The sequence below is a fragment of the Nipponia nippon genome, unplaced genomic scaffold (genome assembly GCF_047370975.1).
Source record: "Nipponia nippon isolate SJK-2023a ecotype South Korea unplaced genomic scaffold, ASM4737097v1 scaffold_4, whole genome shotgun sequence".
Classification (NCBI taxonomy): domain Eukaryota; kingdom Metazoa; phylum Chordata; class Aves; order Pelecaniformes; family Threskiornithidae; genus Nipponia; species Nipponia nippon.
Window position 1 is genome coordinate 55260812 of NW_028262358.1, and position 58482 is coordinate 55319293.

Below are 58482 nucleotides of genomic sequence, written 5' to 3' on the forward strand. Positions count from 1 at the left end.
CCGCAACCACCCAGGCACGCCACACAGCAGCAAGGATTTGACTGAAGCAGATGTGCCCAGGTAATTACGGCCGGCGAGCCGTGCCCCCTGCCCCTCTGCCCCTTGCTGACTGATGCCATCCTCCCCCAGGTCACTGCGGGCAGGAGAGGGGCCCCGCAGCCCTACCCGAGCTTTGGGACACCGGGCACTGCCAGTCCCAGGCCTGCATGCGCAGGGGGTTGCCTTCTGCCCCTTGTCATAGGCCAGCCTCTTTGCTAACGGGGACGGTCCCGGGCCCCTAACCAGGGCCTGCCTTACTCTGGCCCTTACTTGCAGTCATCGGCACATTTTGGTGTGTGAGATGGGCCATTGGCGATTTCCCTCAGTGCCTCCTGACAGACAGAAAGCTGCTGAAAGCACTAATGCTAACCGGTGCCTTTCAGAAAGCCAGCCATCTCCGAATGGCTAATTGTTACACTAACCGCTGATAGCTCGAAATATTTGCTTTCTGTTTGGGTTCACTGCCCTGAAATCACTCGTGTCCCCCCCGGAGAGAAGAAAACGATCGCATTCGGCGTTTTAATGCTGCAGATATGCAATATTTATAAACGTCGTGTGCATGACGGGGCAATGCTGCATTCCCTCACCAAAAAAAGCCATCAACCACCCCGCAGCCGAAGTCCCTGGGGAGCCCCGGGGGAGTGCCCCGCCGCGGGCACAGGCCGCCCCGGCCCCGGTGACAGCCAGGAGCAGCCGCCGGCGCCGCGCTGCTCACCGGGACGGACCGGAGGCTCCGCCGCCGGCACCGCCGCCCGCTGGGGCCGCCCCGCGCCCCGCTCCGCGCCGCTGCCGGGCCGGGACGCGCTGGCGGCGCGGAGGGGCGGGCCGGGGCGGCGGCGGGCGGGCCGGGCCGTGCCGTGCCGTGCCGTGCCGTGCCGTGCCGTGCCGTGCCGTGCCGCGCCGCGCCGCCCCTCGGCTGTCCCCGCCCCCCGCCGGTTTGGGCCCGGCCCTCCCGGCGGCGGGGCCGGCTGCGCCGCTGTGCCATGAGAGGCTTTAAACGGCAGGTGCGGGGGAGCGAGGCACACGCACAACCGGCGGCTGCGGCGGCCCGGCGGTAGCGGCGGGCGGGCGCCTTTCGGCTCGGCTCGGCGGGAGCCGCGGCGGAGCGGAGCATGTCGGTGGCGACCGGGGGCAGCGAGGCGGCGGGCGGCGGCGGCGGGAACCGCGTTTTCTTCCAGACCCCCCGCGGCGGCGGCGGCGGGAGCGGCGGCGGCTCCTCCGGCGGCTCCTCCCGGGAGGACTCGGTGTCGGCGGCGGCGGCGGTGGTGCAGGTCCAGCAGCGGCGCCACCAGCAGGGGAAAGTGACGGTGAAATACGATCGGAAGGAGCTGCGGAAGCGGCTGGTGCTGGAGGAGTGGATCGTGGAGCAGCTGGGGCAGCTCTACGGCTGCGAGGTGCGGGGCCGGGGTGGCGGGGTCCCCGGCGCGGCCGCCGCAGTCCCCCCGCCCGCCGCTGCCTCCCTCGCCCCCGGCGTCCTCCTCCCGCCCCGAGTCGCCTTTCGGCTGCGGGCAGGGGGGAGCTGTCACCGCCACCTCCAAATGACATTCCCGGCCCGCCGCCCCCTCCCTGCCGCCGCGGTGCCCCGCCGCGGGGCGGGTGTCCGCCGGCCCGCGGGGACGGGAGGAAGGCGGCCGCTGCCCCGCAGAACGGGGGTGCCCCGTCCCGCCCCCCGCGGGGCACGGGAGGGGACCGCCCTTGGGGACCGGCGGCGGCTTCCACCCGGCCGCGCACGGAGCGGCCCCTCTCCGCCCGGGGGGCCCCGGCAGCTGCCGGGCGGCGGCGGGCTCCGGCGGCCGTGCGCCCCGGGGCGGCCTTTGGCCGGCGGCCGCGGTCCCTGCAGCCCCCCGGGGCGGGGCGGGCCGGGGCGCGGGGCCGCCTGCTGCGGGCTGGGGGGTGCCGGTCCCCGCTAGGGGCGAGCGGGCCGTGCGGTGGGGCAACCGGAGGGGCGAGCGGTGCTCGGGCGGGGGGGAGGAGGGAGAGGAGGAGGGGGCTGTGCGGAGGTGGCTGTTGTGGAGGAAGGGCTCCGGTGCGGGTACGGTCCCCGCTAGACCGTGGTTTTGTATTACCCCGGTCTCCAGGAGTGGGCTGGATACTAGCCAGGACATTTCAATGAGAAGATCGTTAGGGTGAGAGTCGAAAATACTGGGGGGGTTGTATCTAATTTGTAGGTATCGAACCTGGTTTTCTGTTACTATGGGCAAAAAGTGAGTGTTGCCAGAATGAATTTTCTAATGTGGAGGACAGGTGAACAGGAGGATTTTTCACGATCATTCAGAGGACTAGTAACCGTTACCTTCCATATAGAGATGACAATGTTGTCAGTAGAGGAAGTGCCAGCACTTGGTTTTGCCAAAGCAGTGTTAGAAACGTAGACCTTGTAGTCCCCAAGGTATCCTACCTCCCTGCCACCTCAAGTATTTACTGTTATAAAGGATCAAAATCTCTCTAAACTGAGATTCGCGCATACTTTTCCTATAAGTAGTCCATTCACTTCTATCAGAGACTTCTGAAGTGAGATTTGTTGAAGCCAAATGTGAATTTTGCAGCTAGCATCTCTGGAGCCAGCATTCTCACCCCAGGGCTCCCAGGTGTTCTGGAGCTAGGAAGGCAAGAGCTTGACAGTCCCTGAGGTGTGGATGTCTTGAGTGGATGTGAGGGCCTAAATAACCAGGCCTGAATATCTACCACGAACATAATACAAATGTTTAAAGAAACTTCCTTTCATCTCAAAACCAGTTTATCAGCAAATTTGTCAGAAGGACTTGCCCGCATAAAAAATGTGCATGTGACAAGTTAAACCTCCTTAACTATTCACATCCATGAACTAAGGGAAAGAAAGATACAAGTCACAGAATGGTTTGAGTTGGAAGGCACCTTAAAGATCATCTGATTCCACCCCCCCTGCCATGGGCAGAGACACCTTCCGCCAGACCAGGTTCTCAAAGCCTCATCCAACCTGGCCTTGAACACTGCCAGGGATGGGGCATCCACAGCTTCTCTGGGCAACCTGTTCCAGTGCCTCACCACCCTCATAGTGAAGAATTTCTTCCTTATAGCTAATCTAAATCTACCCTCTTTCAGTTTAAAGCCATTACCCCTTGTTCTATCACTACATGGCCTTGTAAAAAGTCCCTCTCCAGCTTTCTTGTAGGCCCCCTTCAGGTACTGGAAAGCTGCAATAAGGTCTCCCCAGAGCCTTCTCTTCTCCAGGCTAAACAACCCCAACTCTCTCAGCCTGTCTTCACAGGAGAAGTGCTCCAGCCCTCTGATCATCTTCATGGCCCTCCTCTGGACTTGCTCCAACAGGTCCTTGTCCTTCTTACGTTGGCGGCCCCAGAGCTGGACGCAGTGGGGTCTCATGAGAGTGGAGTAGAGGGGCAGAATCACCTCCCTCAGCCTGCTGGCTACGCTTCTTTTGATGCAGCCCAGGATACGATTGGCTTTCTGGGCTGCAAGTGCACGTTGCTGGGTCATGTTGAGCTTCTCATCAACCAACACCCCCAAGTCCTTCTCCTCAGGGCTGCTCTCAATCCATTCTCTGCCCAGCCTGTATTTGTGCTTGGGATTGCCCTGACCCATGTGCAGGACCTTGCACTTTGCCTTGTTGAACTTCATGAGGTTCGCACAGGCCCACCTCTTAAGCCTGTCAAGGTCCCTCTGGATGGCACCCCTTCCTTCCAGCGTGCTGACTGCACCACACAGCTTGATGTCATCGGCAAACTTGCTGAGGGTGCACTCAATCCCACTGTCCGTGTCGCCAACAAAGATGTTAAACAGTGCTGGTCCCAATACCAACCCCCCGAGGAAGGCCACTCATCACTGGTCTCCACCTGGACATTGAGCCGTTGACTGCAACTCTTTGAGTGTGACCATCCAGCCAGTTCCTTATCCACCGAGTGGTCCATCCATCAAATCCATGTCTCTCCACTTTAGAGACAAGGATATAATGCAGGACAGTGTCAAATGCTTTGCACAAGTCATCCAGGTGACGTCAGTTGCTCTTCCCTTATCCACCAACGCTGTTAACCCCATTGTAGAAGGCCACCAAATTTGTCAGGCATGATTTGCCTCTAGTGAAGCCATGTTGGCTGTCACCAATCACCTCCTTATTTTCCATGTGCCTTAGCACAGTTTCCAGGAGGATCTGTTCCATGATCTTGCCAAGCACAGAGGTGAGACTGACTGGCTTGTAGTTGCCTGGGTTTTCCTTTTTTCCTTTTTTAAAAATGGGGGCTATGTTTCTCCTTTTCCAGCCAGTGTGAGCTTCACTGGACTGCCATGACTTCTCAAGTATGATGGATAGTGGCTTAGCAACTTCCTCTGCCAGTTCCATCAGGACCTGCGGATGCATCTCATCGGGTCTCATGGACTTGTGCACCTTCAGGTTCCTTAGATAGTCCTGAACCTGAGAAACTCTGGTTAAAAATAAGCAGTTGTTACTCTTCATCTTGGTGTGACTTGCCTCTTCAGCCTCATGATTTGTTAGGCCATATAGCCTGTAGGCTGCAAGGATTTCTCTGAAGTCAGAAATAGTTACAACTGTTTGCATGAACTGATGATTTTGTGTCTGCATAAGCTGATAATGTAGTTAGTAGTTGGCCTACTGGATCTATTGCCTCTGGTTTGACTTTCGTTCAGAAACCTCAGGCCTGTTTGGGCTGTGTGCTTTTGACATGCAGGTGAAGTTGTTCCGTACGTAATTAAGGATGTGATATATGGGACCAAACTAAGGTCCAGAGGAATTATTGCTGCTCTTCACAGTGTTCAAATAACTGGCCTCCTGGAGGAAAAAAAAAAAATCTTTCCTTCTTTTCCTTATCGTGGTTGCCACCTCCAACTGAAATAGAAGAAGGCCTGCTTTAGAAGGAGGGCTTTCTATTAAGATGGGGACCATATATGGCTACATAAAAAGAACTTTTTCGACAATTTGGTTTCTAAGGTGATTTTTAGGGGGAAAAAATGGTTTGACACAACAGATGAAAATGTTTTTAGCTTTGAAGGTTGAGGGCAAAATGTTTAAGTCTTCTGCTCTTCTTTGCTGTTATGCATGAACTCTCTCCAGTGTCAGCACGGATGACAGTAGTGAAAAGGTCAAGCAATTAATATGCTATCAGAATAAAGTTGAAGATGCATGATGAGTGTAGTGATTAAAGACAACAGCAGTTTAATGCAAGATGCTTTGCTTGAATCTGCTTGAATTACTTTTAGGCTTACAGATGTAACTCTCAGGCTGGAACTTAATCACCTATGCAGACAGTTAATAACCCTGTCTGAAGGCAGGCTGGGGGGGATTGGGCATTGCTCGCTTTAACTTCTGTGGAAGACCTACCATAACTTCCTGATGTGATGACACTTAAGTTCTAAAACATTCTGAAGTCTTCCAGAATGTCAGAAATAGCCATCGAATTGCTAATCCTGGAAGAGCTAACCAGTGTCAGTGTTTCATTGCTATTCTGATTTGGAGCTCTGTTTCTAGGGAGCAATGCGCTCCATTCCTGGGAAGAACAAAGTAGAGGGTGCTTGCAGTGCGGTGCACAGAAAGGCTGCAAGAAGACCTGGGTGTCTCTTTGTGGGACTGCATAAATGTAGTGCCTGGTCACTGTTTCCCATTTAAATAGTGTTTTCTATTAAATTATGCTGAGATTCATCACTAAGTGGATACTTGCAGAAAGACTCCCTTTATTCAAAGCTAAACATGTATTCATAGTCTCTCAAGTACTTGCACGTTAAGTCAGCTATAAGCCTGTCTTGGCTTGGTGACAAAGTTTAGGAGACAAGGTTGGGAAATAAGGAGACAGATTTGTTTGTGTTCTTTTTCTAGTGGGTCTTGTCTTTAGTGGTACAGTTTTAGTTTTAAAAATTGGATGCCAAGCAGTATAATGGAGTTGGAGGGAAGTGGTTTAGAAGGAGCTCTTTGAGACTATTTTTAATGCTGACCACAGATCCGTGTTACAAAGATCAGCTTTAGAAAGGTTACTTCCACGTGATGCAGACTGTAGGGATAAAAAGCAGCCTGAATGGTAAAGGATTACCAAGGTGGACAACTTCAGTAGGACCAGAGACTCTTGAGCAGGATTTGTTTGGCACCAGAATCTGTCAGCCTAACGTACTCAGGTCAAGTGCTGCAGGTGAGTTCAGTCTGGCTGCTTGCTCCTGGAGCTGCCTCATTAAAAAAATGAAGTTTTATAACCTGCTTGTTCTGGTTTCTGTGAATGCTGAAACTGAGGTTGTGGTTACAGATCAGTATGTTGAAAATGCAGTGCCTTAATTGCAGGACTTGAACTGACTTCAGTGTTGACCTTTACTAGGTATCTTGTTTCTCCACAGATGCTTCACGTTTTGGTCTAAGTCCATTATTGGTTAAGAATTGCTAAATAATGCTGCACAGAACAACTTACATCATCACTATTCATTCCTTAATGGTTTGCAACTTGTAGGTTCAGCATGAACGTGACGACAGCCTAGTTCTCCAGATGTATGATCTATGTTGTGTGCACCTGCCAAGCTTGTACAACATTATATATGAAAAAAAAAAGGCCACTGGATTTGTCCCCAGAAACCATTCAACTTTGCAGGTGAATTAGTGTGCTCAGGGGTCCTGCCTACCCACAATTACAGCATTTGCTATAAATGGCAGAATGCTGATGGAATGAGCGCATTGAGGGTGCACAGATTTTGCACAGCGTTTGTAAACAATGAGGAAAGATTTAGCTTGTGCTATGGGTTTGTTGCTGAGTATTTTTTAATGTAGAGACACGCATGGATGAATTAAATGAGCCCTTAGACTTTTGCACTCTAAAAGTTGAATATAAGACTTACCTTCTAATACGAGATATTGATGAGCTTAGTTGGATAATCAACTATTTTATTAGAGTGTGTCTAATCACGTATGGAAATGGGTGCTTGGCAAAGGATACGATGTTGGTCTGGAAGTAACAGGAAATTATGTCCAAGCTTACCCCTTTTCCATTCTAGGGCAAAACACCCTGGAATTCTGTTTAAAAATTCAACGTACAAGAAAATATAACTGAAAGAGCTGCTCAATAAAGCCCCTTAAGCATTTCCTTTAAGAGTACAAAGCTATGCCAGACTGACAATTGTCATATGTATGTCTTTCACCCCCTAATATGGATACTGCAATGACAAGAATGGCATGAAGCTCTGAAATGGATAAGGGTTTTCATGTTGGCAGGGCCAATCTGTGGCCATTAGGGTTTTTTTTTAAAAAAAAAAAGTATTGGTGGGGTATGGGAAGGATGGGAAGGAAGGGAGCAATTTAACTTGGTCCTGCATGGATTGAGCTCCTTTCCCCTGGGTGCTCTGTGACCACAGTGTTGGAGAACACCCTCTTTGGCCGTCTTCCTGAAGCTGCTGGGATATGCTAACAGTGACAGCTTGTCCCTAATATAGCATCAGAGAGAACAGACTCTGTGGTCTGTACACTCTTCAGTTTGAACTGGTTGGTGCTAGACAGGAGACAAGAGGAAGGCCCTGATCGAGGCTGGAGAGCTAGGTCACAGAAGTAAAAAGTTCCTAGCCCTCCCTTTCCTCTCTTGCTGCACAACTGTATTGGCTGTAGTGGTAAAGCTAGTGGCAAGGTGTAAAAGGTGGACTGAGGGTTGTGGGGAAGCTCTGAACAAATTAGCTGCCTTGACTGTATTTCCAAAATATCTTTTCAATACTGAATCCAGTTGCAGGCTGATGGGTATTGATGGTCTACCGAGAGCAGTGCTACGTATGCTGAATAACTAGATGCTGTACAGGGTATCAGTTCCTCTGCGCATTTGCATCCAAACAGGCATCTCTTGTGACTTGATGGACTTGGTTGCAGCTGTTTCTCTCCCTGCTATTCAGAACTGTATTTATATGGGGCACTGACCTTCTGCACAGTATGGACCACCTTCTCCAGCCCACTCTCTCGTGGGTCAGTGGCTCTGCACACCCCTCAGACCCTGTGTGTCTGAGGCAGTTGCCATGGTTACCACGGATGTGTTTCACTCTGGGTTTGGAAGAATGCAGAATAAAATGGTGCAAGGACTTCAGGGCCAAACGCTTCCCCCGCACCCCAAACATCCCGTCCTTTCCAAAACTGCCTGGTCAGCATGCTGTGAAGGCTGCCATGCAGTGATGTGGACCTGATGGTATGATCAAGTACTACTTATTCCTCAGGCTATGGTGAGGTCATGTTGGAAATTCATTATTCATTTCTCAGAAAGGCGTTTGGTAAGGAAATCCACTGAATAAAACACTACAGAAACCAACTTTTGCTGACTGTGTCTGACTCTGTGAATAGATTTCCTCTAACTTGGACCAAGATCTCTCAAGTGGTAATTGCGTGTGGACTGCTTTCTAAATGGATCAAAAGTGGAAAGAGACTGAGGGGCCTGAGAGTTAGAGAGAGCGTCACTCCTTAGAAGGATGCAGAAGCATAATAAAGGACTTTTCAGGAAGTGGAGTATTACAGTCTAGATGCATTGGAGTAAAGTACTTAGAGGTCCATCAAATTGCTTAGAAATGTATTTGGGTCATTTCTTTTGGACAACGATTACTGATGTCACATCTCCGCGTTGTACGGCATGAATTTTGGAGTGAGCCCTCTCTTGAGCGCAGGGTTGCTGCTCAACATATGCTCTGTGTCAGTTGAAGCGTTGATGTGATCAGACATCTATAAAGGACACAGGCAACACAGGTGTAGCAAAGACTTCTTATATCATGTAGCAACCAAAGAAAGGCATTTGAGTCCCAAGAATAGAAAATAGGAAGCCCCAAATGGCCTATAAAATGCATGTTGCTGTGAAACAACCCTTGTAAAATGCATGCTGCTGCTTTGAGAGGAGTGGGCTTAAGTACCTGTGAAGGTGCCAAGCACCTGATGGCGGTGAGGCCAGAGCCTTTTGTCTCTAAATGCACTGCTTAAACTCTGATCTTAGGTTCTAAAGACCCTAATCTAGTAGGAAATGTACCACCATTCTGCTACTTTCCTCCTTTTTCATGCAAAATTTGCACTACATCTCAAAGGAGTTCAAGAAAATTATTTTTCTACTACTTGAGCTTTATGTAGTCATTGTTTTATCTTGAGTAGCAGCAACGTGCTTCTAATTTAGAAGCTTCACAACATAAATCTTCATCTTCCATCAGTGATTCCATAGCAAATCTTCTGTCCTTTCCCTCTTCATTCAAGATTCAACTGGTCTCTTTGCTGAAGCAGTAGGTGTGGTTGTTTTATAACAAGGCAAAGAAATAATTGATTGCTTACATCACTTACAATTTTTATAATTGTACTTCTTATAAACAGTAGCTTTCAACCGTTGTGGCTACAAAGGCTCTTCTGCCTTTAGGCAAATTGCTTTACATAGAGTCAGTGCTTGATTATCCAGGGTAACAAGGGTGGGGAGTGGGTGGAAGGAGAACATGGATACAATGGGAAAAAAAACATGGATTTAAAAAAAAAAATTGTAAACTACGCTGTAAATCATGCAGTGAACATACAGCTGAAGGGGGAAGAAGGGGAATCAATCATTAATCTACCCCTTTGTCCCACTCAAGTTCATCACACAAACTCATCTACGTTGCTTTTGGACTTGAGTGTAGCTTGGATGTGTCAGTACTTGTAGCACAATTAAACTACAACATGGATGATCTATCCACAGATAGCTGAGAGCTGGTTATGTGGTGCTTTGTTGAAGACACTGGGCTGACTTGTGCGCTGTTGGTCCCTTGTACCCCTGTATTCTGACAGGGTAGGTCAGAGTGGGGTCTCCCATTATTCTCATGGCTTTGCATTAGCTGATCTGAACTGTGCTACAGAAGCAAATGCCTGAAACAAAAATAACTCTGTTTCAATGAGGAAAACATGTATTATTTCGTGGCCTGTCTGCCTCCTCTTAAAAGGCATAGGGAATGTTTCTAAATAGGTGTTGTATCTAAATAAAAAGATGTTCTACTCTTGAAGTAAGACTTCATTTCACAAGTAGTGTGATAGTTTAGGGCTGTCACGAGACTAAACTAATTCTCTGTTGACCCATGCCTTGCAAAGGCTGGCTGAACTCTTGTTTGCATTCTCACAGCTCTCCCTTTAAATTAGCTTATATCCAGCCACTTAAAAGGCACTGTACCGGGCCCCAGGTCCAACCAAAACTACCTGAACAATTTTGTAGTGCATACTACTGTACATGTGTGTGAAGCAAGTCTCTGAGAGTATGGGAGATGCTGATGAAAAAAATATGCTATCCCATCTCTAGCTTGATTCAGTCTGAATTATGGTCACCTTGTCTCTTGTCACCACAGGTGATAAAGCAGCAGCAGCAGCACTATCAGTCCATTCTTCCAGCAGCCTTGTGTCTTGCCTGCAGTATAAGAAAGCTAAGTTCTTAATTTCCCCTTCACTTTTTATTTCCCTTCCTTCCATCTAACTCCAGAAACTTCTATTTGACAGCACAAATGGAGTAGGTTAGACATGGCCATCCCTCTGTGTCACTGCAACTTTCGGCTGCCTGTCGTAAAACATTGGCAGTTTCTTTTGCTGTCCCCTTGTGTGACACGTGGACTTATGGAAGATTTCTAGAAGTTATTAATGTTGGAGAAGGGGGGGATAAAATCTTAATTGTATGCAGTCCATACAGCAGCAGTATGACTGTGTTTCAAAGGTAGGATAAATTTAGCCTGTTAAAGATCTTCTTGGAACAAGGAATTGTTTGGGCAGATGTACACACTGAAACAAATCAAATCTTCTTTGAAGTGATAAGTATTTAATTCTGAGGATCACATTTGAATAGCAGAGCTGTTACCTTCCCCCCGCCCCGGGAGCATGATATCTAAGTAAATGGCTAGCTTGTGGAGCGGTGCTAGTCTACAGGTGACACTTCCAGTGATGACTGAGAAGAGCTCACCATTCTGAGTGTGCTGCCACCAAGGGGATCACACACTTCGGTCCTGTGTGTTGGACTTCATTAATGCCAATGATGGCACAGTCAGTGCCTAAAGAAAATCCTCTCATCTGACTGTCTTAATAGGATTACTTTCCAGAACACAGAATTGGGAAGGATCTCCTAGGTCACAGGGTCTCTTTTCTCATTTGCAGATAAGCTCTTTGCATTTGACATATTTTTTTAATGGAGTAACTCAGTTATATGATGTTTCTTTCCATGTTATTTCATATATTTAAATATACCTTTTAAACCTTTTAGACACTAGGCTCTTTCCCGCCCCCTTCATACAATATAGAAAGACATAGACAAAGACCACTGCTTGCTTGGGATGGGCTTGCCTGGCCTTTCACTCTGGGGTGAAGTTTAACAAGATTGTAAATGCACTTCACTGTCCTTACTCTGGGCATCATCGGGCTCAAGTGATGACCACAGTAGATGGGCAGAAGTATCAAGACGGTGATTCTGCTGTAGGTCACTTACTACCTTTTAACAAAAATCTGTCTTTTGAGTAGATGTCTGCAGACTCTGGGAGAAATATGCTCGCTAATACTTCATGGAATTAATTTAGCACTAGTTGGAAAATATGTGACGTTAGCAGCTCAAGATCCTAACTTATTTTAGCACTTGAATGATAACTTCTTTGAAGTAGATACCTAAATTAACTCTAGCATGGTACAAATGATTTGTTCTACTTCAGGTGACTGATACATAACATTTTGACACATTTACTTTAAACACAAAGAATGCCTTGAGCTTTTACAATTGGTCGCTTTAAATTTTAAAAGATAATACCTGAAGCACATATTGCATTTTTTGTCAGAAACGAAGTCCAGGTGTTCTGGGATAAATTCTTGCATCTTTTTGTTTTTGTTATGCTGGTAGTAATCATACCATTGTAGGCTTACTGTCTAACTCAGCGCACCTGAGACAGGAATATAGAGGCAAACTGCTTAGTCTTCTTTCTAAGAATGTTAACAAAACTCCCTAAATTTGGATTATGGTTGAATTCTTCACCTTAATATTGAAAACTGAATCTTTTCTGAGTGCTGAAACTAATGTGGGGAGGAGCACTGGTGGGAGCTAGCTCCCTGGCAGCCAGAAACATCTCAGCTCTTACTTCAGCTGTCACTGTAGTACTAGTTTACTAGTTTGCTTAGCTAAAGATTTAATCAACTTGCTTATAGGTATCCAGCTGCTATTTGTTTATCAAGACCAAACTCTTACACAGAAGATTTGCTTTAGTGTCTTGAAGTAATTCTGATAACTGAAGAATGCATTTATATGAGGAAGCAAGATATCAGTCCTTCACTTTATAATCTGGAGGCTGTCTTGTCTCAGGTTGCCTGCAATGGAGACTTCCAGGACTACTTCTGTAAAAGCAAACACCTAAACAACCTCTCCCCTTCGTCTTCTTTTTCAGTAGGTCTCTGAACACTTTTTCCTGTTAATTTTTTTTTTAAAGTTTATATCAGATTTCACCTTAAAATATATAATGACTACATTTGATATTAGAATCGTTGGCTCTTACTCTGGGTTAGTAGTTGGCAGTGCATTGAATGTAGCAAGTGGAAGGAGGCAGGGCTGTGTGCCAAAATACATTTTTGGTAATCTGACAGTGAGAAGAATCAAACAGGGGTCCCATATAGTCTTTAGCTCCCTTCTCCCAGGGTTTGTCATCCTCAGTGGCATAGTCACAGCAGATTATCCCCCTTGCTAGATCTGGAGCTGTTTGGCGAATTAATTTTAAAGATCCCTCAGGCACTCTTCTATCTTTTGCAGTCCAGGGACTTGCCTGGGGAGCGAGGTGGTGTCTCTGGCCCCTGGGAAAGAGGAGTGTCTGCTTTAAAGCGTGCTAGAACTCCTGCTGATATTTCTTGACACCAGTGGACCAGAGCCAAAATGCATTGACTGCCAGTCCCTAGCCTGCCTGCTGCTCAAAATTAGCATCCTGGGGGAGGGAGAGGCCTAGCAGTCATCACTGTGTAGAGCACACTGCTATGCCCAGGCAACCACTTGAAGGAATGACTAGCTACAAACCATGAGAAGCTCTCCAGATCTCTTACAGACTAAATTTCTTCAAGAAGATGATGTTGCTCCTAGATTCTGCAAGATGTGAGAGCACTTGTTTTGGTACCACTGAATAAAACATTTTTTCCCCCCACAGAAGGCAGACTTCTTGTCTTCCATGTCAAATCTGACAAGACCTAATAGTTCTGGCTAAAGGAATATTGGCATTTGAAAACTGTGTTATTCCAACCAATAAAACTTTAATTGCCTGGTAAGACAAAAATGCAGTGAGAAGACCATGAGTGTGCCAGACACTTGATGTGCCCACACTGTATGACTTATTGCAGAAGTCAATTTACACACAGCTTCTCAGTGTAGAGAAGATCAATACTGGATACTAACAGATTATTTTTACAGGGCTGCTGAAGCTGAGGTGAGGAGAGCTGTTTAGAGGCCTCATTATCTCATGTGCTCTTTCCTTGTGTTCTTTCAAGTGCTCTGATAGAGTAATTAATCCTTGAAGTGCCCCAAGAGGCAAACCTACTTAATTGCACTGCTGTTTAGCTTAAATTCCCAGAGTGCAGAGGACCTGGTGTTGATCCTGTTTGGTTGAAAGGTTTTCTTAAAGTGTATTCCTTGGGTCTTTCACCCCCGCTCTTAAAAGAAAGCAGTCAATCTGTCAAATTTGACCTGGTATGGAATGGTCCTAGTCGTCAGGGGTCACGCTAGGAGAATGTGGCACCACCATTGGTGTGAATGAAGGAGAAAACTGATGAATGTCAGGACTCCTCTGAAGTGCTAGATTGGCACTTAGGAATCTTAAGCTAGAGCTGTATGAGTTTTATTCCTTTCTGAACGGGAAACAGGTCTTTCCAGAGGCTAGAAAGTCAGTTCCAGGCATGCTATGTGCTTTCCAAATAAAGCCGTATTAGCATGGAAATGTAAGGATGAAGTGCGGTAACCTGTAACTGTAGAAAATGCCCTGCATGTTCATCTTCTGTTGTCTAGCTGTGGAGCTCAGAGCATACTCAAAGTTTGCTACCATGTAGTGCAGCTTCTTCTCACAAGCACTTCTTTTCTTAGACAAGAAGTGCTCTCTTCAGCTTCTCTGGTTCACCATTGCCTTCCATGTACACAGTATGGGCTTAGCTGTATCAAACTATTGCATTCTTCCCAGATGCAGAACTATGTACAAATTGCAGGGAGGCAGTCAACTGGGCTTCTGTTGTGTGGAGGTGGAGAGTGACCTGCTACTGTGAATCAGGCAGAGGTAGGGATGTCCTGTGACTGCTATGTAGAAAGTCATTCCACTGGCGTAATCCTCAAAGTACCACCATTTAGAAAACTCCTGATGGCGTAACTTCCTGTGCCTCTCAAGGATGACTGTGTAACAGTGATTTAGTGTACAACGTGTATTTGCTAATACCAAACTATTTCTGCCCTGTGTAAGTGGTTGATAACAAAAAAACATGATGTGTTCTCCCTATCTGCTTTGGAGTGTTTTGTTTAACAAAAGTGACAACGAAGCATAGACTTAACATGTCCTATTTTTATATCGAGAAAACAACACATTTGCTTTGGAGACAGCACTTGATTTTTAACAAATGTTTTGCTGAGATTGGATCAATGTCGTGGGTATGGTTAGGAAGTGCTGAATGCTTCTCTCTCTGCTTGGTGTAGTTTGTGATCAATGCCTCTTCTTCATTTAGCAATTTCACACTCTAGTGATTCCTTTAGACTTCTGTAGAGTTGCACAAATTAGACAACAATTCCTTAACCGGCAAGTTATGGATATTTTTGGATAAGCTGAAGTTGTTTTGACAGTTCAGTTATGAAAACAGTAAGATACCAGTGTTAGTACTAAAGAAGGCTAAATGAAGTCTAAACCTTACTGTGACTGGATGTCAGTTCCTTCTCTATGCTCACTAATGACACGGCAGTTGTAGAGTGCGAGATTCTTTACTTTCTCTGCATAATGAGCAGAGGTGTGGGTTTTTGTGTTTTTTAAAATTAACCTTATGGCTGAATGGAATGCCTGATGTGCTGTGTTTTTATTAGCAGTTCTTTCTGGGGAAACAGGTATTTTCGTGTCCTAAAATTGCTTGCTGTGGTCACATGCTCTCACCCCTTGATTTCATTTTGTGTTGTGATAAAGACGATAGAGAGCTGTAGCCATCCTAACAGGGGACTGACTTTTATTATTGAAGTAATGGGCACCGTGAGGTGTAGAGTTCTCAAAATTCATAACCTCATGGCATTTGGTCTTGTATTTTTTGTGGTGCTTATTTTCCATAATTTAGTAGCAGTGGCATGAATCCCAGAGAATTTGCTGCTCCACCTTGTGTCTTGCCCACACCTCCACCTGGTGGCTACATCCCTGCTTTTACTGCCTGTGGCTCTAGGGTAATTTACCCTCTTACGATGCATACTGCAAGGATACATCTCCTGCCTTGAGAACTGGTCTGAAATTTAAGTGCTTGAGAGGAACTCTTTTGGGAACCCTTGTCCTAGAAAGTGCAAAGGCTGCAGTTGTTGCTGGAGCTCTGAGGAGATTAGGATTTTCCCACCCTTCATCCACCTATTTCTCCACTGCCAGCAAGTGGAGAACAAATTCTGTGCCCGCAAGTTCCATGCTGTCCTAAACACCGTGTCTTTGATTAGTGGAGAGCAAATACTCCTCTCTCCTCTAGAGCTTGCTTCTGTCCATCTCTGTAGAAGGCTATCTACTGCCTCTGAACCAATGGGAAGTGTTGGGTTATCAGGGCCAGGTAGGAAGAGATTGGAGAGGCAAAGGAGAAAATGGAGAGTTGGGTGGACCTGGAAAGGCAGAAGTAAGGTAGAGATGGTAGAATACATATAGAAAGCCTATGGCAGGCTGCCTGCCTTTTGTCTGTTTTTCCATGTTATTTCTTTGACTAGTGGGTACTTCTGATCCAGGTATGTGCGTATATGTCTCCTTGCCTAAACTCTGCTGGCTTGCTTCTAGCAGCAGGACTATGGGTAGTAGAAGGTGCCAATTTGGTAAATATAAGTAATTATTTGGTAGCCTGCTTTCTTCCTGTGTCCCCAAGTCCCTGATTCAGGTTGTCCCCTTCTGTCTTTCTCTTCTTTGTTAGACTTCAAAGACTCACAGAAATATTCACAGTAGTGGAGGAGAGAACTTCAGAAGTTGGGGTTGTAGGGACAGTGAGATTGACAGTAGTTATAAATTCGCTTCTCTTGCTCTAGAGGCTGCTTTTGGGACAAGTGGGTACTGGGATTTTGTATTTTAGGAAAACTTGTTTCAATAATGTTTAAAGCAATGCCAGTATTGGAGAGTGCGCTGGAAATGGCTTAGAGGGAGAAGTAATACGATCACTATCACCAACTGCTGTTGTTTCTACAATTAAGTGAGGTCTGTACATTTAGCTCTGAAGGCACATGATGTACCCAAACGCTTCTGAAGAATTTGTCCAACGTTTTTTGTAGCTTGTGCATCAGATCTGGGCAAGTGTCTTCAGGTACACTTGTGCAGTTGCCACCTCACTCCAAGCCTATTGCTGACGGGTGAAATGGTCTTTGTAAATGGTTTTTCCTCAGACTTTTCTGGGCTGACAGGTTTTCAGTAAGATAAATTGTTGATGGCCATAAGGAGTTTCGCATGAAACAGGAACAACTGAGTCCAGATGTCTGAGGTACAAGCTATAGCAAAAATGAAATAATAGACACTTCTGAGCTGATTTTCTGCACTCTGTGCCTCTTAGAGGCATGTTATGAGGCAAATTTTTAATAGAAGCAATTTTCCACTCACCGAGCCCTGCTTAACACTTCTTTAATTTTAATACTCCCAGCTATGGTACAAACAGTTAGTGTCAGAAAATTATGGTCTTTCAACATTAGTCTCAAAGTGACCTGTTCACCCTGTCACATTATGGCATCTGCTGTTATTCCAGACTAGCACTATTTTCTCATCCTTTTGACTTTAAAAAAAAAAAATCTTTACAGAAAGGCAAAACCTGAACTGTACATGCAATTATTTCCACAGTGCTGAACAGGAGCACTAGGGATGTGCTTCTGAAACACTGCAGCAGACAGGCTGGCTATGCCTTGAAAAAGCAGGTTTCTTCCCTTCTGATTTTCGCAGCTGCAGTGTTAAGCATAAAAGCAGTGAAGTTAGAGTATGTCTGAGACTGTCTTCCCACACTGGCTTGTTTTTCATGTTGACTCCATCCTGTATGTTTGTTTCTTTTAGCAGTCATCCAGGTTTCTGATTTTTTTTTTTTTTTTTTTTTTTTTTTTGCTTTTTGCTTTTCAAGTGATCAGTTAGCAAATCAATGTGAAGAAAGTTGCATTAAAACCTAGCCTGGGAATTTCTTACCCCAAAAGACAAAATACACAGGCAAGGCAAGAAGAAGGGAAGCCATCTGTGAGTTAGCAAAGACTGGCTTGCAGAGTAGCTGTGCGCAGAGCAGTTGGCTTTCCGTTCTGCTGCTGTAGATGACGAGTCGTCGCTTGCTCTAGGGCAAGAAGGGGAATAATAATAGCAAGCAGAGGATGTGTGTTATAGGAGGGGAATTAATATATGCAAAGACATGCCCGTTTGGTGTTACTCTTAGCATTTGAGATGTTGCAGGAAATAAGACATGGAGTGGAAGCTGGGGGAAAAGGACCTTGATCTCTTCTCTCCTAATTTATGATCCCTCCCCTCCTGAATCTTGTAATGCTTAGTGTGGAGCAGCAGTGATGCTGAAGTTGACTTCTGGTCAAAGCATGGCTGCAGAGCAGTGGTACTGCTGACAAGGCTGGCTGGCAGCGAAGGAAGGAAAACCCGAGTGCCCTTGGAGAAGGGAGGAAGGGCGGCAGCAGCCCTGCGGCTGGCTCCCCAGTGTCGGGCGGGAGGCGTTTCTCGCTTGAGCTCAGCTGGGGATGCCTCTGCCGCTGGCTGCAAAAATAGTATTTGGTGAGAGACCTTGCTTTTCACCATCCATTTTATGCAGTGGTCTTAGAGCACTGTGTGGGGGCTCAGGCGCAGCGTGTGGCCCTGGGCCTTGCTGCCAGTTGTCCAGTGTGCTCGTATTGTACCTGTACCGTGCAGGTGGCCTGGGCCGGGCAGCCCTAGCCCAGGCATCAGGCACCTCCCTGGGGATGGGCCCGGCCAGGCCAGGGCGTGGGCCTGGCTCAGTGGGGCCTGTGGCTGGGCAGGGCTGTGGGGAGCTGGAGACCGGCCCTGCTGCAGCATTGCTGGGGCAGGGGCTGAGGGCCCCAGGGGCTGATGCAGGGTCCTGGGCCGTGGGGAGCCCTGGGGGACTGGGCAGGGACAGTCAGGGCTGGTGGTGTCCCCAGGGCCCTGGCACTCAAGTGAGGTTGGCTTCTGGGACTGGCTTGCCTCTGAGCAGAGCTCGCTTTAGGACACATTCTTATAAAAGCCTTTAGTCCTGTGTGTTTCTTAAGGCTGTCGGGGGCAAATGTGGGAAGTTTGACCTTGTGGGGAGAGCTCCAGGTCTGGAAGCCACGGGGGTGTGAGGTATGCTAACATGCGTGTTGGAGACTGAGCGTTTGAAGATGTCGGTGCAGACCCAGGTGTGTTACCATGACCAGAGTGGTCGTACGGACACTCATGAGAAGGCGTGTGTCATGCCGTTAATTTAGTTTTTATGTAAAGACTCATTTTTGAAGTGCCTTTGTTCAGCCATGAAACACCTTTAAATGTCAATTTCTGGAATGGTGTTTCTTATCTTAATTTTCTCATATCACAACAGTTTGATACGCTGAAAGATTCTGCTCGCCACAGGCTCTCTGTGCTGAGGATGAAATAGCCGTACAAGGCAGAGTAGGGACAGGGAACGGAGAGCAGGAGGCAGGCTAAGCCCAGAGCCCATGAATGCTGCGTGGAGGGACTGCAGTCCTGTTGGGGACTGCCCCTGTTGGCTGGAGGTGTTAAAAGGAGGAAAGGCGGTAAGAGCCTGAGTACTATTTCTGATCCAGTATTCCTCCAGAAGTCAGCCATGCAACCACCTCCTGTCACTTTGTCATGGAAGTGCAGTGGCAGATAACACACGATAAAAAGAAGTATAGGAGCTGATGACTTTTCTGGTTGTATCTTCATAACATTCAGAGTACTGCCTGACCTGCAAAGATTTCTGCAGAGATTCGTGTAGGTAAGGGAAAAAAGGATTAAACTCGTTGGCTAATAGTTTCTTTGCAGCAGTGTAAGCCAGTCTTGGCTGCTGCTGTGTTAATGGTGACTTAAAACTATCAGCAGGCTAATGGCAGCTTTGAAAACAGAAACTTACCCTGCCCCATCCTATTCATCTCCAAAGAGAGGAACATTTCCAATCCTAATGATCCGTTTAACTGCTAGTATTAAACACACATCTCAAGAAAAATTATGTGCAGTTAAAAAGGAAGAAGCCTGTTAATGCAACATTGAAGCTGTGTGATTGAGGATAGTCAAGCAACTGGAAGACAGATTTTTAAAACTGAGGTTAGTTTTAATTTGTCTCTTACTCACAGAATTTTATTCTTCCCATTTCCCAGATAAATATTTACATTGCTTTAATTATGAAGCACAGTCAGTCTCAAGTGCTCAAAGGTTAATGAACAAAGCTTCAGAACTAAGGACTAGCTAAGTATTTACTCCACGTCAGAGATGGAAACGATCACTTTATAACTTTCCCAGTGTCACACACATACTTCATGGTAAGATCCTACTGTAAGGTTGTTGGACTCCTTCATCTAGTTTAATTGCAAGACTACCTTCATTCACTATCCGTAATTCCTGTTTCCTAAATGTGGAGCTCTTCATTGTTTTTGAGAACACACTTCCTTTTGAATTGTGAACTTCTGCCAGCCCTGAGTAGCAGTCTTGTAGTATACGAATGAGTTTTGTGTTCAGGCGGCATGTTTCTTCTGCATGCAAGACAGCCTTGCGTGTAAAACACAGCCAGATGCAGAGCAGGTGGAGTAGCCTGGGCTCCCAGGCCTGGTGCACCCGTAAGCTGAATGGATCACTGTGTACCTAGGCACTTCAGTCCCATATGCCCGTTGCTAGGACTGCCGGTGTCTTATTCCCATAGGCTTTTTGCTGCAGTAAACTGAGCTGCTCTTTATTTCCCAGTGAATTGTGGGAACTTGTCTGTCCTTGGGGCATGTTTTGAGGGGGAAGGGAGGAAGATATTGTGGGAAAGCATCAAATGACTGAAATTGCTTTAGGGCTGTAATCAAAGGGCTATAATCATCAAAAGGTGGAAGAGTACCAGCCCACGAGTAAGCAGCAGTGGGGTTTTTGCCTGTTGCTCCACATAGGCCAGGGTGGCTGGGAGGGGAGCGCTGAGTACATGGTGGACTACTTCTGTGGGTAGGAGCTCATTAGGAGCAATGCATGAGTAAAGGCCAAAGCTGACTTGCTATAAAACAAAGTGTTAAAAGAAGGCCAGAGGAGTTTCTTATGAATAAAAAAAAGTCAAACAAGATGGATACCATTGCCTAGGCTGCTAGGGCAATGTGAAGGTGCTTTGATCTCAAACTTTGGCCCAGTGCTCAAAACAGCTCTTATCACCTGAGCCAGATTGCCAGGTTGAACGTGTATATAACATAAGCCACAAAGCTGCACTTACCAAGGGATGTGTAATTTTTAACTGCAACTTTAATTTACCCTTACTTGTTTCTCTGTATATTTGGAATCTTCCTTGTAGAGTGGAAGCTCAACCAGCTCGTATTTCTCCTTTTGCTCTATCTGAAGTATTTCAGGATTTCACATGAATATTCCCTATTTATGTGCTTACATCCTGGATTCTCTTCAAATTATAAAAAGTAGTTCTTTTTTTTTCCTTTGTATTTTCTTTATTTGTTAAGAACAACAAAATGTAGGAACTTAAAAATTAACCTGCTTTCCTTACTGTCTTTGCATAAGTAGTCATCCAGAGCTACATCTGAAACCACAGCAGGAAATGAGTTCTGGTCTGCTTAGAAACAAGGTGAAACCAATGTCCTAATTTTTCTAATTAAGTACATAATTGTTTAATCCCTTTGGATTGGAAAATGGTGTTGCAAGTTTGGGTATTTTGGTTTTGAATATTTTTGTGTTACAAAGTGTCTTAGGACTGTCCTTGTCATTATTCAGTGGTAGATGCCAAAGGCATTATATGAAGGATGTTCAGTGTTTTTAAAGTGGAATACATGTAAGAGTACTCTTGGCACAGCTCATCCCCTACTTGCAGCTGTAGGTAATGCAGATTTTTCACAAAGGAATATGGGATATGTTTGATTTTAGTGAGTGGCAATGGATTCTGCCACCTTCTTTTAACTCTCTCTTCCATAGACCCGTTAAAAAGCTTGGGTTAGACTCTTTCCTGGCCATAAAATGCTCCCTGGACGCCTGTATTCTGCTGTGCTGAAATGACCAGGCAATGGCTGCTGCACCTGTTCCACATTCAGTAGATTTTTATCCTGTGAAATCTTGCTATGGAAGGTAGCACTGCTTATGATGAATGTAGGATTTATTAGGGTCCTGACTCCTGTGCTTGGCACCACGTGTACAGAACTGGACTGACCTTTTGTGCTTTATCTAAGCTGCCTGCCTGTGGGAGGAATATAGGTACAGCGTCCTTTACACGTACCTTCTACAAGCTGTGAAGATGGGTTTGATGGAGTTGCTCCATCTTCTCTCTTCCAAACCACCTGGGTTTGGAAGAATTTGAGGAGGGTTAAAAGTAGCTATTTGGTAACTTTGGGCAACAATGAGAAAATGGGGTCCTCAAACAGTGTCCAGATATAGCTACTTTAGAAACATCTCAACATTTTTCTCTTCTTTATTTTCAGAAGACAGTTTTCCCTCCCCCAGTCCTTTATGTTGTCTTTGAGCCAGCAGACAGAGACCTCTTAAATGGCCCAAGCTGTCCAAGCCCTCTGTCACAGGAGGGAGTCAGACATTTCCTAAGCTGTTGCTCTGACAGCAAAGTTCAGTAAGCAGGGGCGTGCAGGGGTGGAAAGTGCGGTTGCTGCTGTTCCTGGGGGAATTTGTAGTGTCTAACCACATGCTTATTCTGGAGGCATCCTGAAAGTGGTGAGGTGAACTTTAAACTCTGCTTTCACTGGCCATTGGAATGATTAAGAAAGCTAGCACCAAATGAAGGGTGGTGGGAAGGAGCTGATGATACCACCTTGTGCTGGCTGGTATGACCCTGTACCAGCCAGTGCCTCTTCTGAGCTAGGTTGAGAATAGTTTGGCTTGGGTTTGCTGGAGCAAAGCTTGCCTTCGGAGGCTGCATGTGTGTGCAGCCCAGCTCCCCTTAGTTGGAGGAAAAAGTCTGTCCAGGAGGTTGGATTCAGGCCAATTACTGCATGAGAAAATTCTTATGCTGCTCTTATATTTTGGCACACTCGCTCTCCCTGACCAGCTCTTGGAATAGCATTAGTGTTTCTTTAGCATTTGTGGGTGTCAGACTACTCATCCAAACTTTTAATTTGAAATTGGGTATTCTATTATTAGCTGCAGCCTGAAGTGATTTTCAGAATCCACCTGTCACTTTGATTATGCTGACTCTTTCCTTGTTTTGTTTCCTTGTTCATTGATAAGAGAAAATATTAAAGCAATGTGCCTCCCTTGCAGCTTGTGGCTAATGTGGTATGCTAACATGTTTTAGAATTCCGAAAAAGAGAGTTTTAAAGAAATCTGGTACTATAGGTTGGATAAAGAGCAATTGTGTGCAATTGTGATGCCGCGTGGGAAGTCCTCTAAAGCTCAGGCTTTTAATTTGGGGGAAAAAAGAGGTTTGGGGGCTACCTGAGCACTGATTTACCACTGCTAATTTTAAGAGGGTCCTTTTCCACTGCAGAAACTCTTCTGAGCTGGTGCTCCAAGGTACTTAAAAGCTGAGCAGGAGCAGGTTATTTTTGTGGGCATAAACACTTTTTTCCAAGCTCAGAACAACTTGCTGAACCCATTCAAATACAAATCCTGAAAGCTGCTTCGCTGGCCAGTACCAGTTTGGACTGCCACTAGAACAGGGTTGGTTGTATTCTAAAGACACTGAGTGTATTTGTTTCCATTTTTAAGCTAAAATGGCAAGCTAAAAGTGTTTGGCAGAAAATTCGTGTGTGTGTGTCTTCTGCCATGCTAACTCTTATAACGCTAGCTTGAAATTGGCCGGAGGGATAATGATACCATAGCATGATGATAACTGTAGAATTTAGCTGCCTGTTTTCACAGAACTTAAGAGACCCCAGGAGTATCTTCACTGAAGGGAAGACCTTCATCCTTTATTAGATGGTAGTGAATCCACACAGGTTAGCTGTTATAGCTTCCTATATATTCTTAGTAATGGAAGAGCTTTATTTGGGCACCTGAGAATCAAGACGTGAATTACACGAAACCCACACTTCCTTAGCTCTGGCGCTCCCTAACCCGTGTCATTGTAAGAACAGACACGAGGAATCCAACCACAAATGCGGTGCGTAGCCCTCTTTTAAGTAGCTCCTATGTTGGTCTCCGACAGACCAGACATAAATCTGCTACTCATAGCAGATCACAGTCCCATCTTTTTATTTTAATTTTTTCATTTTATGGGAGACAATGTGCACTTTAAAGTGGACGTTGTCTTAAAGAAAATTACCTGTTAGTAACAAGTCAGACTTTGATGTGAAACTTATTTTCAAGCTACTCATCATCCCCTCAATCTTTGTTGATGCGCCATTTCATTGGCAGTCATTGCTCTTTTGTGCGCTGCAGTGTAAAATACCAAACAGAAGAACAAAACAACTCGCCTCAAAATACAACACACACACACACACACCCACACACACCCCCACCCCCGACCCCAGTGGTCCTGTACATTACCCTGGGAGCTAGGTGAACACTCTAGTTACTTCTATGAGAAGTCTTGTGGAAGTCAGCTGTTTCAGGATGCACTGGAAGTAGTTTGTGCTGAAAACTATTGATGACCGAAATCTTTTAAAGTGGGAAACAACAGAAACATGAGAGAGGAGCACCATGGAGCTTCCTCTCTTATCTTTTTTTCCCAGGGAGGGAAAGGGAGTGCCTGACTTTGATCTTATTCCCTTCCTTCTACCGGCTTCTGCGTGCATGTTCATGCAGTTTCATGTCTGAAGACTTGATTATTGTCTCTGGTGTTCCTGGAATATCTCCCATTTGAGAAAATCTGTAGGTGGAAATAGAAATAGGCCTGTGAGAATCTGGAGAAGCAAAGATTATAGGAGTCTTCCTCATGAACATGTTTGTGTCCAGGCTGATCTCTACAGGGGCCTCAAATCTTAGACTTTGGATGTTTGTAAGAAAAGTAGCCAGTTAAAAATAACTTGATTGTTTAACACAGTGTAATACTTTGAATTCAAAGTTCCTTTGAACTGGCTGTTCTGTATTAAACATAGACTAGCACACAAGTGGTACTTTAAAGATGTGTGAGAGTGCTTCTGGATTCCCTTTGATGGCATCAGTTCTGTACTGAGACTGTGAGGTCAGACTCAATGGGGTTTCTGTTTGCAGAAAGTGTGTGATTACTTGTGGCTATCATTTTGTCCCTAGAATGGAAATAGGCTGCTGCAGGTATTTGGTTTATATGCAGGTGTTTTGCAGGCCTGGGTCATCTGAGAAGGAGTTCCACTGAAGGACTTAGCTTTGGATTCCTTGGAGTTAGTTCCTTATCTATGCCCTATGGGATAATGATGTTATGTTTCTTATACATACTTCATTGCCACCCAAAGGCTCTGGATTTGAATGTGTATGCTAAGTATAGTGTGTCAGTGAGAACACTGCTGTCCTTTACATACACCATTTTATTTTAAGTTGTGATGTTTAACTGCTTGAAATTTTCTTCTCCCGCATTTCAAACCCTATCTTTGATTTCAAAGTTACTACGTGAGAATGCAAAATAGTCAGCTCTTTGACTAAGGTGTGCTAATGAGAAAAAATTAAATTATGTTTAAGAACTGGAGCAGAAAGGATGCTCAGATTGTATTACTTCCTTTTCTTGGTATCTGGAAGTAGAATATAATTTTCTACAGAAAAGACTACTGAACTATATTGAGTAAATTAATTAAAATCTGTCCGAATTAAATTTTAAACTTGAGGCAGGCTAGGGTTTGTTTGGGTTTTTTTGGCACTGAAATTAACATTTGTTGGGTGGTCAAAGTAGCCAGCTGGTAGTGCACATCTTTAAAACTTTCCATGTGTTTCATTTGATCTGGTAGTAAAAAGTTTAGTCTTAAAATACAGTGTAACAGATGGAAAAACTAAATGACATTAATTGTGATTTGTAACATGTCTCTTTTGGCGAAGCAGTATGAGTAACACAATCAGCCAGGCTTTAAGACAGTCTGTCCTTAGTCTCATGTCCTGACTCAACCTTTACCAAGGTACACTGGTTAAATTTATCAAGATCTGAAGGAGGGCATTGGCTCTGGCTCTCCTGGACTAGGATAATGCTGTATGTTGCCTTCAGGATCAAAAATAGTAGCAATGAACTTCAGCTACTCCCATAACAGGAGGATACAGGTCTTCCACGCAGGTATATGAAAGATACCATTAGTAAGATTCATCTGCTGTGAGACAGACCTCTATGCTGTGATTGCTTGATGCTCCCTTTATAGTCTCCTGTTGTTTGCTGTAGATGGACAGTAGACATGGAAAGCCAGGTGAGAGAAATCCCAGCTTGTGAGTCCTGGGCCTTGGTAAAAAAAAAAGTCATTTTTGTAGCTTTGCTTTAAAATGTTGCCCAACACAAATGATTTTGATCAGATGAAGGTGTCATTCTGGGAGATGGCTGCTCTTGAGTTAGGTATGACTGTTTACATACTAAGTGGCTTCATGTGCATGCATTTTGGTTGCCACGTAATCAATGTGTTTGTTTGAAGGGAAGATGACGAAAGGAGAGGGCTAACCTCCAAGTGCTTCCAAGATGCAAGACAGTGGAAGGAAAGTGAAACCCACAGGAATGAGTAGCTGAAGTGTGAATCCAGGCAAATTCTTTGAATGGTTCTTTGAAAGTCTGCCAGAGGCTAGAAACTAGCCAGTGTTGTCCAGAAGGAGGAAGCCCATGCTGTTACAGCCTTACGTGATGCTTGCTGAAGCAGATCTAGCTCCTTGCTGTAAATATATTGTATTGGCTGAGTTCAAGATATAGACATTTTGAGCCCGTATTACACAAATCATGAGATAATTTAAACAAACAAACTTGATCTGTCTCTTGACTCCTTCATTTCTCTTGCCAGCAGCTTCTGAATGATGCCAGCGAACTTATGATTAAAATGACTGGCAGCTGTTGCAGGAGCTTTTGCAAGACCAAGCAACTAAGATTAGAGCCCTACTGTGATAGGCACTTAGTTGCAAGCACAAATGAAAGATAGTACTGCCTGAAAAATGTGGTGCTGAGGTGTCAAGTGATGGTGACTGTAATGCATTCAAGTGAGCTGGTGTAGGATCCATCCAAAAGCTGTTAGTAGTCTAAAGCTCTCATCTGAGGTGGCTGGTATCAAAGTAGCATGCTAAAGATGAGGGCCATTTTGGACCCTGAAAAGGTTCTGGTTGGCAGAAGGTTTAACTGATAATATTTGGTTTGTGAGCACAAAGGTGGCTTTCTAGAAGGACGCTTCAAGAACTTGCCTTTCATGACCTTGCAGACACGGGGACATCAGCTCACTGAACACCCTCTCAAGACCTCTAATAAAGTTTACAGTTTGACTGTTAAGGGAGACTTTCAATTAATGTAAATATAAATGTTAAAATGCAGTAAGAAATGGCATCATCAAACCAACTTCTAACTACAGTATTTTTGCAACACTATTCCATGTGTTCTGGGGCCTGAAAGACACGTTTAAGCTTCTAGCCTCTGCTCGTGGGGGTTTACAGAGAACTGGACTCAAAACTTTTAAATCCTAAGCAAGCTTTAGCTACTTTAGCTGGATGTAGGGCTAAAGCAGAAGGCACGTCTTGTGCTTAGCCATTATATGGCCAGGGAGCAATACACATAGGCATTACCTGGGGTCCTTACGGCCCCGGGAGCAAAACATGCTGGTATTGTGATAGTCAGTATGATACCCTATGTAGGTGGGACTGAAGCCTATGGATGTAGATGCATGAGCCTTCGAGTGGTCAGTTTGCCTTGAAATATGATAGAACTTCACTTTTACCTTGTGCTAAGCAAACACATTCATTATTTGGTTGGCTCTGTTTAAGACGCTGGTCTGTTGTTCTAGAGACTAATGAAAGTTAGCTGTTCGTAGTCTCCTGGTGTAGAGGTTCAGCTGCTTTTATTTGGGAAAGCAGAACTTCCCATCTTCAGTTAAAGTGCAACATACCTCACTTGGGCACTATAGAAATACCAGTTTCCTTATTTGATGCTTCATTACAGAAGAGCTCTGTGGAGCCCCAGGGCTGCATGTATGTCATGTTTTGCTGGCCGAGTTTGCTGCAGCTGGGATTAGGGCTGTCAGAACGGTGCTCTGCTCTAAAACCACATGGTGTGCTTTTCCTCGGGTGAAATGCAGAAGTTAAACTGTACCACCTGAAGGCCTTGAAGGAAAGCCTGCTGTCATGGGAGGTGGTAGGGGAGGCGGAGGCATGTTTTTGTCAAAATGTGAACACTTGTCTCTGGAGACGCCTCAGAACAAGGCCCCTGCATGAATGTCTCTTGGTGAGCAGGTAGAGAGGCTACTGTAGCGGGAAGAGGTGGATTTTAGCAGAACGAAACAAGGTGTAGCTGTGCGCCCTGCCAGAAACCTTCTCCTCTGACCTGGCAAAGCTGGTGCTGTTTGCTGAACCAGACTTCAGCTTTGCTTGGTTATTTGTTCAGAACATCTGTCTTTGTTGTGAGGATCAAAGTACTATCTGGAGGTGCATGCAAGGTAAAGTGTCTGAGATTGTTTCAGAGGTTAAGTGTGACAACAACTTTTTTGGTGAAGAGCAGAAAGTAGTTTGAAATTTGACATGATTCATCCTTTTAAGTAAGACTCAGGCTGTGCTGGTCTCCCTGTTTGGAATTCAAAGGCTAAGGAGTTAATATTCGACTTCAATCCTAGCTCTCCTGACTTAAGTGCTACTCTTATTTTTTTCTTTTTTAAGATGCAAACCAGCTGATTTCACAAGTCAGTGGTTTCTTAGTGTAGTGCAGATGATACTGGCTATTCTGACATTTTTGCGCCTTTTAATAAACTTGAGCATCTTTTAGGATGGGGCTTGGTGTTCTCTAAACTTCAGGATTGGAGCCTTGGGAAAGTTATTAGTTTAATCTTCATTCTTTTGATGCCAGCTTTTCTAGGAGAAGGAACTGAACTGAGGTTGCTGAGACTTAACTTAACATTTTTGGAACTAGTAGAGAGCTGTTTTGTGTCTCTTTATAATAGCTGGCCCTGACAGTTTAACAGAGCTTATTGACCATCTGCTTTGTCTAGTTTGCCACATGGCAGAGTAACAACTAAGCCAAAATACTGGCTGCACAGTGTATTAATTAAACGACTTGCTTGTGAACACTATCATGATACTTGATTGATTGATATTGTACATTTAACTTGAAGAGTTTTGCCCTTTCCTTTGCTGCAGTCACTGGATATTGAGCCAAAGAACATCAGATAGGTGGTGAGAAAGGAGCCGTTTGACTGTACGTTGGAGTCCATATTTGTCTCCTTGCCCTCCGTCTTCTGTTCCCCATTCTCAACAGATGGGACCCGGAGTATATTACAGTCTTGTTCCCCTGCTGCTACTTCTGACTGCTGCTCTTTGCCTCTCACAAAGCTGGCAAAAGCAACAGCTGTTTCCTAATTTCTCTGTTTGAAGGGAGAAACATAGCAAGGGGAGGGGGGAGAGACTGAAAGACTAGTCATCTTGCTTGCAGAGGACTAGAGAGAAATGTTGTTCTTGTCTCTTTTTCAAGAGCCAGCATCTCTTCTGAGAACAGATTTCATGTTCTTCAGTGCTTCTGTTCCTGGAAACACAATGCATCCTTCTCTGAGGTGGGAGCAGAAGTTGAGAGCTTTAAGCAAATAGCATTGGTTATGTCTGCATATCTCTAGCTGGAGGAACCTGACTTTGGGCTGCTTGTTAGTGTGACTAATTCTGCTCAAAGGCACAGCCTCCTGGGAAAGCAGTTTTTAAATCCAGACTGTGCTGGTGGCGGAGATGTATAACATGTTCTCTGAAAGGGATGTGGCAAGGCTCTGGCAATATCCAACAACTGTCTGCTTGATCAAGGGATGTGCTGTAGGTAGCATCTCTGCAGCTAGAAGCTGAATCCTGTTGAGCTTGTTATAATGAACAGATGGCTTGTTAATATGCTCTGCTCTGCCACGTATGGCAAGCCATGCTTCTTCAAGGCCTTGCTACCTATACTTTCATGGCAGAAATCTGCGTACAGATTCTTTTTCTTCTGGTAACTTTCTGTAACAACAGATTCATACATATGCGAAAGTAGGTGCATATTTGTGATCTATTAACATGCTTCTGAAGGGCTAGTGTGTGTGTGTATATATATGTACACTGTGTATATAGTATGCTCTTGGATGGTGTAACATGAAATAGTGTTGCAATTCAGTATAACGTCAAACTGAATGAAACTACTGTTTGACCATGTTTTTAATATACCTAAGCTGCTGGAAATGCTTTGCATAGTAGGTAAATAACTTCAGAAGAAAACTGAAAGACTGCTGTACTCATTTGGATTCTGTCTGAAAAGCTGTGTGTAGTCGGCTCCAGACAAAGCCCCTGCTAACACCTCCTTGTTTTGGCTTCTGGAAACTCAGTGCTAACTAGAAGCATTGCTCTGATTTGTGTTCTGGACTTCCAGGAGTCGCAGAGGATCTCTGATTTACACCGGGGTGCTTTGGATCCCAGGTAGTCCTGGTGCGCGCTGTCCTACAGAACCAGGAAGCTATTTAAGAAATGGGATCTTGAGTATGCATGCGAATTCTCTCCTTTCTGGGAAGCTTTGGAATCCCTGATAATTGAAGGTGGCTCCTTCCGGCATTTAAGGGATACTTGAGAAAATTACACTCCCCTTAAAACCTTCTCCCCCCCCCCCTTTTTTTTTTTTTGCCTGCTGTGTTGATTAACATACTTAAAAGTAGTCTATCACTCTTTTGTTAACTTGAAAACGTGAGGATTTTAGCATTTCTGCCAGGGTTCCAACCCAGTAATGAAGGGCTAGGCTTGATGTAGCTTTTCAAAAATAGTCCCTTCCCAGAGCTGTATTTCAGTCATATGAAACAAGTTTAAGAGTTGTTTTCTTTAGCATGTACATGGGAGTTGCGCTGTTAAGAAGCAGGAAAAAAAATTAGTGTTCTTCCTTCAGCAGCTTGTTGGGGTTCTTTCCCTTCAGTTTGGTCCAATTGCAATTGCTCTGTTCTTGGTATTGCCAGTCTGTAAGTTTGTCTCATTTAAGGGCCCTCATCAGTCCTGGACTTGCTCTGTTGGCCTGCATCGGCTTTCAGCTGCAGTGATTTGTGAGGGCTAGCAGCTGTTGCACAAGCATCTGGAATTTTTATGGTTGTGCTGGAAAATATTGCCTGTTTGTGTATCTGAGGAGCAGAGGGACACCTCAGCGCTTTGGCCTCATTCTGTTTTGGGCTTGCTAACACTGTCGTGATCGTGTAGCCCACCACAAGTTTTCATTGTCCAATGTGAAAAGGTCTGCCACATTTTTGCTGCCGCAAGATAGCATGTCCTGGAAGATGATGGGCTCTTTAGCATTTAAAAAGTAAAGCTGTGAGTAAATTAGATGCTTCAGAATGACTTCATTTTTTTGCTTTTATACCGAGCCAAACCAACAAGTATCTTGCCTTATGTTGTACTTTTCTTCTTCAGTATGCCTTAAATGGCTCTTTAGGCTATGGTTATGGAACCACAAAGCTTTTATTCCTTAAAAAAAAAAAAAGAAAGAAATATATCCATATCATCCATAACTCTTAATTCTTCTGGAATGCCACTGGGAAGAGAAACGCACGTTTTTCTAAAGCCTGTGACCATTTCCAACAATGCAGATGACTAGAGATTGCTGAGAAGTCCTGACTTTGCATATTTGTGTCTGTGAAAAATGGAGGAAAGTAACATGTATTTATGACATCTGCTTAAGAAAGATAAATCTTGAAGTTGAAGCAGGAGAACGAGAAGAAATTTTAGGCTGACCACAGCAAAGTGAGAATTCAATTGAAAAAGTGCACTGTTTAAGGATCCTGGGAGCTGAAGTGGGAGGTCCTGATGCTGCAGGCTACCTTGGAAGGCAGTTAGGCTGGAATCTGTTCTTCAAACAGTTGTTGCAGGTCATCTGCAGACTGTCAAATGATATTTGCTCAGTTTGCATTTTCAAGGTGGCAACACCATTTATAAGGTTGGCTGGCTGTTCAGAGTGCAATTCTTTGGCAGTGAGCAAAGGTTTGCTTCTCTTGAGGTAGGTTAACGTGCCCATAGGGAAGTAGGGGGCTTCGTAGTGAGATGGGTAGAAGAATGTGGGAGGAGTTGGGACTCAGAAGGGTTTACCAGAAGCTTTTCTTTTACTGGTGCTTTGGAGTGAACTCTTCTCTTGCATTCAGTGCTCTGGTTGCAAGGATGTGCTCTTAATGTGGAAATATAGTGCCTCCTTACAACCTGTTTTTCAGAGACTCTCAGGAAAGAGTGAATGTGTATACTTGAAACTAAATGAATGGAAAGACATTTTTGCCAGACTTCTTAGATATTAAATGGAGGTATCCTAAGATGAAGCCTAAAACCTAAATTCCTTTCAAATGTGCTACATTTGAATATAATAAAAGGGTTTTGGAAAAGAGTGGGCTAAAATTTACTGGCAATTAGATGTTAACTAAAACGGGATGAGATAACATATAGGACCTGTGAGCACGTATGTCAGGTAGTGAAATGGTGCTTTTGCAAGCGTGAAGGAGGGGTGATGCTGCAAGACAGAAATCCCAGTTTACAAATCAGCTGGGAAAACAACGTTTCAATGCAAGAAAGAGAATTGAATGCTTCCATTGAAAATCCACAGTGTGAAAGGAATTAATACACCTATACCAATGGCAGAGAATACGGTCTGAACTTTACGTTCAACTTTCGCCTTCCAGCACTTAGTCATTTGCTCTGTCTTCCATTGATACAAACTTTTCAGATGAGACATTTATTAAATTGCCAAGTGGTCGAGAAACAGAGCTTTCCTTGTACATTTCTTACTGGCTTGTGCTATTTTGTCTGTAGAGAAATGTTGGGGAAAGATGCCTTTTTCTAACTTAGCAGCTGCATCTGCATTGGCATCACGATGGCTTTTCCTTGTAGACTAGGCAAGGATTTCCCAGCCAGGAGAAGAAAGCCTAAGGAGGTATTCTGCCTATTCAAGAGAAGTGGCTATGTTTCCGTTGTACTGGGCAGCTGCATCAGTGTCATAGTTAAAACCATCTGATTTTTAAGGGCTGTCACAATTTTTCTGAAGTTATCAAATACCCATACGGTAAAACAAGAGTAAATAACAAGTCCTATCTGACTCTCAGCTTCCATTTCCCAAATGAACCAATAGAAGTATTGAAATGAACGATGGGGCCACGAACCAAGCAAGGCTTGCCAAACTGTGTGTTTTGGCCAGCATGGGATTCCTAGAAGCTGTTCTGTTCCAAGTCAGAACCTATTTTGGTTTCTCACTGTTGGATGCTTTGTGGCAGGAGATCTGAGCAAGTGCTTCCTAAACAGCTGCTCATACAAGAACTACTGTGTATGGACAGACCAGAGTCGGCACTGCAAGTGTGTGACCCCTGACTAGTGTTTCAGTCACCCATTCAAGCAACAGATAAATGCCAAACTAAAAATAGCAAGTCCAGGGCCCAGGATAAGTATTTTCAGTCACCTACATAATAGGCTCTTTTGAAAACTTGTTGTTAAAACACAGGATACCAAGAAATTAATGTGCTAAGAAAAACCCAAAACCTAAGTTGTGTGTGTGCGCGCACGCTTTTTTACTTTTACAAAAGCCCATTTAGCAGCTAATTAGAGGAAAAGTTATTCTTGTTGATTCTTTGCAGATTACTTCCTTAGCTCTCATATAATTAAAAAAAAAAAAAAAAAGCTGAGAGGGAAAAAATTCTTGAACAGAAGTGGGGAGAAGAAACGTAAAAGGACCTATTATTTACTTTATTGGCCAAGGCGCCTGCACAAGCCTCCAGTGCTGTTTATGGAGTTGCAGGCTGCATCCACACGTGCAAAGTTACCTCCCTGCTGCTGATGGGAGAATGCCCCCAGTGAAACGTGGCAGCTAGCCCATCCTGGCTCTAAGGGCTCGAAGTAAAAAGGCATGGCCTTCTGAAAGAGCACAGAAAGTCTTCCTTCCAGCCAAGAAAACTTGGCGGGTGTGTTGGTGACCAACAGTAGGCAGTGTGTCTGCTAGGCAAGCCCAGCCTCAACTGAACTGGCGGAGTTTGAAGTGCAGTAAAACTCCAGTTTAGCTCTCCTAACACATTATTCTTTCAATAGCAGCTTTGTGGCCCTGCTAGCAAGCAGAACAGAGAACTGCGGAAAGAGAGGACCAAGGTTTCCTCTTCTGCAGAGCCAGTTTTAGAGCATTTGCCTGAGGTCACCGTGGCATTCTCGTATGGTCTATATAAACACGGAGGCGTCTCTGACAGTAGTGGTCACATTGATGCAGAAGAATACAGTGAATGTTAATGGTTGGTTAGCCTTTACTGATTAAAGAGAGCCCCTGACCTCCATTTGAAAATCCCGTTGCATCACTCTTAGGTGTAGGTAGGCCAGAATCTACATCGAAACAGCTCGTGGAAATTTTGATGCTTTGTTTATTACAAGCTACTACTGTTGTAAAGTGTATTTACTTCAAGTAAATATGTCAACAGTTTTTCAACTACTTGCTCTTTTGTTGTATGCTAAGTGGTACCGCGTTTTATTCCAAGCCTTGTGTTGGCATAACTGTGTGGCACTAAGGTAGCTTAGAAGTGATGTGCAGCATCTGTCTGCAGCGCATCAGGACACAGTAGCAGGGTAGCAGTCCAGATTTTCTATTGCTCCAATTCCGAAAACCTTTCGTTATGTAGCCTCTATATAATGAGGTGTCCTGAAATTGGCCCTGCCTCCCTTTCCCTGAATAACTTAACTTCAGTGAATGGTTTGGCAGTACTTGTACCTGTCTCGCTGTGCTTTAACTTAACCTTCCCTTTCCCCTCTTCCAGCTGACTTTTGACACAGCTGGCCATCTTACCTTTCCCCCACCCCTTACACAGGGTAAAATGTTATACGTGCTAACCATGTGCCAATGTAGGACCTGAGCAGCTGAGTTAAATTTAGCATTTGGGCAGCCTGTAGCTGTAAGGAGTTTGTCCAGAGGAAATCATGGTGTGTTGCCATCATCTTTCTGCCCTCTAGCCTTCTAATTGAAGGAAAGGCAAAACTGCAACGGCATCTGCAAACGCAGCAGCTGCCTCTGTGTCGAGTGTCAATGCGGGCAGGCTTGTGTTCTGGGGGAGGGTGAAGATATTCGGGGAAGCTGGGTGGGGACCCTCGCTCTGGACGTGGAGGACCTTTCCCTATCCTCTTTCACAAAGGCTTGCCCGTAAAGGGAGCTTTCATAGGAATTGCATTGAGGGATGATGTTCTTATCTCTGCCTGTAACCCTGGTCCCTCCATGCTGACAGAGGCACCCCAGCTGAAGTAAGGGCACAACAGAGTTGCTTCTTTTTGTGTCACCGAAGTGCCAGGATTGTGCTGTTGCTATTTCGGTGTACTTCAGCGCTATTTTGTAATAAAAATGCAGGCTGTGTGGTACTGCTTTAGAGGGGCTGACTCTTTGAATGGAACTTGTAATTGGAATAGCATCTGTCCACTTCATCTGCTTTGCAGTCGCTTGGGAGCCAGGAGGAGAGGCTGATCTGTGGCAGTGCCAACTTGAAACAAACAACAACGGTTTACAGTGACTGAGGGAAGAGAAAGAGCCGGTTTGGGTAATGAGATGGAAGAACTTGGCTTGAGTGGGTGCTCCGCCCCTGCTTATTGAAAATATCAGTTGTTGTTAATTGCTTTAATGAGGTTCATAACTAGAATTTTAAGTGTTTTGTGTGTGCCCTATAGTCATTGCCCTGTTAGTATATTTTTAATTTCCATTTGAATTCTGAAGCTACAGTTGTACCTAACTCCTGGCACGTACATGAACGTTAAGATGCCCTTATACTTAAGTGATTCCCAGAAGTTGTTTTAAATTTGTTTTACACCATGTTTTTTCTTTATAATTATTTGTAAGTAAGGAAGGTTGAGCTGTTCTTGGCTGTTGATAAATAACGCTAACATACAGGATTAGTGTCCCAGTTTGCCTACGGTGATATCCTTATACAGGGCTTGTCCTGCTTGACATCATTCTGTCCTGAATTCCTCCCTCCCACCACCCAAAACCAAACCCCCAAACCTGTGGCCCTCGTGATTTATGCTTAAAAGACACCTAGTGTCTTTTAACTAGGGTTAACTTTAGGACATCTTAGCAAGCCTATAAAAAGGAACCGTATTTTTCACCAAAACGCTTGCAAATGGCTTATGACATGTGAGTAAAAGCCCTTCTGACCCCTAGTGTCATTTTCCTTTGACTCCATATTGCTGTCTATTGGAGAGCATACTCTAGTTTATTCATCTAGATGAGTGTGTTAGGCCAACAGGTTACTGTCACCTTGTGACAATACGGTTTTGCAGCCCTATGTGCTTTTTTCAAATATTTGCAGTTGACAATACTGTGAAAGCTATGTAGTTCTTCACCAGGAATAATGAATGAGCTGTTGATCTAAAGCTTCAGTCTTCTCTTTTTTTTTTTCCCTTGCTTATTGGGGCTCAAGAGTGAGCTCCCTGCTCTTTGAAGCTTCAGCTCACAGGACTCATATTTTCACGAGTCACTTGTTGATCAGCTGCTTAAAGTGATGTGTATGGACATACTGATATATTGAAGGTATGTCTTATACAGAAAGTATTAGCCTGGAAAATGCAAAGAGATCTAGTCACTGTCATATCCTTCACCCAGTCAGTGTTGTCCTTCCAGACTTTACTGACTTAATTTTAAATAAGGTTTTTTCTGCAAATCTGTCTCTGTATTTTGAAGTGGATGTGTGAGAAGGGTGTGTTCAGTCATGCTGGGATAAGGGGAGGAAGGAGAAGGAGAATTCCTAGCCATGCTGTTTCAGTGAAGGCTGGCTAAATGGCAGGATGGGCATGCTCTTCCAATTGTCCAAGGAGCATGGTGGTATTCTTTTTAGTATGTAATCCTGTGCTTTTTCTCATAGTATGTCTCTGGTTGGGGGCAACACACACCTAAGTTGCATACTGACATGGATCTGGGATGCTGTTAGGTTACACTTTAGACCTGGGAACTTAAGAGTGCTCCCTGTTCCTTGGGTTCAGACATCAATGTCCAACAAGTTTACTCTTTGGGATTTCCTTGGAGTAAGATGTGTTCTTCCTAATAGAAGCTTCAGGCTATTTGCCCACCTATCTACTAACCAAAATAGGGTGAATTGGCAGATTCAGCTAAAGCGCTAGCTCTTTCTTCTCTGAGCCAGGTGGATGTGGGTAAGCTTTGGTCTGGAAATCTGACTGATCTGTTAATAAACCATGGCAGCAGAATGTAAATGCTCTGCCAACAGGGTTTATTCTCTTGGTCTGAAAGCTGCACTAATGCAGCTATAGTTTCTGGACCGTGCAGTTTGTGCACACTGGCTGAGCAAGCTAAGGTCCAGTTGTACCTGCCTGTGTAGACACTATCAGTGTGTGTGTGTGTGTCTGTCCATCCATCTTTCTCATCTAGCTTAACAGCCTTTCTCCACAGCTTTGTTACATCCTCTTTATTGCCAGGCACTGATTGTTGCTAGGTAAGCTCCCCCTCTGCTTGACAGCAAGGTGTGTATTCCTCCATGCAGAGCCCCATAAGCATTGTTCTTGGCATTACCCTGGATTTAACAACTGGAAAACACACTTTTAAAATGTTCAACTTTTCCAAATTGAAATAATCTGAGCTGAAGAGATTTGCAGTGGGTGCCTGCCTCATTTGGAATATCTTGGAAAGATTTTTAGGTAAGAGTTCAGTTATTTCTGATGTTGAGACTAAAATCGGGAGGAAAAAGTGTTTTTTCCACGTTATATGAGGACTTTCAACAGCTTAGTTGAAACTCTAGTACGTCTGATCTTGGAAATTTAGGAGGGAGTAGACTTACTTTGTGTTGGAGATGCCTGTGGCCAGTTTATGAAAGTGTTCTCAGTTTAATCAAGCATCTCCCTTCCTCTTTCACTTGTGCTTGTCATGTGCCCAAACTTGTTAAAGTTTGGCAATAAGCTCAAAGATTGTCTTATGTGAACAAGGTTCCTCTATAGGGATCTAGGAAAGGCTGGCCTCTTGCCGTTGGTCTTGGCAGGGAGCCCTGGTCACAGTGCCTGGGAGCTGAGTCTTGCTCCTTTCTCTGCTTGCAGTGGTCCTTCCTCTGGCCCTCAGCTGGGGAGGAAGGGTACATAGGAAAGAGGCAGAAGCAGTACCCCAGAAAGTAGGGTGGAGGAGGTAGGATTTTGCAGGAACCAAGCTGTGACAGTAAAAGCTGAGGACTAAATTTTTAAGAACAGGAGCAGAGGGAAACGGGTACTTGAGGATGAAAGTTAGACTGCTGTTCTCCAGACTTGAGAACTGAATCTAGGTCTCAGAAGACTTCCATGCTCTACCAGCAACTTCAGGAGCCCTTGCTGTGTTTGTAAAGTGTTACCTCCCTCTAGTGGTGTGTCTGCAAGGCTATGGGCACAGTCCCCTATTAGCTCCAGGTGAGGGTAGATCAGATCAAGACCGTATAGATAAAACACTGTGTCCTTGACTTTTATCTACGCATTCATACCATGTTATGTACATGTAGATGCACTTGGTGTTCCTGTGAGATACTGGGCAACTTGCATAAGCCATTCTGTTGACAGGTGGACACTTAGTGTCCCTCCCTTTCTGGGTGTTTAGCCGGAATGACATGAGGTCAGGCTTGAAGACAGGCTTAGCACAGGAGAAGGTTTCTGTAAATAGCCACAATGACACAGATAAATTATGATTATTTAGGAGCGGTAGGATCATTGACTCAAAATGAGTGGACAAATCTGGTAACTTTGCCTTTAATGCCTCTGCACTTTTATTTCATGAACAAGAGTGATGACGAAAGGTAGACTTGGTGTTGGTGGAAGAGGCTGTTGCTCTGGTGAGAACAGCCTAGGTGGCAACACAGGCTTTTCTAACTCTTAGTTGGAGCCAAGACTGGATGGCATGTGCTCAGGGGTGTGGGGCCTCGCAGTCTGTGTTGCCTTTGAGATTTCACATTCAGCTGACTGGTTGCTAATGAGGTAAGTGTCTGATGGGGGAGAAAATAGTATGTAACTGCATGATAAGGATTGTATCATACTGGGAGCAGCATCCTAAATGTGTTCACTGGTTATCAACTGTGCAAACTAATATCCACTGTTGCATAAACCACTTCACCCGGACCAACAAAAATGAGAAATAATTTTTTTTGCATGGCTAACATCAGATCATCATGGCTGCTATGGCATTACTGCTGTTAATATTTTAGGATTGGAGAAAACATACAGTGATTTACTAATTGGGTTTTACCACTGAAGATTCTTGTTCCTACTGCAAGTGTCCCCAAACCTGGCACTTCTGAGTCTCTTCTTGCTGTCTTTAACATCCTTTCCTCATCTTCTGTTCCTCATACCAATCAATAGACACTAGCAGCCTTTTTGTGTTGGAAACAGCTTTATTTTAGCTGTTGTATTTTGACTCTTCACTTAACTAGGATTAGCTTTAAGTTGAAAAGAGCTTTCTTTGATTCTGGATTAATAATTTTTAATCACTTAAACTATTCTTTTTATTCTCATTTTTATCTACTTTTGCCCTGACCCATAAGCCCCCCAAGACAACCAAATGCTTTGAAACGAGGAACACATGGGCTTTTCCTTTGTGTTTCACACAAATGACTATTTGGTAGTATTCTTTTACCTGTGCTAAGTGTAAACCATTCATAATCCCACCAGGTTACATATGCAACCAACAACTTCCAGTCGTGATAATTTATGGCACTTTTATTTATCATCCTGAGACTTAAACCATTGTCTTGGATGGCAGCGCCGTCCACATCTGCAGATGAACTTGTTTAGAGCTAACTGTATTAGATGTCCGGCAGATGTCTCTTAAAAAAAAAACAGAAAAAAATCTTTTTATATATATAAATGGATACTTCTAGAAGAACTGGTCCTATTTTCTAGTTTGGTTTTGATCACTTACACTGACTATCTTCCAGGATTTTGAGAGCAATTCCTGATTCATATGGTCTGAAACTTTCATACATCTGAATTGTATGGTGGTCTTTCCCTCCTTTTCTTTCATCTTTCTCTTGCTGTCCTTTCAGGTTGCTTCCAAACTCACTGTACAAATGATGGCTTTAACTTTTCTTGCTGCACTTCTCCTTTCTCTTCCAAACTTAAAACCTAAAGTAAAAACCAAACAAACCTATTTAATTATTTCCCAGCACTGTGAATGAGATGATGCACAGTGCATGGGCAGTGAGGACGAGGGATAGCAGGCTGATTTGAGTTGGGTTTATAGTGGTAAGTTTATCCATGGGGCAACTATTGCCCTTTAAATGTTGAAGCCTCAGGTAAATATTTAATTAGTAAATACTTGTAATGATGTCAGACCTGCTCTTGCTGTGCTGCAGGTGCTGTCCTCAGAGTCAGCAGACTACAGTGTGCAAGTGTTCTTCAGCTGCCCCTGCAAAATCCAGCCCTTTGGCTTAAGCTGCTGTGGGATGTGGTTTCAGAGGCTGTCAGACCTTTTCCCTGGTCTCAGTAAGGGATGCTCATGTGTTTCTATTCCATTCACTGGTGGGGCAGTGATCACCTCTGCCAGAGGCTAAATAGCAAACAGCTGGAGAGGTTGTAATGTCTTAAACTGCTACAGCTATTTACTACTTAATGCATGTCTGTGCCCCAAGGTCTTTTGCCAGTAGCCTGCAAAGAATTCATGCAACCTAAATAACCACGGGGCTGTCTTACAATGCAAGGCTGAATTTAAGTGGCATTGAAGAGCACAGAAGCTAACTTTGGTGATATTTTTGGACTTTTGAATAGTCAAGCAGAACTTGTCCTGCCTACATCGTTAATGCAAACTGGAGAGGGTGCTTGAAAGGAGATTGTCCATCCTCCCTTCCCCCAACTGTTTCAATTGATGGGTGTTTGCACCCGCAAACCCCCCACCTCTTCTGTTTCAGCTTTTCTGGAGGCTGCTCCCTGTCAGCATGCTTCTTGGGATTTCTTTTTTTCCCTGTCATCTGCTATTTGCAACACCTTGCCTGCTTCTCACTGGAGCAGAACGTGGCAGTGCTTTGGTTTCCTCGCACAGCCTCATGGTGCTAACAAGACCCTTGACATACCACCCTTGCCCCTTTCAGGCTTGCCCCAGCCTAATCTGGATCTCGTTGCTTAATTGTAGTAGGATCAGCTGCACTTATCTTGCCAATAAAATCAGGCAAACAGAAGTCATGACTCTTCTTCCTTCCCTCTGTCATCACAGCTGTTGTGGAGTGGTCATGCTCCTGACCTAAGCACATGTTTTTCATGCCTAACATAAAACTCTTGAGATCATGCAGGCACAGAAGTTTAGAGGGGAAAAAGTGCTTCCATTATGTTTGTTCTTTCAGCCAAAAATAAGAGCAAGAGTTAACCTTTTTGGGCTTCCCCCTCCCCATTTGTGTTGTGTATCAGACTTCAAATCTGCTGTGAAGTGATGAAGATATGCATGATCTTTTGCTGGAAATGTAACTTAATTGAATGCCAGCATGTCAGACACAATTATAGTCCCTTGTTTCTGAAGTATTCCTAAGTTGTTTGGTTTGGTTTTTTTTTTTTTTTTTTTTTGTTATGGCTTTCGTTGATGTAGAGAAGCTATGTTACCTTTTATACCAAAGCTTCAGTGAATTACTGGAACAGTTGCCCTCTGGACTGATGGCAGTGTGAACCTTGAAGATGTAGGAGAAAGTTGATTTGAAGATAAGGGTGAAGAGGGATTGAAGCAAGGATTTCTCCCACATGACTGGTACCAATCAGAGTAAAACTAACCTTTCAGGAGCGCTCAGCTTCGATGAAGTGTGAGCACAAAAAAGCATTGTATACCTTCTAGGGAATTCCCCCTCACTGTCGCCTTTCAATGTCATTTCAGTTGGCCAGAATGCCATGCCAACAGGCAAGAGTTCAAAAGGTGTATCAGACAAAATATTCAATGTGCTGAACAGCAATTCTGAGCTCAAGACAGATGCACAATTGGCATTTACGCAGGTCCATGGATGCGTATTTTGATAAGTTTACAGTATTAACAATAACTCCAGGCACCCTATCTTAACAGTGTTTATGATGAGCTGCTTAGATAAAATGTTCAGGAGGTTTACTGTCTATTATTTAGTGAATTTCATGTTCTTAGTGCGATATGCGAATTAATGTAGGGTGGGGATAGTAAGCTGCTAAGTAAGTGTACCACTGTTACGGATTAATCTTTATCCCTTCCAATTCTGATCGGTTTTACTGAATATCTTTATAGTCTGTGGAAGACTTCTTTTTCTCCTCTTCCCCCCGTTGTTTAAATTGCTAATGAGTCTATAGCATTAGGTTAGAAACTCCCTTATTGCCAGATTGTGTTACAGTAACTACTATTTTCATGATTCATCTCAGCAAATGCCCACACTTCCTTTCTGACTAAAATGCATGCTGAAAGAGTGAACCTGCTAATTGCGAAAAGGATGTGCTTCATGTATTCTTATTCATGGGGGCTAACAGCCTGCACGGCTGCACTGTTGTGTTCCTGCACGCTTTCCTTCAGAGGTGGGGATGGGGAACTTCATCATCCTACTTCTGCCCTTCCTCCTCACACCCAAATAAACATTGAGCAGTTGGCATTTTAGCTGGAGCTTCTGATATAGGTAGTTGTTTGGCACTTTGGTACTTAACTTTCATTAGATTAACTCGGGCTAATTTATCTTCCTTGCTAATGTTTGGATTCTTCTTGTATTCAGTAGAAGAGTAATTTTGATGTTACCTGTGGCAGTTGCGATTGGAGCTGTTAAATTATTTCACAATTGTTGAAGCTTTTGCAAATGGCTGGAACCACCACATTTTTGTCAAAATGTTTCTTTAAAGGATCTTGAAAGGTGTTGGTGGGGTACAAGAAGACAGCAGCTGCTGCGGATAGCGGTCTTGTTGCTTCTTCCTGACTCTCAAATCCACCCTCCCCTTTGGACGCTTTCATGTCCCTGCTTCCATTCAGGAGGTGGCGAGGTGATGCGGCGCCGGCGAGCCGATCGGTGCCAGTGTACTTGTGGGAGAGGACAGACTCGCAGTGCCCATGTGTTGCCTTGGTTGGAGCAGGGGCAACGGAGGAGCCATGTGTCCGTGGCACTGAGGCCACTGTGAGGGTGGGACTTGGTGTGGGGGAGAGGCTGAGACCAGTGTGTTTTGTGTGTGCAGTAAGGTGCTGCTTTACCATTTTGAAGTGACTTTTATGATGAGAAAATGCAAAAAATGGCCAGCAGAATTTTTTTTTTTTGCATAATTGTAAATGCAATAAACAGTGGTATCTGTAGATGATGAATTCTTATTGGGATTCCAGAGCTCAGGGGTCTTTCAAAATGTGTGGCCTGCTGCTCTGACTCAGGGAACAACATGTCTGATGTGCTGGTTATGCAAAGGGAGATGTGTATGGGTGGAGGAGGTTTAAAAAAAATTCCCTAAAACTCTCTATGCCTTAGACTTCGTGCTTCACTGCAGGCGCTGGAAATCTGAGCTCTTCTGATGGAGCATGTATGTCATCCTTGTAAGCCAACTTTGAGCAAGGGAGATCTTCCGTAGTGTAACAATAAGCAGTCCAGTCAAGGATGTTTTCAAAGCAATTTTGTGGCTTGCTGCAGCTTTTATCTACTTTCCCTGCCCTGACCTCTTCATCTTCTTGCCCAGTACTGCGAGAACAGCCTGACTTGTGCTGCTGGGCATGGGTTAGTAACACAGCTCCTGGCTGTGAGGGAAGGGTTGCTTAAGAGCTGTCACCTCCTGCGTGGCTGGGGCTTGGCCTTCTGCTGGCCCGGGAGCAAGGAATCAAGCCACCGTCCCCTACTGATTTCCTTCTTGTCTGGCTCCAGGCATCTGGGGTTATGTGTGCTACCACTAGGCTGCTTTTGAGGTTAGTTAAAGGATATCTCTATGGACTAAGTGGGAATTTTTGCTTTTCAGGAAGAAGAGATGCCAGATGTAGAAATTGACATTGATGACCTTCTTGATGCAGCCAATGAAGAGGAGAGAGCTCTCAAATTACAGGTAATATTTTCTAATTTTAAATCGGAATGTGGCTGAATGAATGCATCTGGGTCCCTATCTTGTGTTTGATTGAATCCACTGTAAGCATAGAATTAGAACTGAGAGGTTCCGAGGTCTGAGTTTAGCATAATCTACTGGACTATACAAAGGTAATCAAAATCCTTTAGGATAAAAAAAATTCTGAAAGGCAGGTGATAACAGGAGTAAATAAAAGTTCAAAGAGTCCGGTAATAGAGGGAGATATGCTGAGACAGATTAGACTCATTCTTATTTTTACAAGTATATAAAATAAAGAACAGAAAACAGGAAAATAAAGAACAGTCACATAGAAAAATTACGTGGCTGAGAGTCATTTATGATGACGAGATAGTTTCTGTAGTTCACTGCAGCAACAGAAATATACATGTGTGCATATACAGCCCAGAAATCCTCCCTTGTCCTTAGGATATTGGAAACTTTGTTTCTCTGTCTATACTAGCTAGAAATTGGAACCCATCGAGTTCTCTTAGAGTAACTTGTCTAAAAGCTTCAGGAAAGGATAAAGATGGTCAGCAACAGGAATTAGTAGGGAAATTCAGAAGCTGTCTGCTAAAATTATACAATTCAAACCAGCTCTCTAATTCTCTGAATCCTGCTTGAGGTAAAAGTTAATGAATGGAAGAATGAGGGGGAGAAGAAAAGAAACATTGTTGTCTTAATAGAGATACATATATCTAAATCAAGATATAAAACCAATATAAGGGTCTCTGTTTATAATCTTTTCAGATGCACTAAAGGAAGGAAACTTGTCCCAGAGCAGTGGTTTGCCCTCAGCTCACTTCTGGGAGGTGACTAACTTGGTGCTTAGATGCACTATATCTGATTGCAGTGCCTATTGGCACCCTTTTCTCAGTGCCCACTGCCCAGCCCCAGAGACCTGGGGCATGGCCCCAGGCTGTTCACTCAGTATTCATAAATACCTTTGCTGCTTCTGCCTAAACTAGCTGCTGCAGCCACACTGCTAGGAATGCCTCACCTAGCTAACATCTGTATTTCTGCATTACAAAGACTGTGATGCCCTCACAGAAAGCTACCTTTCACATGTGTATTGCTGGGAGAAATGTTCTTGGATTCTCCTCTTCTCAGTTTGTCTTGGAGAGACGGATTGTGTAACTTCCAGCCTGGAGGAAGGAGACATCATTTCTCTCCTGTTGCAAATCATTCTGATCCACCTAGGGAGCGCTGGGTTTTCAGTAGCATCTTCATCCAGTGATTCCTGCTTCTTGCTCCTTTTCTTTCTCCACTCCCTTGCCAGGTTTCATACTGTAGACTTGTTTATGTTCACTGTTTTTCTGTATTGGAACTGACACTTTCATATTTTGCTTCTAGGAAACTCTTGTAGATTGCTACAAACCAACAGAGGTAAAAAGACTTTTCTTAAATACTATTCACGTGTGGAAAGTGTAGCTATGTTCAAGCTAAAGTAACTTTTTTTTTTTATACTCATGATAAAGTAAATATAGGAATGTTAATGGGGAGCTAATGGGCTTGGGCCTTTATATCCTGGGAATGTTTGTGCCTGTCACTTGACTACAGTAGGAACAGGATTGGGCCCTGTGGAGGAACTGCTGATCATTCCAGCTGAAGTATCAATATTGTCTTCTGTTATGTCCTTATTGACTTTACTGATGCTTAAAGCTGTCATGTTACAAGAGAACTAAACACAAATCTCATTAGATGGTTAAAATCCTACTATATTTGCATGAAAATTCAACTTGAGAGAGGGACAGTGTGCTCTTCAATGTGAAGCCATTTAATTTTATCTCTGACAGTAAAATTCTTTATTCTGGGAACTGTTATGTAGATATGCAGCTCAGCTAATTGTTTTTGTAAATGGACTTGAATACAATCGTGGGATAACCTGAACTAGCAGGATTTAGTTAAAAGTACTCAACTTTCAACTTGAATATCCATTAACGTGTCCAGTGCCAATATAGCCTACTATCTTATATAGTAATGTGTGCTTAATAGGAAGAATAAATGTTGTGGATCAGTTTCGTGGTTCAATTTATAGAGTCAGTGCTTTCCCACCAGTGGCTACTGTGCAGTATTTAATAGAGTGGGTGGCTTACAGGATTCCCCTAGTCAGGGACCTTTCAGCTGTGCGTGACTAGAAGCCAGTCGTTTGATTCTTGAAATAAGGCTGCCTATAGCTTGGTTCCTCTGTAACAGCTGTAGCTGTAGCCACTTAAACTGCTGGGGTTTAAGGATAGTCAGGCTGTCAGGAAGAACCACTGGGATGGTTAAATAGACACTTCCCTGGCTTTTCTATTTTTAGTGATTCCTGTGGTAGATAGGGAAAGTTCTCCAGAATTGTTATTACAGTTGCTGATATAACTTTTTGACAGTGCAGGGAATTGATCCAGAAAGACTTCGACGGTAACACTTGTATAGCTTGGTCTGTGTTGTACCTTGGTCTCTTTACAGTAGACAGCACACATCTCCCATTATAGAGATGCCAGGTCAAAAAAATCAAGTCTTCAGATGTCTCACTGTAGTAATGCTACGCTACAGGTGACCCCTGTCAGCCTCCTCCAGCCTTCTCTCAGCAAGTGCCATTGAACCTTAGTTGTTCTTCGTAAGATAGGTGTGAAGACTGATGGGGCATGTGGAGCCTGACATGGTGGTTCTCACAGGCTAGTGAGAGAACGTGGGGGTCATGAGTGGGTGGGAGGAACAGGTTGCCCAGAGTTTAGCAGCCACTTGTGTGCTGACCTCTTATCTCCACGTTATCTGAAGGTGGATGAGGAAGGCAGAGAATCAAATAATTACCCTTCTTCCTCCTTCATTGAGCATGTAATATGAATTATTTTTCTTAGCTCTGAAGCTTGGCACTTAATGCAAGAACAAATTTCAGAGCTCTGATAAGGGTACATGACAGATGTTAGTGAGTTTTCACCTGGAAACCTTGGTTATAGAATTGCAGGAAATATTTGTGCCATGCTGGTAAATTAAGTTGGTCCGGCAGTTCACAGGAAACAACATCCTGGACAGGTGTGCTCGACTGCCCTCAAGGCACTTGGACCAAGGTGAGATTTTAATACTGAATTTGTGACTTGCCTCTTCAGTCCTCTGCTGATGGGATGGAGGCAGCTTGCAGCTCCTTTACCTGGGAGAATATCCATCTTCCTTGACAATCTTTTGAGATAGCCACGTTGAGACGAGTACTTAATCCATTCTTCTGTGAGGGTAGTTGCTGAAATGGGAGTCATTTCCCAGGACTGTTTTCACAACAGCAGCTTGTCGTCTTCAGCTGTAGCATGATAAGCCCAGTAATACGGCATGACTGCTAACTTAGGCCACTTAAAAATAGCAGTGTTTTTTTGTTTTGTTTTGTTTTTGTTTTTTTTTTTAACCTGCCATGTGTGGACTAAGAAGAGCCTTTAAGTTGGCTTAAACTTGCTATATGAGGATCCACACCTTGTCTAGAAAATCTGCAATCCTTTCATATTTGCAGACCATTCAAAGCTCTTGAGGTAATTGGTTCGTGAAAGGATTTCTAGAAGATTTGTGGAGAATGGATGTGAGCTCATGGAATTTCTCCTGACCAATTAAATACAGTCAATCAAGTGCACTAGGGATTTTAGCATCAAGAGTTATACAGTTTACAAAAGGCATTAATCCCTAACTGGGGAAAAATTTGTGATACGATGTCTCCACTATTCAGAACATAAGGAAAAATAGTACAGGCAGAAAGCTTAATAACTTGAAGCTCTTATCCCATCTGTTTAAAAAAAAAAAAGTATATCTTAAGTCAGTTTTGCTTAGTGTCTTCCACTTAGAATAAAGGTTAAGGAAAGGCTGAGGGATTCTTGCATGTATTCTGGATTGACTTTTCATCAGAAGAAGCAGAATTATCCAGGTCACTGGAAAGGTGGAAGGAATTCTCAGCCAGTAATAAATTGGCCAAAGATAGGAGCTAACAGTAACTTATGAGGAACTGCTATGAAAACTTTCTTCTAAGGAAAATACAGCTAGGCTGTTGAATGTGCTCTAAAATTTAAAAAGCTTTTCTAAGGTAGCAGTTACGGCTGTTGTTTTAATTTGTATGGAAATATGCTTAATGTGGGAACCTTGTTGTAAAGAGTCATGTAGTTTACGCAAACAAGGCAACTAAAGGTTAATCAGGAAAGTGCACACAGTCAGTATGATTTTTGGGTGCTATTTAAGTTTACGTTAATGATCCTTAAATTAAAATGTTGATTTGCTAATCAAGATTCATATGCAATGTGACTGATGTGTCATTCAGTCATTAAAAGTTAGTTTTGTAAAATATGCCAGAAACTAAAAATAATTTCTGGGCAAAATTTGCCAACTTAGCTGTTTGTAGAAACATAATAATTAAAAAAAAAACAACAAAAAAAAACCCAGTGGCTAAGAGATACATTTGGTAACTAGCAAACTGTAAAGTATGTTTTTATCGGTGTTAATCACTGCAATATGTGACTTGTATTTATCCTTCACATCCTTTTACTTGAGCTACGATCTCCTTGCTCTGTGTCGTTAAGTTGCACTTGTTGAAGAGAAGTTGAGTAGCTGCCTTACTCAAGGCATAGGTTTGGGATCTCAAACGTGGACAGTGCTTTGACACATGATGATGGTCTTCCTACTATGCAAAATATAATGGTGCTAGAAGTATTCTTCAGACAGTTGACACTTTCTCTGCTTCCCCTTCTCTCCTGTTACTATCATACCTTGTTCAAAAGTGGTACATGTCATGTAGTCTTGACATAAGATAAGGCTTGATGTGAGGGAACAGCAATTCATTTTTAGGACTGCACAAACTTAAAGGGTCTGCTATCTGCAAAATCAGTGCCATAACCAAATCTTGGATCTGAACTTTTGTGGTCGAAAAGGAGCAGGGAGCAGCAGCGTCCTCCTGCATCACCCATGTGCCAGAGCAGCCAGTGCTTCACTCGGTGCCATGTGTCGCCTGTGGAAAATCCCACCCAGACCTTTGTCAGGTTGCTGTCTTGGTTCTGTCTATGCGATGGAGAATCTTAACGTAGGTCACAGGGAATATTGAGTCTCATGTTAGCAGTGAATGTAGCAAAGAAGTTTAAATATAATCTGTAATCTTGATGGTAGGGTTTTCATACTTGACAATAGACTCTTATTTAGAATAGGAAGACTGTTGTGGGCATGAAATCAATGAAGTTTTGTCAAGACATATACTTTGAAGGAGGCTGGCTAAATCTGTGTTATTGTATCTCTGCTATAGGTAGCAGCAAGACCACCCATTTAGACTGGGCTTTGGAGAAAATCTGAAATATTTGTGGCTGATGTGAATTAGAGCTTCCACTGGTGGGACTGCCAAAGTGACAACAGGAGAAATGACTAGGAGACTCTTAAGCTACTATGGGAGAGAAATCCAATGAGTGGGCAATTTTTGTTTACTGACTCCGAAGGATGCAGTTGAGCTACACAATGTCTGCAGATAACTTATCTGTGAAGAGAACTGGATAAACTGGATTTGGGGTTTCTTTGCTTCTTTCTTTTCTCATAGAAATATACAAAGCTTCAGGCAAATGGGCTAGAGATCTCTCCCATTCAGGCAGGCAGGATTAAATCTATCCAGACCATCTTGTTAGTACAGTTCTTCACTCAGTGCCAACTAGGAGAAAAAGGAGATGAAGTTGTATCATAAAAGAAAGTTATTTTGCTGGGAACTCTTAATTAATAACAATTTTCAATATGATTTCCAAACAAACTATGTTAAATTGCTGTGCATATTCTCTGGAGAATTTGGGCAGAGATTTAAGTCACTGACTACTCAGGTACTTCAGTGGCTGGACTATTTCAGCAGCTTTTAACACTTAATTCTGAGAAAGGTAGAGATGCATTTGCTTAACTACATGTTTCTTCAAATTTAATTTCTAGTTGGAGCAAATGACAGGCTTGTGATGCAGCATTTTAGAGTGGTCCAAGCACTGTGGTTCTTAAAACTAAAACCTATTTTGAGTATGTCTTCAGATAATGCATGTACTTAGTATGCAGATATGCATAGAAAGCTCAACCCTTCTGAAATGGAACCTGTAAAATTTTGAAGGATCTTTTTTTTTTTTTTTTGTGCTACTATGTTATGAATTCTTTTAAATTCATGTTATTATTTGGTTTTTAATATACTCGCAAGGATACGTAGGATACCCATTCGATGCAATAGTAACTAAAGATGTGTCCTCAAGCCTCAGTGCAGTGTACTGCCATACATCTGGGAGAGCCTAGAAGCTCACAGACGTTTATTGCAGCTCAGCTGATGGGTGAATGAAGTTATTAAGCCACAGTAACTCTATTATGTGTCCATATTACTTGAAGTCAAATAGGACACTTTGTAGAGAAGAAAGTTAAGAGGCATGCATATTTAAAAGCAATGCAGACAGAGGCATTTCTAGAAAAACATGGTTTCTTGCTCATCCATTTGACCACTCTGAATTCAGTGAACTAAAACTGTTTATATGCCTGCTGAGATTTGCCCTATATTGTACTACAGTGTTGCAGGGAATTAAGCTTGCATGTTTTCATTTCAGCAAGTACTCATGAATACAACTTACAAATACCCATAGCGATATGATAATAGAGAAGCAAACGGTGATTTGACAAGAATAAGCTGTGCTTGTTTACATGCTGCTGAATTGGAGAATAACTGGACTGCATGTCTTGACCATAGCTAAGCGTTGTGGTATTTAGTTAGTGCCTTGTACAGGGCTCACTGAGAAGATAAATTGCTGTGTATTGTCTTCCTCTGGGCAGCGATGGTGCCATGGCCTCACTGGAGAGGCTGTGCTGGTGGGATTGTTCAGTGAGGCTACAGAGATGCTGCACCAGTTCTTGCTAATAGAAGGCAGCTTCTGGCCTTGTTCTCCTGAAGCGTCTGTGCCTCTTCCCGTATGATCAGCTTCAGGTTTGAGCCTGTGGGGAAGGGAAGGTGTTTGGCAGTAGGGTTCCCTCTTTTTCTTTCTTTCGTTTTTTTCTTCCCATTCAGATAACATTTTTGAGCTGTTGTTTAGTTTCTTCCCCAAGTAGCTGTGGAGATTGCTCTCTAGGCTGGCTTTACTTTTTACATCCAACCAATCAGGCACTCTCCAGGAAAGAGCCTTGGGCTCTTGCAGTCAAGGAAATCTTGATTTTTTTGGAGTTGGCTGCAGGGAAGTAAAGCTGTGGAAGAAAGCTGGTTTAGGATTTACTTCATGCTCTAGTGAAGCAGGAGGATTACAAACCCTACATTTTGGTTTGAGAACTAGTCCTATTGTATGTGTACTGTTTGTGGAAGAGAAACCTGGAGAGACAGAGTGTAATTAGTCTCCAGAATTAATTGGAAGACTTGAATAGGAAGCCTGGAATTCATTGTCTGTCAAATGACCTCATTAAAACAATGACTCACACCTCCAAAGCAGAGAGGTGAAGTGATTTCCTCCCCTTTCCTGACTTATCATTTCACCTTTGTTTGTTTTTATTTTTTTGTTCTGCATTAGATGAATGCTTTTGCTGAACTCCATGCTTTTGATTCAAGGGAAAGCGTTAGAGAAGAGAGAAGAAAAATGCCTAAGGCTGAACATAAACGGGTTCAAATGAACTATAGATTTAGTCTCTGTCCCTCATTTAAATTTGCCTTTAGAATTAGAAAGATGGCTTCTAGAAACAATGATGATTTTGTGTTATAAATTAACAGGACTCTCAATACTTATAACAAAACTGTATTTAAAGGTGGCTTCCTTGCAGAAAATCTGTGAAAAGAATTTAAACTGAGTTTGTGTACATTTTTCCTTTTCTTTTTTTTTTTCCTTTCTTTCTTTCCATTTACCTAGGCCCAAAGTGCTAGTATGAGATTCTTCTTCTCTTAAAAGTAGATGTGACCTGTGTATTTCTGGCTGCAGCCCTCCAAGGAATAATTCATAAGTTCTTGAATCTTTAGCTGAATTATCATTGACTGTTTTCCAACTCTGTGAATTAAATAAGAATTAAATAAGTATTATATAAGCATATATAAGCAGATAATCTAACCTGTGTTACAGAACTACTTTTAACATAGATTGGTACATGATCAGCTTTCAAATGCATCATGCTAAACTTTAGCATATCTCCTAGAGGGGATTTCAAGAAAACACTCTGTGTAAAATGAGTTTTGTGTATGAGGCTGAGGTAGACATGGATATTAAGTTTTCTATTAAGCCTTGACTCAGATGTCCACAAGGAATAAAACTGCAATTTTTGAGTGATGTCTGAAGAAAACAAATGGGTGTTAAAGCTGAGTCAGTTACTTATAAAGTGAAGGCTTATTGGAATACTGTGAAGTCTCCTTTCCTGCCTCCAAGAGGGAAAATGTGCATCTTCTCTAGAATGCGGCCTTTCCTTGATGAGGAGCTGCAAAACAAGAAAGGCACAAGCACCAGGGCACAGCGCTGTTAATGACAGCCAGCTCCATGCAAGCATCAGATGCAAAATGATACTTAATCAGAAAAGTACTAAACCAATGGTGTGGTTTGCACACCCATGGGATGTGTACAACAGCACTACTGCATTATGTAAAATGTCTGCCACATACAAAATGCTCTTGTTGGGTTTTACTGTTTGGTACTGCAGACCCTCTTATCAAGAAAAATAGTTCCTGAGGGATAAAGCATTTTCAATTGTTATATGTACTTCTTCAAGTGAATACAGCTCCCTTCCCCTTCCTTAAGAACAGCCTCAATTACTTCAAATCTGGTTAGGGGGTTGCTCCTACAGTTTGGTTTATTTTGGCAGCACTAAGAAGTTTCTAGGTGGTGTTAATATTGAAAAACTCAAGCAAATATCTTATTTTACAAAAGAAGGTGCTTGTGGTACCGCTTCAGAGTATAAGGGGAGAAACTCCCCTCCCTTGCTTTAATGTGGTATTGAAAAGCAACTGACCCCTGGCTGCATTCCATATCCAAGGGAAACTTGCCCCAAATCCTTCTGAGTTGTGGGAGAGAATGGACAGAGAAATGGTGGAGGTGCCTTTCAAACAGGGATGTCCCAAATGGGTACAGTCAGAGTGCCACAGAATTCCCTGTCCGCTCCGCAGATGGCCCTTGCTGTAATGCTCTTACTTTCGACTTCTGTGAAGCAGTTGGACAGTTTCCAGTTGCAGTGTCTTGCTGCTGCCCTGATGATGAGTGAAGGCGGTGTAGAGTATTTATGGCTTTAACAGATGACTAATAAAGTCATTCAAAGGGAAGAAATGGACTTAAGCCCGTTCCTTCCCAAAGTGGTCTTAGTCCGATGTTTTGGCATGGGAGTATAGCTTTTTATGGAAAGAGCTGTTGAAAGGCAATACTAATTGCATTAATCCCAAGTAAAAATCTTTTAAGATCACTGTAGAGAGTTTATTTCTATAATGATTTCACTGCAGGGCTTCATTTAAGTTTGATAGTAAAAAATCCTACAGTATATTTAGGATGTTTTGAACAGCACCATGCCACATTAGTTTTGCATTATCTAGCAAGTCTTTACAATGATGAAAGGATAACACAGAACCAATGCATAGTGCATTGAAAGCTGTGAATTTTTAGAGTAAACCTGTCTCCCTCCTTTTTCTCACCTCTGAATAGATAAGTACTGTACTCTGACAAGTTTAGAGTGGATATTGTTGGAGTGGCTTGTGTCTATGTGGAAAAAGGCAGTTTCTAGAGGGTGGAGGGGGAAGATTTGGGGTCTTAACAAATCTGCTTTTCTGATCATCTGCTTAGGCTATCTGTCTATCCAGAGGGGAAGCGCAATATTGATCTACATAGATGTATTCCTGTACTGGCCTTGATCTAGTTAGTTCAGGAGAGGAGGCCAGAACATAAAGGTTGTCGGTGAGCATTTGTAGCCCACACTGTGTATGCTGCTCTGCCTTTGCTGTTAGTTGAAGCCACAGCTAGTGTGGGTGCAACAATAACCATGGTGCGAAAGTACATGCAGTACAGTGTAGATGTGCGTAAGCTGTCAGGAAAGGATATTGCTCTGCTGGGGTGATACCTGCCAAGATTGTGCTCCCACCAGAAAAACCTGACATCTTTCTCAAGTTAAAATACACATTTACGGAGACTTTCCTTATGCACAGTGTAGCACCTGGATAATACAAGTTTCAATGTGACTTTTTTTGAAAGGTACTGTGTTGTCATTTAGGTGGTGACCTTGTTCACTGGAATTTTTAGCCTCAAGGAAGTCATACTTCTTGTACTTTCACATCAACCTGACTAAATCCATAATTACATTCCATATTTATAGCTAAATGATTTCATGATAAGAACCTTTTTGTAGGTGTATACATAGTAGTATGGGTAAACATTATTCTTCCAATGTGACAGTAAGGGGGTGATTTAGCTTTTAATGCATCTGCAATTATTATAAGAAGTTGTATACCAAAAGGATTTCAGATAATGGTGCAACTCTGTAAGCTTCTGTTCTCTCACAATTTAAAAAGAGAAAATCTGCTGAAACTGGAGAAAATATCACTGTGAATAAAGACCTGGTCCATTAGGTGTTTGGGTGGGTGTTTTTTTTTTTTTATTTGTTTGGGTTTTTTTGGGTTTTTTTGGTGTTTTGTTTGGTTGTTTTTTGGTTTTTTTTTTTTTTTTTTTTTTTTTAAGAATAGTCTCATTCACTGAGCTCCACAACCAGTCTCACCCAGCATAAACCAGTGGTGCTGCCTCTGGTGCTTGTTTCTGCCCTGCTTCAGTCTGGCACGAGTGTTGGTGTGGGGCTGAGTGGTGAGCCTGGTCGGAGAGCTGAGCCAGCTTGGAAGGTAGCAGGGCAAGAGGAAAAAACAGTTGAGTTTTTAGCCAGATCAGCTTTCTGTTCCAGCTGAGTATGCAGCCAACCAAAATGCTAGTGCCGGCATGGAGAGCGGTGAGAGAAACACCTCTTTTGGCAGGAGTGCCGATTTCTCTGCAGGCTTAAACTGTGAAAGTCTGCTTTGACTATTTGCATTGTATCCAGCCATAGATTTGCTTGATTCAACAGTTGGTAGAAGGCCCTATGTAGTAAAAGCCTGAAAGACAGCTAGCAACTGAGCCTGAACACTCATGCAGAGGAAAAGCTAGTTGTTCACACCTCCACTGTGTGATGAGAGCATGCATATAAGGTTCCTGGAGATCAGGCCGGGGAAATTCCAGCTTAGCAGTAAAAGCTTAAGTAAAAATGTAGCGTTTGCTTTGATATATTTTTTTTTTAAACTCAAAATCATGGTATTATGGGATCATAAAAATGACTCATATTTTCTAATCTTTTTTCCTAGGAATTTATCAAAGAGCTGCTAACTCGGATAAGAGGAATGAGGAAACTCAGTCCCCCTCAAAAGAAGAGTATATAAATAACTTGAAGTAGTAGCACTCTGTAAAAGACATGGCAAGGGAAATGGGACTTTGAATACGAGACCTTTATTAAAATAGTTGTCTTTCTCCACAACTTTTTTGATTTCATTCAGTTTTGACTCAAGGAATTTCTTTTGTGTGTTTTAAGGGTTCTTTTTTAAGTGTCCATTTTTTTTATCAAGAATATCAACCATTTGGATGCTGCTCAACTTTCACTTGAGGATTACTGAAGCAAGTGAAGAATCTAAGAGTTAGTGATGAGGGGCAGCAAGCCTACGTGGTGAACCAGAAGATCTTGTAAATTTACAGAGCTAGGAGACTTCTCCTTACAACTAGTTGGATAACGTTTTTTTAAGTTGGTTGTACATTTAACTCATGGATGTCAAGTTTCTTGTGCTTGTCTGTACATAAATTATAAAGTGGGTTGTGAATACTGTTTCACATGGATGGAGGGAAAAGTTTGTTACAGTAAATTATTTAAATGGTGGTTATTGCAAATTTGCTACCAGAAGGTACCAATTTAGATTACTGAGTGCTGCCATTTTTCTAAATACCCTTAAAGCAGCCCAGTGAAGAATTTCATCATATCTCCTTGTTCAGACCGCAGCCTATGAGAACTGGGAATTTTAAGGGCTTTATTTGTAGACTTAAAGTTATTTGATTGACTTTGATGCTTTGCCAGATCACTTCCTCTCCACCTCATGGTGTCTCGGCACTGTGGCAACCTATACTGAACAAGGGCCTGCAGTGATACCCAGAGAAATGTCCGTCACCATTTAAAAGCTGCTTCACAGTGGAGGAAAGGCAATGCTACCAAAATGAATTACAAGCACTGTCTTGCATTTAGTGATGTGGTTTTAATCGAATGCAGATTCCTCTCCTATTAAGGTAGGCAAAGTATATTATAGTTTTTGTTTATGGCTCTGCCCTGAGACGTGGGGAGACTTCTTCACTTGGGCTCTCTTACTTGTAAAAGCAAGAACAGAAGAGAGATCCCTGCTCCCTCCTGGAAAATGTCCTAATTAAAATGTTCAATAAGCTACCATATGCTGGTAGGTGACACTAATCAGGCATTTTATATCAAGGGTGCTCTGAACATATTTTATTTTTCAAAAGAAGTACATGTTTGTGAATTTTATGTATACTGGCAAGCTTTTTTAATGTATTTAATTTTGTAATGTTTACCGATGATTTTATTTACCAGATATTTACTCAAATAAATGGAACAACTTGTGACTTGTTACATGTACACTTTAGAAGACTACTGTTGCTGAGTAGGTTGGTAAATGGACTTGCTCATCAGAAAGAGAAGCCTGTGGGGTGGTAAGTACATGGGAACCCAGCTGTATAGACCCTAATTAGCTTTTAATGTGCAACAAAAGCCGTTGCCCAGTATCACTCAGCCAGGCTCCTGTATCCTGGTGCACAGTCTCACTTTTGAAAGTCTTTTGCAGGTGAGGCCTTCCGTCCCTGTGCCCTGGGGGATTTAAAAAGAAGAAAAAAAAAAAAAACCTGGGAATTCTTGCAGATAAATGCTGCTGCTTTTTTTCCTTCCACCGGAGGTGAGAGTAGGGGAGGGCTTACACTGGGTGACACTCGGTTCTCTACTGAAGGTGTGGCAGAAGGGTGTCTTTCAGCAAGAGGCACTGTACCTTTCTTCCCTTCTGCACCCCTCTGAATTCTCCTCAAGAAGTTCCAGCAGCCCTAAGAAAAGACTTGGTTGTTTTGCCTGCAGCATCTTAAAATTTAAATCTTGTACCTTGCTGAAGTTGCAGTTCAGCTCTGGTTTCCTAAGGAGTCTTCCAGCAAAATTTTTTAAAATTGTGAAGTGAAACCTGTGCTTCAGCGAAATCAGGGTGGGAGAGGTGGTGATTTCATCTGTTTCTGTGTTGGGATCTCCCACTGTTGTTGTCAGGATTATCAGTGGGATGTCTTTGGTTCTGAAAGAGGTGCATGTGAATGACCTCTCTTGCCACAAGAAGATTCTCTCTCCTTGGTCTTCTGTGCTCCTTGCAGAGGATCTGATGTAGCTAGATCTAGATGACCAAGTTTGGATCAACATCACCCTTTGAAGGAGAGTTACAGGAAAAGCTTCCTTATCTCCTGAGGTAAGGGGCTTTCTGTTAGATTTTTTTGCCTCAACTCTTGAGGCAGAAATAAGTGGTGTTAGTAAAGAGGTTTTAGTTACTAGCAAAATTCTGATGTTTGACTAGGCACGTGCTTTCACAGACCTCTTTCTGGAAAGCCTGTTGGTTTGTAAACCATTGAGAGCCTTTTGTAAGCACCAAGTTTATTATGTCCAAAATGGAAAAAAACCCTTTTGGTTTGAGACTTGTTAGTAATGTTTGGAATTTTGAGCTGGGGTCTAAAATGCTGTCTGCTCATGGGTACTGTTCCCTGACTCATAAATTTATTCATGTGCTTTTAACACATGGGCTGAAACAATCGAGAGCATGAAATACACCTTTTCAACTTCTGAGGTGGTTACAGCTGCCTACATTTTGCAGGTGATATTTGGAAACAACCTCAAGTCTGAACATAAAGGTTCTAGTAATTTCCACATCAACAAATGCGCTTTATGATTTCACTTACAACTGCAAATATAATTTTCTTTTCTTCCTTTACAATACTGGTGTGCAAAATCAGAAACACCAAGTAATGGCAACTGCACCAGTTCTCTCTTACCTCCTACAGCAAAATGCTACTCCACATATTTTTCCCTCATGTTACTTGGCTAAAAAATGCCCACCCAACTGTGCATATCACTGTCCGTTTGCGTCTTTAGTCCTATTCCTCTTGCATTGAAGTAGTTGTGGAAAACAGCAGTCTGCCACTTCTGAAAGCAATTGGTTTGGTAATACACTTAGAGACAATGAAGTCTGGGACAGTCCTTATGATTTTCTTGTCTTGTGGATGGGACAGTCAGTTCTGTGAAGGGCTTCCTCTCCTCCTGCTCTACGTGTTTCACTATCTTATAAGTGTCAGTGAGGAAAAACGGAACTCTTAAGTAGCTTTTGTTTGCAGCTGGCATGATTTTCCTGGAGGCTTACAGGGTCTCGTTCTTGCTACTTTTTACTTAGTGGAGATACTCTTGGCCTTGGTGTAAGTGAAGGGAGAATCGACCCATTCACTTAAGATTTCATTGTGCTTTATGTCTTTATACTGTGTGGGTGTTCTTGGCTCTGGGCAATATTCAAGGGGCATATCAATAGCACACTGTTACTGAAACAACTTGAAATTAAATCTTACAGCCCAAGCTCTTCATTGCCTTGGCTGAAAAGCTTTCATGTGAAGGGCCAAGTCTGGCTGCAGTGAGAGCTTCCTCTAGGCTTTTAAAGTGGCTAATGAAAGGAACTGAAGTTCCCTCTTATAAATATGTAGAGAAGCTGAGGTTTTTGTTTTGGTATTGAAGTGCCTCTCCAGTGTACAAAGATTGCCTGCAAGAGCGCATGTTTCTAGGGTCTGTTTCATGGCATAATTAGCCTTTGCATGTTTTACAGCAGGAGCTGACAGTGTGATGTCTCTCATGGCTGATCTTCCAGTTGGCTTAGGAAGAGGAGGAAAGTGCTTGTAATCATATTTAGTGCGCCTCGTGAGGCTGCAATGGCAGGACAGTATATTCCTGTGGCACAGAAGAAAGATGATGAGCCTTTCTTCTGCCAACTGTGTTTTTGCCCCTTCTGCTCATTCTGATGGTGGGTTTTACGCCTAAAGTTCCTGTTCATGCAGGGAACATCTCAGGAAAATGTGGGAGGGAAGCTTTCCCTATTGTCAGAGAACGTGACTGAGAAAAGCAGGGGCAAAATATTTGCTCCTTTTGTGCACTTTAAACTCT

The 58482-nt window shown here is 43.4% G+C and overlaps 1 protein-coding gene across 1 annotated transcript; it reads left to right on the forward strand.

Moving 5' to 3' along the window:
- Positions 1–988: 988 nt before the first annotated feature.
- PPP1R14C (protein phosphatase 1 regulatory inhibitor subunit 14C) lies at positions 989–55883 on the forward strand. The gene is made up of 4 exons (XM_087775753.1): positions 989–1433; positions 43207–43290; positions 44659–44691; positions 54572–55883. The coding sequence occupies exons 1-4, from the start codon at positions 1152–1154 to the stop codon at positions 54644–54646; spliced, it is 474 nt and encodes a 157-aa protein (XP_087631879.1). The 5' UTR covers positions 989–1151; the 3' UTR covers positions 54647–55883.
- Positions 55884–58482: the final 2599 nt, after the last annotated feature.

What these genes read in the sequence shown, in the direction of transcription:
- PPP1R14C (XM_087775753.1), top strand. Translation starts at nt 1,152, where the DNA reads ATGTCGGTGGCGACCGGGGGCAGCGAGGCGGCGGGCGGCGGCGGCGGG. An exon ending in AGAGAGCTCTCAAATTACAG is followed by an intron (nt 43,291 to 44,658) that starts GTAATATTTTCT and finishes TTTTGCTTCTAG; the next exon opens with GAAACTCTTGTAGATTGCTA. An exon ending in ATTGCTACAAACCAACAGAG is followed by an intron (nt 44,692 to 54,571) that starts GTAAAAAGACTT and finishes CTTTTTTCCTAG; the next exon opens with GAATTTATCAAAGAGCTGCT.